Genomic DNA, 72,089 nt, shown 5'->3' on the forward strand with positions numbered 1-72,089 from the left:
TGATATTGAAATTTTTAAAAAGACTTAGAGAAATATGAACCTCAATTAAAAATTTGAAGCTGTTAACTTGACGAGTGATGTATAATGATAGAACATGAATTGTATAACACTTGTTAATAATTTCCTGAATAATTGGACAGCTCATTCATTATCTTAGTCCTTTCAGCACCCTTTGAGTATTCCAAAGGCACACTGCTTTTGGGACCAGCCATGTTCAGCTGAACAGAATCCTAAATCACCTAACATGGCTTCAGAGTATTATGATTATGTTTCACTTTAAAATGACTAGAAATTTTTTACCTTAGGCTAATTGAATATAATAAATTTTAATCTATATTGTCTAGTTCTAATGAAACAGTCACTCCTTCCACTGATCTAACAGCATTAATTGCTCTAAGTCCTGGGGTTAGTCAGAGTGTTATTTTATTCGTTTCCTATTGCTGCTGTAACTAATTACCACAAACTTGGTTGCCTAAAGTAATAGAAATTTATTATCTTACAGCTATGAAACCAACATGGGTTGAAACCAAAGTGTTGACAAGACTGGGCTCTCTCAGGAGCTCTAGGGGAAAATATATTTCTTTGCCTTTGTCAATTCCTAGAACTATATTCTTCAGTTCGTGGCCTCTTTCTCCGTTTTCAAAGTTAGCAGTGGAGCACCTTCAAGTCTCTCTTTGCTTCCAGTATTCTGTAGCCTTTAGTCACACTAATCTCCAGCTTCCCCATTATAAGGATCCCTGTGATTGTATCAGGTCAACCCAGATAACCCAGAATAACTTCCCTTTCTGAAGATCCTTAACTTAATCACATCTGCATTGTCTCTTCTGTCAGATAAAGTCACATGCGTAAGTTCTGGGTTAGGACATAGATGTCTTAGTGTGGGCGAAGAGGGTATTACTAATCTACCAACTCAGACAACGTTTTTCTATTTTATGTTGTAAGATAGTAGAAAAGAAGTCTTAGGTCATGTCTTAGTTTGTTTTGTGTTATTGTAACAAATGACCAGAGACTGACTGGATAATTTATAAAGAACAGAACTTTATTTTCTAACAGTCCTAGAGTCTGGGAAATCCAAAAATAAGGTGCTAGCATCTTGTGAGGGCCTTCTCGCTGCCTCATCCCATGGTGGAAATGGAAGAGCAACGGTGGGTGAGAGAGAGAAAGATGGGAGTCAGACTTGACTTAGAAAGAACCCAGTCCATAATAACGAATCAATTCCCACCATAACAGCATTAATCCATTCATGAGAGGAGTGTTCTTATGACCCAAACAGCTCCCAATTAGGCCCCAGTTCCCACTTCCTAGGCTCAGGTGATCTCCCAGCACAGCCTCCTGAGTAGCTGGGACTAAAGTTATATGCCACCACGTCCACCACACACAGTGTATGTTAATTTTATTTAATAATTTTAATTAATTATGTTGCCCAGGCTAGTCTTGAACTCCTAGGATCTAGTGATCCTACTGCCTTGGCCTTCCAAAGTGCTGTGATTACAGGCATGAGCCACTGCATCTGGCTTCAAGTTTCCATCACATGAAGTTTGGGAGACACATTCAAACCATACCAGGGCATATTATCAATATTTCACTATTTGTAAACATTTTAGGAGGGGTTTATTTTTCAACTAAGCTAATTGTAAATAGTCATTATTACATAATAAGTATTTTATCTGGAAAAACTAATATAAACTAAATCAACAGTAATGAATTAAAAACCACTTTCTTGTAATACATATGGGAATTGTTCTTCAAAGATACAGTGCTGTTCACCTCATTGGCGAAGTAAGTAGGAATCTTGCCTCAAACAGTAAAGAATAATAAAAATAAAAATGAAAACACCTAATGTTAGCCACTTGTTATTCAGAGGGCTTTGATTTACAGTGATAAAAGCTTTTCGCAAAAACCAGGAAGTTGCAATAATATTTAAATCAATGTCATTCAGATGTCTTTGCAAGGCAAACAAAGCTCTATCAATTGAACAACCAAGCCACTGTTCAAATTAATCAGTAGGAACTTGATAAATGCCACTGATGTAGAAAATTAGCACTTTGCATGTTTCCCAGATTTTGATTTCATTTGGGCGTCTGGTCATGAATTATAACCACTCTTCTTGGACTCAAGCTATTTCACTTGAAATCCATTATTTCTAGCAGAATTATGAGTCTTGTTAGGGAAATGCCAGCTATTTCCATTTTGAGCATCTGCACTGCAGTTCTATTATTAACATGGAGTTCATTTTAAAGAGGGAAGAATTAGATTTGTGTCTTTGGGGCAGTGGGGGAGGGGGCAGGTGGTGGTGACTGGAGCTTCAGTGAAACAAACAAGCTCACAAGGCTGCTTCCAATTGACACAGCTGTCATGTAAATATCTGTCCCTGCTGTATAGCTAAGGGATCCTGGGCTTAAAGACCTTATAGCTATATGTAAACAATGCAGTGCTGATGACAGGTCTACAGCACTGGAGAAAACATGTGCAGCTGTTTCATCTTCCTTCCTATGGAGAGATACAAATGTTCAGAAGGCAGATCACAGATGCTTAAAACTCAGTTTTAGAAGCTTATGAGGCTAGTCCTGCTTTTGTGATGCACTTTGCATCACTGCCTTCCGGGTCATGCCATAATAGCCCATGAAGTGAATGCTTCTGTTCACGCTCCCTACCAGGTCTCTCACTCCCTCTCTCTTCTGCTCCTCCAGCTTCAGCCCAATTGTTTCCCCTGAGTAGCAGTTAGGCAAAGCATCTCTTTCACCACTGGATGCAGAGGGAACCCCTGACCCATGCCTCGTCATGCTGCATTGATCAGAGGGTTCCCCAGATCAAAGAATCGAAGAGGCTACTGCTCAGATAGGTCATTTACTCTGTTCTCTGCTTATTGCTCTCTTCTCTTCACAGCACTCTTTCCAGTAGTTAGCCCAGGCTTATTACAAAATAGTCAAACAGGAAACAAAGTATTGTTTCAGTTAAGGTTCGCTTAGTAAAAGTGAAAGCACAGTGGAGGTGAGATAGAAAATTATTATGCACATGTCAATTTGGAGGCAACAAATTTTTGCATCCTCTTTCAGCTCTTTAAATAAAAACTGAGGTGAGTATGCACAATTTTTCAGCTAAAGGGACTCACGTTGACCTTTGGAGACCTACCTAGACTCTTCAGGTTAGCATATTTTGTGACCTGAATTATTCAGAGCCCTCAATTATTTTAGTGTATTTTCTGGTCACATTATGTGTTTATGGACACAAGTCCGATAACAAGGCTGATTTTTAAACAAGGCTGAGTTTTAAACAAACAAGCCCGAGAGCAAGGCTTTTTCTTTTTTTCTTATTTGAGCCACTTCCTTAAGCAGCAGTTAGATGTTTGAGCTCTACCGGCAAACTAAGTCAATTTAAATCCACACATAGCCAATTATTAAATCTGAGATTTGGGGCAAGTTATTGAAGCTATCCAAGCTTAAAATTCCTTACTGTAAAATGGGGATAATAACAGGACTTATCTCTTAGGGCTGTTTTGAGGATTAACTGGATAATCCATACCAAGTCTTTAGTTTAATTTCTTGCACATGAAACCACCCACTAAATATTGGCCATGATTATGATTCTCATATTTGGAAGAATACAGGTATAAGTTAGAAACTCTTAGCTGAAGAAAAGAAACTTACCAGTTATCCATACATAAATGCCTTCTCCAACTTACAACTTGTAACCTCCAGAGATTTATGCCCAGTTATAATCTCCTCTGAAAACCACCACCTTTTTGTGCATCCAAGTATGGTATATTATCCAAGAAACTTCCCCTCCCTTTCCATAAATCTAGAATTCTTATGCTATCTATTTTTTCAAAAATGCCGGGGCAGAGATCCAAATAAAAGCAACTCAGAACTCATACAGTTCTACTTTTATGAGAATGGGTACAAAGTTCTAACTGATGTAACTAACATGTTGAATTTATAAATATTGAGTCCAGATGCTCAGCTGAAAAAGCTTTTGTAGATGAGAATAGGAATTTAAACACTCTGAGAACACTGTGTTAAGAGAAAAACTTCAGCCAAATTAAGCAATGAACAATTTGCGAATCGAACAGCCCCCAGAATCACAGCAGATTCAGAGAGACTCCAGCACAGCCCCACATGGTGGAAGATTTATAGACAAAAAAGGGAAGTGACCTACAGAAATCAGAAGTGAGGTACAGAAATAACTGGATTGGTTACAGCTCAGTGTTTGCCTTATTTGAACACAGTTTGAACACTCGACAGTGTTTGAGCTGCTGAAGTATGGCTGCTGGGATTGGCCAAGACTCAGCCACTGTGACAGGTGCACTCTCCCAAGTTAGGTTCTCAATTTTGTCTACCTATTATATTAACTTAGGTTGCAGTTACTCCACAAGGACTCAAATAGAAAAGTACAGAGTCCTTCTCAGGCCATATTTAGTTGGGTTTAACAGTTGTATCTTTGGGAAAGTTTGGTCTCAGTCCAACAGTTGACATACAAGTTGCCCTGGGAACACAACCTCTCCATAAATTGATCAGTTACTGAAACTCCACAAAATAAGACAAATCCATTTACATTTTAAACTAAATAGAGGAATGTAATGGGGATGCATCTTTTTTCTGTATCTTTTTTTTTTAAGCAGACTTTATTTGCTTAGAGCAGTTTTAGCTTTCGCAACTAAATTGAGCAGAAATTACAGTGTTCCCATATAGTGGCTGTTGCTACACTTGCACAGCCTCCTCTGTAATCAACATCCCACACCAGAGTGATATATTAGTTACATTCAATGAATCTGTATTGACATCATTATTACTCAAAAGTCCATAGTTTATATAGCAGGGTTTTCTATTGGTGGTGTACATTCTATGATTTTTTAAGAAAATTCTATGGATACATAGTAGTGGTATTTTTTTTTTTTTTTTGGAAACAGAGTTTCACTCTTGTTACCCAGGCTGGAGTGCAATGGTGTGATCTCGGCTCACCGCAACCTCCGCCTCCTGGGATCAGGCAATTCTCCTGCCTCAGCCTCCTGAGTAGTTGGGATTACAGGCATGTGCCGCTGTGCCCAGCTAATTTTTTGCATTTTTAGTAGAGATGGGGTTTCACCATGTTGACCAGGATGGTCTCGATCTCTTGACCTCGTGATTCACCTGCCTCGGCCTCCCAAAGTGCTGGGATTACAGGCGTGAGCCACCGCACCCGGCCGTGTAGTGGTATATTTTTATGGGTTTTGGCAAATGTGTGACATGATTACCATTAGAGTATCATACAGTATAACCTCTTTGCCTTAAAAATCCTCTATACTCCATGTATTTACCCTCCTTTCCACCTAATCTTAGGCAATCACTGATTTTTTTTTAACTGTTGCCATAGCTTTGCATTTTCTAGAATGTCTTGTAGTTGGAATAATACTGCATGTAGCCTCTTCAGATTGGCATCTTTAACTTAGTAAAATGCTTCTAAACTTCCTCCATGTCTTTTCATGGTTTGACAGCTCATTTCATCTGAGTGTTGAATAATATGCCATTGTTAAATTGTATTATCAGTTTATCTGTCTAGTCACCTAATAAAGGACATCAGGCTTGTTTTCAAAAATTAAAATTATATTAAACTGAATTATAAGAATTATAAAAATTAAACTGAAATTTATAGAAATTTAGAGTTTATGGAAATTAAAGCTACTATAAACATCTATGTGTAAGTTTTTTTGTGGGCATAAGTTTACAGTTTATTTGGATAAATACCAAGGAGCGCAATTACTGAAATGTGTGGTAAGAAAGTGCTAAACTGTTTTCCACAGTGGTTGTACCATGTTCCATTCCCATCAGCAATGAGTGGGAGTTCCTGTTGCTCCATATCCTTGCCAGCATTTGATGGTGTCAGTGTTTTGTATTTTGGCCATTCTAATAGGTGAGTAGTGGGATGTCACTGTTGTTTTAATATGCAACTTTCTAATGACATATGATGTTGAGCACTTTTTCATATGCTTACTTGCCTTCTGTATCTTTTTTATGAAGTGTCTCTGTTGAGGCCTTTTGCCCATTCTTAACTCAGTGGTTCTTTCTTTATTGTTTAAGAGTTCTTTGTCTATTTTGGATAACAGTCCTTTGTTAGATGTGAATTTTGCAAATGTTTTCTTCTTGTCTGTGGCTTATCTTCTAATTCTTTTAATAGCACATTTTGCAGAGCAGAAGTTTTCAGTTTTAATGAAATTCAGCTTGTCAATTCTTTCTTTCATGGATTGTGTCTCTGGTATTATATATTAAAAGTCATTACCAAATCAAAGGTCATTTAAATCTTCCCCTATGTTATCTTTTTGTAGTTTTGCATTTTATATTTACATCTATCATTCATTTCGAAATAATTTTTGTGGAGCATGTTAAGTCTGTGTCTAGAGTCCCTTTTAAAATTATTTTGCATGTAGATGTCATGTTTCTCCAGCACTATTTGTTGATAGACTATCTTTTCTCTATTGTACTGCCTGTTTCCTTGTCAAAGATCAGTTGACATTTGTGTGGGCTTATTTCTTGTCTCGAACTGGTCTCTATATTGTGTTCCATTAAATTATGTCTTTTTTATTTTATTTTTTATAAACAGAGTGTCACTGTCTTGTCCAGGTTGGAGTACAGTGGTGATCATAACTCACTGCAGCCTCAAACTATTGGGCTTAAGCTATACTCCTACCTCAGCCTCCTGAATTGCTGAGACTAAACTTGCAAGCCACCATACATGGCTAATTTTTAACTTTTGTGTAGAGACAGAGTCTCACTATCTTGCCAGGCTGGTCTCAAACTCTTCAGCTCAAACAATCCTCCTGCCTCAGTCTCACAAAGTGTTGGGGTTATAGGCATGAGCCACTGTACCAGGCTATTTTTTTTTCCTTTTTGCATAGCATACTGTCTTGATTACTCTAACTTTATACTAAGTCTTGAAGTCAAGTAGTCCCAACTTTGTTCTCCTTCAATATTGTGTTGGCTATTCTGGGTCTTTTGCTTCTTCATATAAACTTTATAATTAGTTTTTTGATATCCACAAAATAATTTGCTGAGATTTTGATTGGGATTATGTTGAATCTAGAGACCAAGTTGGGAAAAATCATATTGAGTCTTTCTATTAATGAACATGGAATATCTCTTCATTTAGTTATTTGATTTCCTTCATCAGTTTTGTCATTTTCTTCATATAGATGAACACATTTTGTTAGATTTATACTTAAATGCTTCATGGTATTGTTTATTAATGTAGATGATATATTTTTAGTTTAAAATTCCACTTGTTCCTTGCTTATATATAGGAAACAGTTTGATATTTGTGTATTTACCTGTATTCTGCAACCTTGCTATAATCACTTAATAGTTCCAAGAAGTTTTTATGTTGTTCCAAGAGATTTTTTTGTTGTTGATTCTGTGGGAGTTTCTTTCTTTCCTTTCTGGTTTTTGACTCCTGATTTTATTATTCAATTTCTTTCTTTTTTTTTTTTTTTTTTTTTTTTCATTTAAAGCAGTCTTCTCTGGTTGGAAACCCTCACCTCCTAAGACCAGAGTCAGTTGGAGCTGGCTGTTGATGGAAGCGTATGGATTGGGGAACTGGGATGCGGGCAGGGAGACCCCCGCTCTGCTAGTGGTCCCAGGTAGAGAAGAATAACTGCACTTCACAGAGCCTGGGGTACAGTGGGAAGGGGATGAGGTGGCAGCAGCAATCTGGGGAGATGGGCCCCACCAACTCTGCAGCTTTCTTTTCTTCTAATGTTTCCCCACTGGTGGTGGTCTCTGCAGTCTTGGAGGCTTTTGTTTTTTTCTTTTTCTGGGTTTTTCAACTTGAAGAACTCTGTAGGAGGGCCTTTAGCTCTGCATCCTGGACCTCTATTTCAGACTTGCAGAGGTCAGGCTCAAAGGGATCACTGGTTATCAGCATGGAACCATTGGGCATGAGCAGAACTGTAAATTTGAACTGGGCAACAAATTCACCCTTTTTCTCACAGAGAACATCAAATGGTTGCAGCAGTCCATGCTTGGTACACTCCACCACACCCATCCAAGCCTACTTCTCATCTTCAAATGCTCTTAAAGTAAACGGCACAGCATCAAAATGCCTTTCCACGTCACTGAACAAGGTATATGAAGTTTGCATTTGTAGTCTGCGTAATTTAGTGGGGTCTCTTTGTAAATAGTAGTTCTCTGTCCTTCATCCTTGGCCTTATCCTCTCCTGTGCTGATAAAAACATAATATTCAGCTTTTTCATGATCCTTCTTCTGCTGATCTGTGGGGTTCTGGATAAAGGTTTTCTCACCATTGATGACATGCTGCTTCAATTGGTGTGACAGCATACCTTCTATTGGCATGCAGTTAAATGAATGAGCAACTTTGTCCCAGGCTTCTGTGTGTTCTGGTTTCTAGTTTTGGCCAGGCACAAAGGTGAGCTGCCTTAATAACATCTGCTTTCTGCCCTGTTATTTGGATCCCCTGAGCTACATCCACCACAAAAGCATGAGCTACATTAGCGATGAAGCCATCCACTTGGATCCCAAGGTCAATTTTTCCCAGAGCACCTTCCTTGAGAATGTAGTCTTTGTCACTCTTCAAAGGAGAGAATTGACACACAATTACTGAAATTCTGGTGGGAAAAGCAATTACTGTCTCCATTTCCTTTTTTTCTTGAAATTTTTCTCTGTTTCTGCCCTTATAATGGCATCACCTTCCTCACACAGGCTCAGTACCTGAACTGAATGCTTCCACTAAGGACCAAAGTACCCAATCAGCAATGCCACCCCTGCATCTGATACTTGGTCATGACCAGGTCCTTGGCGATAGTTTGTTCCTGCTGCTTGTCCTTGCACAATATCTTCCTACAACCACCACTGCAGCCTCATTTTCCCTGAGCCACCTCTTCTGTCTCCCATCCCAGCAGCAGGCTGTGGTCAGAGCACCTTTGATCTTCGAGGAGGAGGCGAGCAAAGGTGAAAGTAAGCAAGAGAATAGGCAGGCAGGCAGGCAAGGGTGAGAAGATGTGGGGGGTTCCTATGTATGGGGATATATTTTAATATCAATGTTTATATTTTAGAGTCTGTTAGGAAATTTTTGTATTTGTTAAGCCTATTATTCTCCCTATTATGCATAATGTATTATTGAATCAGCATTAGTAACCTGATAATTTTTTTTTGTTGTTTTTGGGAAATTTGGGTTAAGGAGAAAGCAACAATTTGTTGAAAATATATCTTTAACACCTTTCTAACTATTGCTAATACCCATTCTTAACAACATGAAAGCCATTATTGACCACTGATCAGGAAACTGCATCTAAGTATGGTACGTCACAGTATTATTTTGTTTTCATTGTATTTATTTTTATGGTTACCAAACATTTATGGCAAATGGTATTGATTTCTTACTTATGGTACTGATTTAAACTTTATATTTTAAATAATTATGTTGCAGGACATTTCCTTAGTTCAACTAAAGATGGGACAAGAGTCTGTCCCATGGACATGAAAATTTAGGCTCCCAGACAGTTTAAAGGGTGAGTAAAGCAGGATTTTATTAGGTAAAAGTGGGGAAAAAAAGAGGGAGAAACAGGAATTCTCCCGAGGCCACGTCCCTCCACTACAGCACTTCTTGCTAGGCCTTTGGAATCCCAGATTTCACACAGGAAGAGGAGGGGCCAGACTCCTCCCACTGCAAAGGGCGTGAACTTCTTGAGGCTCCACCTCAGTTGGCAGGCTGATTGGAGTTTCTCTAGGGACCCTCTCCCACCTGGCTATCTCAATTGTTTTTAGGTATAAATAGCCAGTTGATACAAAGAAAAATATATAAATTAAAAGATCAGAGATTATATGTGATCTGGCAAAGGTCATGAAAAATACCATCACTGAACTAACCTTTGGAATAAATTAGTCTAACCAAATTACAAAGGTAAGATAATTTTTAAAGGTGCTTAACAGTTTAATTTGCCTAGATCATATAAAGACTGGAAAAGATTGCTGGTCAGTAAGATCTAATCACTTTAAAACTGAGGAATATATTATATTTGCATGTGCAAACTTGTGGCTAGCATAATGCCAGAATTCAGTAACCATTTGTGGAATAAATGAGCAGATGAACAGATTCTGCATTCTCATCTTCTTTCTGACATCAAGTCTCAATTTCAAAAATGTCTTCTTTGTCTACCAAGTACCTAGATACCTGGTTGTCACAATGCCTCAAAAAACTCATCTGTACTTTGTAGTTCAAAATTATATTTCATCCTCTCATGGGCAAAGCTTCCTATTGTTTTGAGATTGATATTAAAATTATGAGATTGTAAAGCCATTCGTACTAAGTTGTGGGACTGACATGTCTAATTGCCACAAAATGGATGTCATTTTAATTGACACCTTTCTGAATCCAAAGTAATGCCTAATTGACAAAATGCATTAATAACACTCATCTTAAGACTAGGGACATTTTAGATGTAATGTTTATATACTGCACAAAAAAGTAGACCTATATCATCCACTCATTCACTGGTTTTTCAAGTTCTTGTCAGTGCAAAAGAATTAGGAGAATTGCTAGCAATCTTTGTAACACTGGCTGGCTAGGTTTTAGTAATAAATGCACCTAAGAAACTTTCTTAAACTGCAGATTCCTGGGCCTTAACTTCCAGGTATTTGCTTTTCATTATCATGACCAAGTAAGTTTCAATGACCTACCCAGGGTCATGTAGATAGTTTGCTATCAGCGGGAACTAACTTTCCTAGCTCACACTATAGACTTCTTTCTATTATAGAGAACTACAGTGATTGAAAACAGCTCTAAAACTTTCATTTAATCACTGAATTCTTAGTTTTTAAGAAAAGGAGACAAGTTACTAAGATACTTTAGGGAGATATTTTTGAAAAGGGCTTGACATTTTATGTTTATATATTTTGCTGGCATGGTTAATAGGAAAGCATTTTACCCAGCACACGCTTACGTTTCTTTAGTTGGTTATCCATAGAATATGTTTCATAGGTGTGAATACTTAAGTGCCTTACTCATCATTTTTACATAGCATCTACCTGTCTATAATGGATTCTAACAATTGATTGAATAATTAAATTAATACAAATAATAATTAATGTTTACTGAGCTTTGATTACATGCTGGTACTATTCTAAACCCATATACATGTTTTATATGATAAAAACCACAAGAGGTAGAGAATGTTATTATAAATGAATTAGTGACTAGAATAAATGAAGGAACGATAAAGAGATAAATATAAGCAATTCAGTCACTATTTTGGATTTAATAACCACAGTTTACTGGAAACGACATCAAACATTTTAAATGCACAAGAGAATTTTTGTGAAACACGTTGCTAGCGAGAGGCTTCACAAATAAATACTTGTTCAATTGTGATGAAAACACAAACCAATACAGCAGCTCAGAAAATGAAATATAGTCTACAAAACAATAACTAATCTAAGGTCGTTCAAAAAAGAAGACCTAATTAATAACTCAGATTATGTGATTACGAACTTTCAAAGGCATCTGGGTTTGCCAATTTGTGTGTCTCTAAAATGAACTAATGACATTTAAACATCATATCTTTCATCTCAAAAAGCAGTATTTGCTTTAGCAGAATAAATTCATTAATAATGTCAAAATCAATTCATACTATTAGATATATCCTCCATCAAGAGCTGGAGTTTTCAAGTATTTCTAATTATAGTGTGGTTCTAGTGAACACGTTATCAGCAATTTGTCTACCTGTAGGGAAATTCTCAAGACATATTAAACTTCATAGTGTATACAGTTCTTACAGTTTCTCATTTGATAGACTCATAGCCTCACATTTGTTGTAAAAAGAGTGGTTATTTACTCGGTTTTAGCTTGTGACTTATATTTGAAGTTTTCACATCCTTGTTGATACTAGTAATTTTCTGTATGTGCTAGAAATAATGACTGTGTTTATGACACATTTAATATTTTTATTTTGTGCTCTCTCTCTCTAATGGGGGTCACAAAGTATTTAAACATGAGAAATTTGTAGTCACTCGGCTATCTACGAGCAAACCAGAATGCATAGAATTTTAGTGTGAGACCCTAATAAGTAAGGATTTCTTGTTCCTAATGCCAGATACAGGTATTGAAGACAATTTGATGGAATAAATTGAGTCCTCCTTAACAGAAAGACTTCTGGAGCAAGGTTTAACATATTATGGCTATATAAAATCAAGAAGGAAATGTTTCAAATTGCTAATCTATTATGCATGCAATACCTTATATTCTATAACTCAATGGCAGCAGACCAGAGTCCTGCCAACCTCTGCAGAATTCAGTCATACTGCTCCCCATGGAATGAAGTCTAGAACAAATCTACCAATCCTGATATGTCTGTGCTAATGAGATCTACTTGGTGAAATGCTTGTTCATTAAAAACCTAAGAACAGAAATAATGGGATACATGGGAATTGAAGTTCCAAAATGTCTCAACACTAATAAATAACAGTCAAATCATATTTAATAAGTAGCCACCTGTATTCAGATCGTTTAACCATCATGTAGCTAGGGGTCCTGCAGTAAATAAATTCTGTCCACCTCACTTCTAGGACATAAAATCCAGACAATGCCTTAATTAGATAGTGACTGGGGAATAGGAGGTGACAGTCAGTAATGGATTCACAGCAAAGGCAAGCATTTTGCTATATTTCCAATACAGTTGCTATACACAAATTAACGCCAAACTCAAATCAGATAAATATTCATTTTCTTTCTTTTTTTAACTTATGCAAACTTTTATTTTCAAGGACGAAGGAGGTTTTTATCAAGACTACACAGAAATCACCAAAAAGAAAAAAACCCATATTTTCCCAGGGAAATTTGAAAGCCCCCAGCCCCATTCTATAAATGTATTTCATTAGAAATGACCCCTTATTAGATTCCTCAGGGGAATAATAGATTATGCCAAAAAATAAAATGGTGTTTACTTTATCATTCAGTAACTACCTGGAGAAAGGAAAGAGTAAAAACGAGGGAAGACAAAGTAAGTTTAATGGATGTCTTGGAGGCATCAGGTATTTTCACACTTAATATTTTATTAACTAGTTATACCAGGTATTATGATGATGATCACCACCACTTAAAATAAAAGGCGAAAAGAGGGTCAAAGAAGATAATGAATTTGCATATAGTCATGGGCCATAATTCATTTATTTAAATAAATATTTAATGAGTAGTTATTACGTACCAAGTGTTATTCAAAAGACACAACAGTGATTTACAAAGTTCTGACACTGTTAAAATAAAAATCTAATAACAGTAAAGGTAATTTGCAGATTGTAGTAAATGCAGTATAACAAGTAAAGATGGTGTTGTTCATAAACAGAGTGGGGAGTAGGAAAGTCTCTTAAGTTGGATGGGCAGGCTAGGTTGTTTTAAGGAGGAACTGTTTGAGCAAAGATAAGGATGTGTAGGAATAGATTATCTGGAAAGCTCTGGTATTAGCGTTCTGAGATGAACAATAAATGCAAAGTCTGAGAGACTGGAGGTTCTTTGCTGTGTATGAGGAACAGAAAGGCTGATCTTGTAGGAGTCAGTGAGTTTAGGGGGCATTAGTTAAGGTAAGTTTGAATAAATAGGCTGCGTCCAGCTTTTGTGGGACCTTGTAGAAATATTAATTAGGTAGTTGAATTTCATTTTAAATGTATCATGAAGCCACTGATTTTTTTGTTAATTTATTTTTAGGTTACAACAAAACAATAGCCATATCCATCAGTGGCAATAATTCTCCAATGTGCAGTATCCAGAATAGATAAAGCTACATAAGTTCAAAGTAGATTAATGGTTATCTGGGGTGAAAGGCTTGGGGAAAAATGAAGACTGACTGCTAATGTCTATAGGGTTTCCTTTTCGGAGTGATAAATGTTCTAAAACTGTTGTTTTAAAGTGTTGTTTACATAACTGCTAATATGCTAAAAACTACTTAATCATATACCCTTAAATGGGTGGTTTTTGTGGTATGTGAATTTTATCTCAATATTGCTGTTATATAAATATACACATATATAAATATAACATATACATATATATACATACATATATAGAAAGAAGGAAAAAGGGAGTGAGATAGATTATTAAATTGTATTTAAAAATATACTAAATCAGGAAGTATATAAAGTTAGATGAAATGAAGATACAAATACCAATTAAATTAGATTTTGATAATTTAAGGATGCATGTTTGAATCTTGAATGTAACCATTGGAAGGAAAATAGTATACAATTTCTAGGTTAATGTACAGAGAAAATGAAATAATTAAAATAATCAAGTAACAATAAGACAGAAATCTTTTTTAAGAAAACATAAGACTAATGAAAAGCAAACAATAAAGTACATATTTATAAGCAACTAAATCTGTAATATGTTAATGTGAGTGAACTAAATTCTCTAATTATAAGACATATTATCAGACACAAAAGTCCAATTCTATGATGCTTAAAAATGACACAACTAAAATATGAAAATACTGGGAGGTGGAAAGTAAAATGATGAAAAAATTACCATGCAATTATTTGTCACAAGAAATATGATATATCTGTGTTAACATGGGACAAAGCACACAATCAATAAAACTATGAATACAAAATATCCTTTATAGTTACTAGCTCAACTCATCTATCACATACAGATATCCTAAATTTGAATTTGTCTAATAACACCACCTCAAAATGTATGAAACAAATATGACAATATTATAAGGAGAAATAGACAAATATTCCCTCCAAATAGAGTTTTACATACCACTCTCAGTAAGTGATAAAAAGCAAATAAAAACTAAAATAAAAAAATTGAAGCACATAATTAATAATCTCGATCTACCTGACATATGTTGATTACTACAACCATATACTAGAGCATATATTTTATTCAAGTACTCATGAAACATTCATAAAAATTGACCATATGCTGGAATATAAAGTAAGTCTCAATTTCAAAATATTTAAATCATACACAGTATGTTTCAGTCACATTGCAATTTAGCTAGAAATCCATATCAAACAGGTAAGTAAAAAATCTACAAGCTTAGGAACCATATTTCGAAATTTCTAAATAACACATGGAGCAAAAAAGGAATCACAATGGATGTTAGAAACTACTTTAATCATAACTAATATACAATATAGCAATATTTATTGGATAAATCTAAAACTTTGCTGAGAGAAAAACATATAGACCTAAATACATAGATTAGACAAAGTAGGTAAATAAATAGCTCAATAATCAATAGGAAGCATGCATTCTGGGAATTTAGAAGAATAGGTTGATTAAAACCAGAGAAATAGAAAAAATAATGTAATAACTTTAAGAATAGAATTAGTGGAAAAAATATGATGGGCTCCACAAAGCCATCAGTGAGTCCTTTGAAAAAAAAGTTGGTAAACTTAGTGTGATAAAGTTCTAGAAAATAAAAGTCACACACTCACCTCCTTCCGGCTCTCCCCCACCAAACACAAACAGTACCAGAAAGGTATGAGAGAACACTACATATTTTTATGAAAGTAAAAAGACAATATTATGAACAACTTTATAACAATAATTTGACAATTTAAGTAAGGGGGGCAAATATTAGGAAAAAAGGACATAAGAAGACAGAAAAATCTAAGTAATCTTATGTGTGGTAGACACAGAGATATGCTGTTCAGATTCTGTTTCAAGGAAGGGCTTGTCTTGTCTTCTGAGTGTGCAATGAATGAGTACCTATCAGCTTTTAGTCACTTTGGATATTACTATAGTTGCAGAAAGCCACTTTGCAACTCTGGAGAGCCATATTCAGCAACCTATTAAGTAGAGTTTTTTTTGTCCATTTTATTTCATTAAAAAATATTGAGACAAAATTCACAAAACAGATTTAGCAATTTTTTTTAAATTTTTTATTGGATTTTAGGTTTTGGGGTACATGAGCAGAGCATGCAAGACAGTTGCGCAGGAACACACATGGCAGTGTGCTTTTCTTTCCTTCTCCCCTTCAAGGGATAGCCTGGGGAGAGATGCAATTTTTTTTTTTTTGAGACATGCTCTTGCTCTGCCAGTCAGGCTGGAGTGCAGTGGTATGATTGTAGCTCACTGTAACCTAGAACTCCTGGGCTCGCATGATCCTACTGCTTCGGCTTCCCGAGTAGCTAGGACTACAGGTGCACTAATTTTTATAATGTTTACTTTTGTAGAAAAAAAGGTATTGCCATGTTGCCCAAGCTAGTCTAGAACTCCTGGTCTCAAGCCATCCTCCCTCCTTGACCTCCCAAAGTGTCAAGGTTCATCCACACTGTAGCATGGATCATTATTTCATTACTATTGAAGAATATTTCACGGTGTGTATATACTACAATTTGTTTATCATTTAATCTACTGATAGACATTTGGGCTGTTTTACCTTTTGGCTATTGTAAATTGTGCTGCTACAAATTTGTGTGTGTATTTAAGCAGGGATTTGTTTAAATACTTGTTTTGAATTCTTGTGTAGAATCACTGGATTCCATGTAGATAGTTTTTCTCTGTTTAACCTTTTCGTGAATTTCCAAACTGTGTTCCACATAGGCTGAGCCATTTTACATTCCTACCAGCAATACACAACTGTTCCAATCCTGCACATCACTGCCAACACTTATTTTCCAGTTTTTTGATTCTGCCATTCTAGTGAGCATGAAATACTATTTCATTGTGGGTTTGATTCACATTTTCCTAATGACTAATGATGCTGAGTATCTTTTCCTGGGCTTCTTGGCCATTTGTATATCTTTACTGGAAAATTGTCAATTCAATCCCTTTGCCCATTTTTGAAATTGGACTGTTTGTGATTTTTATTGTTGAGTTTTAAGAGTCCTTTATATCTCTGGATAGTAGACTCTTATCAGATACATAATTTGCAAATATTTTTCTCCATTTCTATAGTTTATTTTTCCCCTTTCTGGATTATGGCCTTTGAAGAATAAAACTTTTTAATTTGATGAGGTCCAAATTATCTACTCTTATTGCTGTTTTTGCTTGAGATTTTTGCATAATATCTAAGAATCCATTGCCATATTCAAGGTCATGAAGATTTATACCTGCCATGAATTAGCCAGTCCTTTAAGTCCTACTCCTAACAGGAGAGACATAATGGTGCTTTAGGTCTCTGGATATTAATATCTGCTCAGACCCTGCATCCAAAAATATTTGAACTGCTTGAATAATCCCCTTTTGTCAGGGAACAGATACCTGAGAAAGTCAATGTAGGTCTGAGTATTTAGGGCACTGAAGATTTTATTTTCAGAAACCCGTGAAAGAATTAAACATCTAAAATTTGACAATTACAAAGTATTCTCGAGGATGTGGGGAAATAGAATGTCATACCTTCTGGTAAGAGTGTAAATTAGTAAAATTATTGTTTGGCAATCTGGCAATGTATAGTAAAACTATATTTCTTTTAAGAACTTTGTAATTTAACCAAGAATTATTTGTATATATGGGAATGAGATAGGGGACACTGTTTATTTTTTCCATATGCAGCTGTCCCAATAGAATATGTGTGAATACCTTACTCTCCCTATTGAAGTTTTATCTCCTCTTTCAAAATTAAGTGACTGTACATAGCTGGGTTTATTTCTGCACTCCTTGTTCATTTCCACTGGTCTATTTGCCTACATTTATGGCAATACCACACCATAGCATTATGATACATCTTGAAATCAGATAATATGAGCCCTCCAACTTTGTTATTATACAAAGTGTTTGATTCTTCTTGATCCTTTCATTTTCATGTATATTTTTAATCAGCTTATCTTTTTAGTTTGTTTTTCAAGAGAGATTGTTGTGACTTTGAATTCTGTGGAATCTACAGATCAATTTGCAGAAAGCAGACAACTTAACAATGTTTTATCTTCCAAACAAAGAACATGGTATCTATCTTCATTTAATCTGATCCTCTTTAATTGCTTTCAGCAGTATTTGTCATGGGTGAGGGTGAGACACTGTTTTGTGCTATGTAGAAGGTTTAGCAATGTACTTGACTACTAGACGCCTGTAGCACCTCCACCAAGTTGCCACAATCAAAATGACTCCAGGCATTATGAAATAGTCTCTGTGTGGCAAAATTTCCCTTGATTGAGAACCCCTAAGCTAGAGAAATAGAGAAAGTGGGTATTAACAAAACAATAGCCATATCAATCAGTGGCAATAAAAATGATCAACTCTTGATGCAATGGCAAACAAAACAAGAACAACTAAAACAACCTTCTAAGGCTCTGGAAAGTTAAAAAGTCAGAAATATTCTTAGAGAGAGTAAAATTTGTTGCAGTGTCGTTTCCCTACTTTTGTTGTTTTTGCTGAAGTGTGGACTGCAGTTGCAGCATGACTTGAGGAAGTTGAAGCCCTTATGCAAAACTCAGCATTTTACTGTCTAGGTTACAAGAGGATAGACTAAGGGCACTTATGGCCATTGTAAAAGTAAAAGGGGAGTCCCAGGAAGGAGAGAAAATGAGGATGGCAATCCCAATTGTTATGGACTGAATTGTGTTTTCCCCAAATCTCAAATTTGTATACTGAAGCCTTAATCCTCAATGTGACTATATTTGGAAATAAGGCTTTTAAGAAGCCAGTTAAGGTTACATACATCACATGGGTATGTATGGTTCAAGGCAGTGTTTAGATAGAAGTGGAAAAATCAGAACTGGGATGAAGCTGCTACCCACCAAAGAAGAGCTTTCTGTCTTTGAAAGGTTCCTCATCCCTGTGGCCCTGCCCATTTCCAGCAGGCCTCTGCAAAGTAATTGGCAAAGATTGCAGAGAGGCAGAAATTGACTGCCCAATCACAGCCATCAGCAGGCCTTGGCCCTGCAGTCATGCAGACCTCCTAAGCCAGCTGAGGGTAGGAAGCTCTCTCTGCTCTCCTGCTCTGCCCTTAGTCTTAGGCCAGCTGCTGCCTTGCACTCAGTGGGTGGTTCCACATACTTCAGAAGGCTCTGTGCAGTTCCATGAGAAATAGTGGCTCATTGGGTGCTGATAATCTCTGTGGCTAGATCTCTTTGATATTCTCCCTCATGCCAAGCCCATACACTGTTAGTAAAACTTTGTAAATTTTGGATGATTTCTCCTTTTCCTTATTACCATTACCCCCAGGGAATAAAAGCAGCCATAGGATTGCTCTCCTGGAAATTATTCATCCCACCATTTAGCATTCTTATTGTTTAGCTTTCTAATGGGTTAAAAAAAAAGTTACAAAAGCTATTCTGCATGGCTCTCAATCTTAGAGTGTGATCAGTTTAATAATTTTATATTTTCTAAAATAATAACAATTTAAAAATTTATATTACTTCCTTAAAAAGGAATATTTCATGCTTCTTTTCTCTATAGGTACTAAAATTGAAGAGTAAAGAAATTATTTCTAGAAAATTTAGATAGTTTTTATATACATTATAAACAATTTTTAATATAAGCATTTTTTGAAGGAAAGATAAATGAAAATTTATAGAATTAATTTTCTTCAAAATGTTTAAATTTATTTGGTAGGAATGAACTTATCATGTGACATATTTTTAAGATTTGAATAATTTTTAATCATTTGAATAGGGAATACATCATTACAAAGCTGCCCAAAGACAACATAATTATCATTAAATGAAGATGGTGAGGCAAGGAGGAGGAAAATTATTCTTCCCCATTAAGTGTGAAAAAATGTGGCCAGTGTAACTTTCTAGAGGCCATGACCCAGACAAGGTTCTACTACCACAGACTCAGTTTTGCTCACTTATTTGTAAGATATGTTCAGAAACCTAATGCTGAAATGTAAGGAAACTCCTAAACATAATCCAGGAAGGTGGTTGCAGCTAATGGTTAGGCTATTACTAGGCCAACAAGTACAGGGGCCCATGATTTGACTTTTTAACATGGAGAATGATATGGTATGACATATCATAACATAATATGATCTTGATATATATATATGTGTGTGTATATATATATATATATATATGTTTAAGATCATACCTATTTTGCTCACCATTGTATATCCAAGTCTCCTCACATTCTGTGTACAAGGTATAGAGTCAGCTTTTCTTTATAAATCACCCATGGATTGACATTGGCCTGAAGTTCTACTCTATTTCTACAGATCTGAAGAATAAGAATTGAGATAAATAAGAAATTGAAAATACTTAGAACGATAAGGGATGCTTAGTTCAGTGTATACACATTAAGCCCTACTGAGTTTAGGTAATTCACTCAGAGTAACACAGTAAATAATGGCAGAGCTGAAACAAGAGCCTTATTAGATACATAATTCTATGCTCTTTATACCATAACTAGATAAGAACATCAGTGTTTGAAATTGGTCAGATTTGAATTCAAATTCTGGCTTTGCCCCTTACTAGCTGGATAACTTTTAGCAAGTTACTGGTGCTCCTTTAATCTCGGTTTCCTTATTTATGAATTAGGGATAATAATAGAGTCTACTTTGTTGGATTAGTGTGAGAATTAAATAAGAAAATATTTAAAGATCCCAATATTGTGCCATTATTTAGCACTTAACAAATCACCAAAAAAGAACCCACATAGACAAGACAATCCTAAGCAAAAAGAACAAAGCTGGAAGCATCACACTACCTTTTTTCAAACTATACTATAAGGCTATGGTAACGAAAACAGCATGGTACTGGTACCAAAACAGATATATAGATCAATGGAACAGAATAGAGACCTCAGAGATAACACCACACATCTACAACCGTATGATCTTTGAGAAATCTGACAAAAACAAGCAATGGGGAAAGGATTCCCTATTTAACAAATGGTGTTGGGGAAACTGGCTAGCCATATGCAAAAAAACAGAAATTGGACCAATTCCTTATACCTTACACAAAAATTAACTCAAGATGGATTAAAGACTTAAACATAAGACTTAAAACCACAAAAACCCTAGAAGAAACCTCAGGCAATACTATTCAGGACACAGGCATGGGCAAAGACTTCATGACTAAAACACCAAAAGCAATAGCAACAAAAGCCAGCATTGACAAATGAGATCTAATTAAACTAAAGAGCTTCTGCACAGCAAAAGAAACTATCATCAGAGTGAACAGGCAATCTACAGAATGGGAGAATTTTTTTGCACTCTACTCATCTGACAAAGGGCTAATATCCAGAATTTACAAAGAACTTAAACAAATTTACAAGAAAAAAAAACAACCCCATCAAAAAGTAGGTGAAGGATATGAACAGATACTTCTCAAAAGAAGACATTTATGCAGCCAACAAACATATGAAATAAAGTTCATCACTGGTCATTAGAGAAATGCAAGTCAAAATCACATTGAGATACCATCTCATGCCACTTAGAATGGCCATCACTAAGAAGTCAGGAAACAACAGATGCTGGAGAGGATGTGGAGAAATAGGAACACTTTTACACTGTTGTTGGGAGTGTAAATTAGTTCAACCATTGTGGAAAACAGTGTGGAGTTTCCTCAAGGATCTAGAACCAGAAATACCATTTGACCCAGCAATCCCATTACTGGATACATATTCAAAGGATTATAAATCATTCTACTATAAAGACACATGCACACTTATGTTTACTGAAGCACTGTTCACAATAGCAAAGACTTGGAACCAACCCAAATGCCCAACAATGATAAACTAGATAAAGAAAATGTAGCACATATACACCATGGAATTCTATGCAGCCATAAAAAAGAATGAGTTCATGTCCTTTGCAGGGACATGAATGAAGCTGGAAGCCATCATTCTCAGCAAACTAACACAGGAACAGAAATCCAAACACCACATGTTCTCACTTATACGTGAGAGTTGAACAATCCCACACGGGGGCCTGTCAGCAGGTTGGGGGCTAGGGGAGGGATAGCATTAGGAGAAATTCCTAATGTAGATGATGGGTTAATGGGTGCAGCAAACCACCATGGCACACATATACCTGTGTAACAAACCTTCACATTCTGCACATGTACTGTAGAACTTAAAGTATAATAATAACAACAATAATAAATCATAGTAGTAGTCGTTGATCCTACTATTGTTAGGTACTCTCTTCATTCAGATGAGAGTAATAAGTTTGCTTCTCTGTATAAAAGTTAAAATAAACTGATTAATGTCCCACAAATCTGTTAACCAGCAATCTCAAAACAAGATTATCACAGTGAAATTTGCTCCCTGTTTAGAGATTAAGGAAAGTTTTGTTATCATTATCAAAATAATGATTTCTTTCTTTAAGATATCAGAAGTTCTGTTCTCTTCAGTTCTAACTCATGTGGGTAGTGGTGCAAGGTAGACAGTATTTACCATGTTCTGGGTTAAATAGGACATCAGGATACCTAGGCCACACACTTTAAGTGGATTTCTTTATTTTCTGTTAGGGATTCCTGAAGAAAAAAGAATCCAGATTTGCAGAAGATTTTGAGAATACTTGAATGCAAAATCAATTACTCTTGAATAAAAATGAGAACTAGGTTAAATTCATGGAGAGTATTGCTACATAAAATGTATTTTATTTTCTTTTAGAGATACTCACATATTTCGTGTATGTTTTTAAAGAACACCTATGGTTACATAATCTCCTGTGTGAATTTAGGAATTAATTTAAAAGAAAGTGAGTTCAAACCTTGAGCTGACAATGTAGGAGTGATTAGGAGAAAAGTGATAATTGGAGCCAAAGGAATGAATGAAATGACCCTAGGAGAGGAAAGAGCCCAGGCTAGATCCTAAGAGAAATCCTGAATATGGGGACCAGCAGAGACAAAAGAGTCATAGTAGGAGAGAGTGCACAGGAGGAGAAATAGAAGAAAGCTTTATCTTGGGTGCAGGAAAGATTTTACAAAAATAGATGTCCATCAATTTCAAATACTGCAGTTCTAATGCCTATAGAATTTCACATACCAGGTGCTTAGCAGTAAGGAAAGCTAGTAAACACACTAGCCTTTGTGATGTATTTTTAGAGGAAGAAAACAATTTTTATTTAGATTGCATTGTATGGAGTATAACTTGAGCCGGGTGAGGGGTGGTAGCAGAAATCATGGTGGGAGAGACTAAAAGCCTCCAAGCCATATTTGATGCCAAAGCTATTCATTGGCAAGCTTGAGTTGTATGAAAATAAGAAAGGACCACCGTTGACTTTAACAAAATGGCTGTTAGGTGACCTTTCCAATGAGAGGGGAGTCTGGGAATTACATATGGTGTTAAAATAGAATGTTTTCTAGAAAGCTGTCAGGAAAGAAGAAGATGGAATGGTCATGTGGTGGGGGGAGAAAGAGAAGAAGAGCGATAGAAGAGAGGGTGAGCAGGAATCATATGTGAAGTCAGAGAGGTTTACAAAGGGCAGAAATCCACATTAGTTGCCATTGATTGTATCACTGAAGTAGGAGGCAAAGTCAGCTGAGCGCGCAAGCTCCAAACTGCAGTTTTGAATTTGCAATGAGTGTAAAATGTTCGGATTATCTGTTACAGAGAATAAGCTAGGGAGTTAAGTAGGAGTGAATGAGAGGAATGATAAACTCATGGAAGGCCTGGCTGAGGTTGAGTAATAACTACACATGGCATTGTACCAAATTAAGTGGTATGATTTTAACAAATGACCCAATAAGGTAGAGTCTATTATTATGTGGAGCAATAAGACCTCACAATGGATCATTGAGTTGGAAGTTAATCTTTGAAAGCATATCTGAAGTTCCTTTCATAACGTTAAGTGCTGCCTCCAGACAGCATTTAAACAGGGATCGTTTACAGACCAATGAACATAATTTTGACATTCAATCTAAAAGCTATACTTTGTTTTCACAGAAAAAATAATATGGTTTTTTTATTTCAATGAATTTCTAATGTACATAGAGATGTCCACATATAATGTATGTAAAGATATTATAGTATCTTTATCAATTAACTATTGCTGGATTCTTACTAACAAGAATGTGGTTTGACTTCCCTTAACTGGAGACTGGTAATGATTATGACCAACATAAGGCCTTAAAAGGCCTAGTCTTTAAGGGATGAGCTTTCAAAATATTCATTTCAATTTGCTCCTCTTTCTTTCGCTTTTTCTTTCTCTCTTTCTCTCTTCTCTGCTTCTTTCTTTTCTTTTCTCTTTCCTTTATCTCTTCCTGTCACCCAGTATAGAATGCAGTGGTACGATCTGAGGTCATTGCAATCTCCACCTCCTGGGTTCAAGCAGTCTTCCTACCTCAGCCTCCTGAGTGGCTGGGATTGTAGGCATGCTCCAGCATGCCTGGCTAATTTCTGTATTTTTTTTTTTTTTTTTTTTTGTAGAGACAGGGTTTTGCCCTGTTGCCCAGGCTGGTCTTGAACTGCCCAGGCTCAAATAGTCCACCTCTCAAAGCACTAAGATTACAAGTGTGAGCCATTGTGCCTGGCTCAATTTGCATGGGTCTTATATAAGACTACTCTATGCCAGATCTTATAGAAGGCTCTGAAGACAGCAGGATGAGTGAGGTGGAATTTTTCAATTAGAATTGGAATTATTAGAATTTCGAAGATCTTGCAATGTAGATAAGGAGACAAATAGAAAAGATGTAGAATGTGTGGGGCACTATGACTAATATGCCCTAGAAACCATGGAACACAACACGGTTGCATGGATCTAGAGAGACTTGGGAACTCTGGCAGGGAGATGATGGTTTCTAACAAGCTTTAGCCCATGCATCAGGCACTGGGATAAACAAAGAGGAGAAAGTGATGAATAAGGCACAGGTGGTCTCAGGCTGTTAAGCAGTAGAGACACATAAATACATTCGCAGCACACTCTGTTAGGTCCAATGATGGCAATGGTGCTGGAGGTGTGGGAAGACAGCAAAGGCACTTGGAACATAGAGGCCTAAGCAGAAGGGGAAGGGGTCACCAGCACACAGCAAAGCTTTCTTGTAGAAAGAAACAGCTGAGCTCTAAAAGATTTAGGACTGAGCCAGGCATGGAATTGGTCGAAGAGTGGAGGAGAGCCTTCCAGGCAGAACACAGCTTAAAGGAAGAGAAGTGAAAAAGAACATGATATAAATCATTCTAGTACAAAGATATTTGCATGCATATGTTCACTGCAGCACTATTCACAATAGCAAAGACATGGAATCAACCCAAATGCCCAACAACTATAGACTGGATAAAGAAAATGTCATACATATACACCATGGAATACTATGCATCCATAAAAAGGAATGAGATCATGTCCTTTGCAGGGACATGGATGAAGTTGAAAGCCATTATCCTTAGCAAACTAACACAGGAACAGAAAAACAAACACTGCATCTTCTCACTCATAAGTGGGAGCTGAACAATGAGATCACATGGACAGATGGGGGGAGAAACAAAACACACTGGGGATGGTCAGGGGGTGAGGGAGAGCATTAGGAAATATAGCTAATGCATGCAGGGCTTAGTACCTAGGTGATGGGTTGATAGGTGCAGCAAACCACCATGACACACGTTTACCTATGTAACAAACCTGCACATCCTGCACATGCACCCCAGAACTAAAAATTAAAATTTTTAAAAAAAGAACATGAAGCAACTAAATGTTTTTGGCACATAGATTTTCAAGCAGAGAGGGTAATTATGTCAGACAGGGCATATGTCTATTTCAAAGATAAGAAAGGCGAGGCTCACAGAAGTAAGGAAAACTGTGCATTGCCACACAGATCAAAACTCCAACCACATCTGTCAGAGTCACTGCATCTGCTTTTTACATTTTTGTCAGACATAGATTTTGCACATATTATAGATATAATGGTTACATTATAACACAGGAAAAACATATACTAATTTTATCTATTTTCATTTAGAAAAAAAATCCCTCATAATCAAGATGATATAATGAGATAAAAACCAAATGATAAAATACAAGAAAATAACAATAATCAAAATATTTATGTGTGTATGAAAGAAATGATGCAAGTTTTATTAAAATAGCTCAACTTACTTATCTTTTGTCCATTTGTCAAAAACAACTATATCAAAATTACTACTATTAGGTAAGGGATAGCATAGTGATACGGTTTTCTGACAATATCAGTTGGAAAAATAAAAATAAGCGGTTTGAAGTCATTCTGGTTGTCACATTTCTGCTTATATTGAAAACTGCCTCAATTTATGATTTGACTATTCCATCTCTTTAAAATATTGAAGCTATGGATTTTTTTCTGCCTTCTTTTAACAGGCTCACCAATTCACAATCAACAACTTGCCATGAGTTGGTCTTTGTTAGCATCTTTACCATACCCCATCCAATTCTGATGCTTAGAAAGACCAGAGAACGCTTTTCCCTCCATTAAAGTAGCTAACAAATTAAGCATGAAGAGAAATTATGACAACGTGAGGAAAATGGGAATAAGGTAATTAAAATAAATTCATTTAATAGTCTATAACTTAGGTGGAAGGAGAATGAACTTGTAAAACATAAACCATTAAGCCATGGTAGAAGTGAAGAAAGCAAGAAAGCAACCAAATTCTGCAAATGTTGTATAACCCTGGAGCTCTCCTAGTGTGGCCAAGCAACAGACCCCTTGATTTAAAGTGATTTTTATAAGCCTCAGGAACTAGACACATAAACAGAAAAGAAATTATATACTGGCCCATCATACTAGATGAAAATATTCACAATCAAAATAGATGATACGAATAAAAGAACGTGTAAAAATGACTACTTGGGTATTTTCCATTAAGCAAAAGAAGTTGCAAGTTAAGACTCTAGATTGCCTGTGAGCAAAAGCACGAAGATGTGTAGGCTAACTACTGACTAGAGTCTATTTAAAAGACCTAGTCTTTAAGGAATGAGCTTTCAATTTAGGACAGTTTTTGGTCAGCACAGACACTAAAGCTCTATATTACATAGTTTATTTAGTTCCTTGCTTGTTTTCTTTCTTTCTTTTTTTTTTTTTTTTTTTTGAGACGGAGTTTCTCTCTTGTTATCCAGGCTGGAGTGCAATGGCACGATCTTGGCTCACCGCAACCTCTACCTCCTGGATTCAGGCAATTCTCCCGCCTCAGTCTCCTGAGTAGCTGGGATTACAGGCACACACCACCACGCCCAGCTAATTTATTTATTTATTTATTTATTTTGTATTTTTAGTAGAGACAGGGTTTACCATGTTGATCAGGATGGTCTTGATCTCTTGACCTCGTGATCCACCTGCCTCGGCCTCCCAAAGTGCTGGGATTCCAGGCGTGAGCCACAGCACCCGGCCTGCTATTGTTTGTTTTCTATAGAACATTTCAGCTGAATAAAAAGAAAAAGTCAAGAAACCTTAGGCATAAGACATTAAGACCCTCAACTCCAGCCTCATAGCATTTAATGCATGAAAAGACTTATTTATACACTTACTGTGTGTGGGTTTCGGTGGTCAGTGTACTTTTAAGAACCTTTAGGAGATTTCTTTCCAATCCATGTTGTATGGAACAATAAATTTAGGAAAAGATAAAACTTAGACCATAGTAAATTAATAGAATATCATTTTTATAGAAGGTCTTAAATTAAATTTCCTTCCCTGACCCACAGTTATATATGCATACAATTAATGGCTAATGAATGCAGAAAAATAGAGATCCTTCCACACTGGCCTTAATATAAAGAAGATTATTTATGAACAAGTACATTATATAAAATTTGGTATGATCAAGAAGCTTAAATAGATTTAAATTGTGTGATTAAACCTGCAGATTAAATTTGTGTGCATTCAAGAAGAACACATGGTGCCACAAGAATAAATGGTAGTTCTAACTAAGTCTGAATTCATACACATTCTAGATTTGCACGGTTGGCATTCGTGAGGTTTTATTATACTGAACATGGGTATTTGTACCTTCTAATTGCTGCAGGGAGAGAAGTAGCTACAACATGAAATTATGTAGCCTAAAAATTCATGAGGGTGGAAGGCAGAGGCAAGTTAACAGAATAAGATCTTTAAATGATATCTAAATTCAAAGGTTTGGAAAAGAAATTTCTTGAAATGGTCAAGAGTAACCGATTTATTCTATGTAGCATCTAGCCATATTTTTTTTTATTATTATTTAAAAAGGCATGAGGCCAGGGGTGGTGGCTCATGCCTGTAATCCCAGCACTTGGGAGGCTGACGTGGGCGGATCACCTGAGGTCAGGAGTTCAAGACTAGCCTGGTAAACATGATAAAACCTCATCTCTACTAAAACAAATACAAAAATTAGCTGGGCGTGGTGGCACGTGCCTGTAATTCCAGCTACTTAGGAGAATGAGGCAGGAGAATTGCTTGAACCCAGAAGGCAGAGGTTGTGGTGGGCCAAGATCACACCACTGCACTTCGGCCTGGGAGACAGAGCAAGACTCTGTCTCAAAATAAATAAATATTAATAATTTGAAAAAGGAATTAATGAATCAAATATAAGTGAAAAACAGAAATGAATTTGAGTATTGGTATATGTTCTACCCCCAAAGATTGAATAAACTATTGGTTACAATAAATAAAATCTAATCAAGAATACATTGAAATATATGGTTTTTGACTTTAGAGATACATTATGTAACAATTACAAAGAATGAGTCATTACTGCTTTCTGTAATGTGGCTGGGTTGGGAGGAGGAAGTAATTAGAATCTCTGTAGGCTTGCATGTCATTGAAAAAGTCCTCCCTGACGATTCTCAGACACTGTCACTCCCACTCTGGATTTAGATGCACTACTTTAAATTTAAACAATGATGATATGCTATAGCATATTGATTCCTTGATTTCAAAATGAAGTCACATGGCACCTCACTCTAAGTATGCTATGCCTCTTTGACTTTCACCACTCAAGATAACATCCTCAGCCCTTTCCAACTTAGTCCACTGTCCAAAGAGCCCTACTATGAAATGTCATGTAATTTTACTTTTCTCAGTTGGCCTATATTTCATACCATTTCTCATTTCCTTCATATTTCCACTATTTTCTATAAAAATACACCTAGTCTGGTCCTTCTCTTTGCTTTTCAAGATTTAGCAATCTGAAAAAAGTTAATTCCCTTAATTATAGGATGTTAAAGAGTACTAATGATTCATTAAACTCACCTCACACACCCACTAAATAACTTCTCATGGTTAAATTTGAATATTCAGCTTCGCATAAAAGTCAACGAGCCAAATGCATGCTGTGATAGATTACAGAACTCACTGGGATAGGGAGCTACTGACCAATGATTCATAGGTTCATGTATGTTCCTGGAGTTCAAAGTAAGAATTATCCTCTAGACTCATACCACCAATATGGAAGCTATTGAGCACTTGAAATGTGAGTCATTCAAATTGAGATGAGCTGTAGGTGTAACCTATACACCAGATATTGAAGGCATATTTAAAAAAGAGAAAAATATCTCATTAATATATGTCATTTATATATTAAAATATTTTAGATACATGTTAAGTGAAATATATTGTTAAAACTAACCTTGTTTATTTCTTTTTACTTTTTAAATGTGACTCACATTATATTTCCATTGGAGATCACATCCCTAGACCCATGCAATTCAGGGCATGCTCCTCTGATGAGCAGCATTGCATCAGTAGGGTTTTGTGAGAAACACAGAATCTTGGGCCTCACTCAAGAACTACTGATTCAGATAATAAGACGCCCAAACGATTTGTATTCATAATGAAGCTGAAGAACTTTCTGGACCTGAGAAGAGTTTCAGTGCAGACACTACTCTCTTTTGTCTCCATATCTTTGCAGTCATCTTTCCTTAGCACCTACAATATACCTTCATTTGAGGGCTTATTCAATACTTAATCTTTATTTCAATAAATAAACAGATATTCCTTTTCTTATTACTGGGACTGGTTTTTCCATATTGAAATAGCAATGGCTACAAATACTCTCTATGTGAAAGTTGGTTCCATTAAAAGCTATGAAATTCATATGATTCATACAGTAAAAACAACAGGAGATGATGGCCAGGTGAAGGATGTGTGGATTTCATGTTATGATATTTCCCTTCTTGAAATAGAAAGGAGAAATTGGGATTAAAATAATTTTATGAGCAAGTCTAACAGTGCTGCGAGAGTCTAATTATCAGCCAGCTCTTCTTTGAGAGTACAATGCACAGACGTTATTGTTAAAACGTACTGGTAAACAGGTTGCTGCATTTGTCCGATTTGCAATTTGGGAATGGAGAAAAACAGCAATATCCCTTTCTGTTTCCTTCTTGGTCATTCTTATTGCTATCAATAGTTCTCATTTTGGTCCACAACTCTGCCACTACTTACAGAGGAATTTAGATTGAGTGTGTTAGTTCTGAAAGCAAAGTATACTAATGAATCACTAAAAAGAAAGCTGGTCTAATTATAGCCAAATGGTGCAAAATATCCTTACTTATGATTGTCCCTGATTAGGTGTAGGCTGCTGTTCTCACTGCAGGGGGCTGCAGATTATCACTGAAATGCAAGGTGCCTACTGAATGCCAAGAGGGGAAGAACTTGCAGCAAACAAAATATTGCAGCTGTACTCTCTTATTTTGTTGTAAAGCCATGTCCCAGTTTCCTATACGTAATAGCTTGAACTTGCCATGGTTCAATTCCTTCTTAATGGTGAATTGATCTCATGTTCGATAAACAAATATTAATCAACTGATAATTAAGTGTTCACCCGTAGGCCACTGTAATATTATAGTCAGACTCTATTTGCATCAAAGGAATGGGATTTGTTTAAGCTACTCCCAACAAAGGACGACTTGTTTTAAGTCCAAGCAAAATCCCATGGAACTCTAATGGAGAAGCCACCATGGTGTGGGTCTCAGGGATCTGGGGATTTGCTCTAGACCCGAAATGATTCTAGAGAACTAGGCTGTGAGAGAACTTCATTCCAGTAACCTGCAGTTGCTTCCCAGCTACTCGAAGTGGGAATGCTTCTTTCTCTTTCACTCTCAGTTGCTTTCCTCTGTTGACTTCTAGTTTCTTCCCTCCTTACTCCTTGTCACAGTGTCCCCAACCACAGTCCTGCTTCATGATCTTTCAGAGGCAGACGTCACTGCTTTTTGGCAATTCTTTCCTTGTTTCCTGGTTTAGATTCCTGAAGAAAACCTGATCAGAAGCCAAAGTCATCTTTTCAAGTCAGTCCACCTTGGTAACAAATCATATCTCAGACCTGGTGACTATGCACTGGGACTATTGGTAGAGATGCTTTTCTAATAAGTGCTGGAGAAGGGCTCGAACTCATAACTGACATATCTCATATGCACACTCATTTATTGAGAGCATACTCTGTATAGGCACTATTCTAGTGAATAAGATAAATATGATTCCTAAACTTTTCAGTAACAATGAGTGGCAGGTAGAGATGGACAGGAAGGAGAGTGACTGGCAGGTTGGCTAGATGGGGCGAACAGAGAAGGATTTGCAGAGCAAGTGACATTTAAACAGGCACCTGAATGAAAAGAAGGAGCTAATCATAGGAAGATCAAGGTAAGATTATTCTAGGCTGAGGACACAGCTAGTGCACAGGCCCTGAAACAAGAAGGAACATGACACGTTTAAGGAATTTTTAAAGGTCATACTAGCTGAAGACTTTGATCCGAAGAAGACTGACATGAAATTAGGTCTGTGAGGTCAGCAGGGACTGGGATCAGATTCTGTCAAGGTGTGCAGTCCAAAATAAGGTGCTTGGATTTTATTCTAAGTGAAATGGAAGCCACTGGAATGTCATTAAATAATCATAGCCGCTCCAAATTAAAAATTATGTTGCATAATTTTCATATTTTTTACTTTGATTTTTATGTGTGCATGGCCAACAAAATAGTATGAGAACGTGCTTAACTTCATCGATGACTAAGAAAACGCATGTTAAACCACAATGACATCCCACTATACACCTAGCAATTCTATTTCTAGGTATGTACTTAATGAGAACGTGTATATATTTGCACCAAAAGACATGTACTAAAATGTTCCCAAGCCCCAAACTGGAAGCTTTCCCAATGCCCTTCAACAGCTGAATGGATAAGTACATGGCAGTGTAGCCACATCACACTGCTGTGGAGCAGGCTTGACAAAGGACGGCCTGCTGGTCAAATACAGCTCACAGCCTGTTTTATTACTGGCACTCGAGCTAAGAATAAATTTTACATTTTTAAAAGGTTTTAAAAACAGCAACAAAAAACAACCAACAAACAAGAATAACAGCAAACTGAGGACTCTATGCAGCCTGCAAACTCTAAGATACTTACTGTCTGGATTTTTATAGAAAAAAGTTTGCTCTCCCTGAGTACAGCAAAGAGAATGAATAAACAATGACTACAAGCAACAATATGGATAGATCCCCAAACAACGTGTGGACTGAAAGAAGTGATACCCCAAGCATATCTGCTATATAAAAACATACAAAATTCAGCTATGATCTTAGAAGTCAGTTTGGTGGTTACAGTCGACCAGGGTAGTAAGTGAAAGAGAATATGAAGCAATGGTTTCAAAGAGTGGTTTATGTTTCACAGGTGTGCTCGGTTTGTGAATATTTTCACAAATTGTGCCTTTATGACATGTTTAAGTGTGTATTACTTAGAGTACTTACATTAGACATTTTATAGGGAAAGGCAATTTAAATTGTTAAAGTTTCCTCCCTCTCCCACATGTGGGTGATGTACAAATTTCAGGGCTTTCTATGGTGCCCAGAAAAATCAAAAAGAGATTTTTCATCTTTGGGTTGTTACCAATGATGTCTTCATTTTCCAGATTAGTGTGTTCCTTTCAGGCACTGCTACTTGCATGTGAAACTGGTATGATTTTTCTACAACACTAAAAGCCATAAAGTGGAGATATTTGATTCTTTATTATCAATTGTGGGCTTTCTCTCCGATCTGATATCCAAGGCAGTCCTTCAACATTCTACCTTCAATCTAGATCCACAATTGAACCATTTTTCTTTACCGTCACTGCTATGGACTGGTTCAAGCTGCAATTAGACATTCCCCGGTTTAGTCTATTAATTAGTCCTTTGGTTTTGAGCCTTGTTTCCCCATGCTCCCAGTGTCTATTCTCAGAGCAGTAACCCTGGGATCCTTTGAAAACAAAGATTATGTCACCACTCCTCGGGTCAAAATCCTTTTAAACTCTTTCATTCAATAAAAACCAAGTTTTACAATGGCAGCAAGACCAGGATTGCCTCACCACTCTCTCCCACAAACATGCACTTCCTTTTGCTACTCAGGCCTCCTTTTCATCCTCAAAAACTTCAAAAACAGGCTGGGCATGGTGGCTCATGCCTGTAATCCCAGCACTTTGGGCAGCTCAGGTCAGGAGACTGAGACCATTCTGAAACCCATCTCTACTAAAAATATAAAAATTAGCTGGGCGTAATGGTGGGTACCTGTAGTCCCAGCTACTCAGGAGGCTGAGGCAGGAGAATCACTTGAATCTGAGAGGCAGAGGTTGCAGTGAGCTGAGATCATGCCACTGCACTCCAGCCTGGGTGATAAAGCAAGACTTTGTCTCCAAAAAAAAAAAACAAAAAACAAAAAAAACAGCAACTTCAAAAACATTCCTTTCTTTGGGTCTTTACTAGCTGTTTCCTCTGCTTAAATCACTCTTCCTCCTGATCATCTCCATAGCTAAGCAACTTGCCTCCTTAATGTCTTTACTAAAGTTTTACCTTACAAAGAGAGGAAGGCTCAGTGAGGCCTATTGTATTGATTGTATTTGAAATTGTCGGCTGTCCCTGTCAGTCCCTATCACCTTGTTTTTGTTATTGCAATTGTTGCATTTGAACATGCTCTATTTGTATCTATGACTATCATTGTTTATTAACTGTCTTTTCTAACTAGCATATACATTCTTGGCAGGCAGTGATATTTTATTTGTGTAGTGCTGTATTTCAAGTGCCTATATCAGTGCTTGGCAAATAGAAAGTTTCAATGAATGTTGGATGAATGGCTGCATGTGGTCCTGCCTCTCAGAGACACCGTTCTTCTGGCATCTCTGAATGTTGCCATATTCCTGTGGATGTGTGTAGAAATGGGGCAACACAATCCAAGGGCTTCATGATCTCTGTTCTCCATCTAAGACAGAGTTTCATGTTTTCTTTCTCTCAGGACTGTGCTATTTTTAGATAGCCAAATCTGGGAAGGAAATTCTTTTTAAACAGCTTAAGCATTCAGCCTTGGCCCAAATCTCTGCTTGGAAAGAGGAGGGAAAAATGAAGGACAAATGGTGATTTAGACTATCACCATAAACATCTCTTTCTTTCCTAAGATTGTTGGTTGTGGAGCATTCCAGCGCTATCATTACTGACAGCAAAGTTTAGAGGTCTTTGCTTTGGGCCTGTTAATACTAACTTCGTTTTCTTTGGCTTTATAACTGGGATGTTTGGTGTCACTTTTTTTTTTTTTACAAGAGTTAGTCTTTATTTGAATTGGGCATTGAAAGTTAGTAGATTGTGTTTTACTGTACTAAAAATTTGTTTTAAGTCTATGTTATCCTGTCACATAAAGACATCCCAACTTTCCTGAACTTGTTTTCCAAGGTCATGTTTAAGCAAGCATTTGTTTATACAAATGAAGTATAAATGTGCTCATTAGTAGAAAGGCAATGCAAGACTTACTACGGAGAGACAGATAACCACATGAAAGTTATTAATGGATTGCCATATTTTAAATGCTTGGTCCTTAGAAAGATATTTTAAATGCTATTTTTTAACACAGGAAGGCAATTTTAAATTCTACTTTAAAATATATTTGACTCTATGATCACAGTGCCAAGCAGAGATCCTATTTGTTAGTGAGATTTATAAAAACATATTTTGATGTTATGCAAGCTAAGTAAGGTTTATTCTCCCACGGATAGAAGAACAGATGGATGAGAAGGTAAAAGCTCTAGAAATGCAATGCAAGCTAATGAAGATGTTAGGGTCACTTAGCAGAAATAATAATAGTGGTTACTTAAAAATCATAATACACTCTATCAAGAATTATTTTCATTAAAAATATTAATGATATAAAATTTTCAGTCCATCAAACACATCTAGAAAAACATAACTCATGAAACATATTAAATAAATGATTTTTTATAAAGTACTTACAACTTTTTAAATTTAAAGACCACAAAAAGTTATTCATATGCATGTTATTAACTAGCATTTTACACAAGAAAGTTCTAATAAGGAGCTCAGAATCAAATTATTATTATTATTATTTTATAATTAAGTGCCCAGAGGGTGCTCCTACTTGTCATAACTAAGAAATTAAGGAAAGTCCACACTCTGCTATAATCAGACCATACTTCAAATCCAGGTTGATCTAGGGCCAATTATTTAACTTACCCAAAGCTTAGTATCTTCATCTATCAAACAAGGATAATAACAGGCCCATTGCATAGGATTATTGTAAAGGTTAAGTGAGATGATATACAAAGCATATAGTAGAGTGTCTGGCACATATTTTAAATTCTAAATACAAGATTTTATTATTACTACTACAGTTTTCTTTTCCAAATGAAGCTACAGCTTTTTGCATTCAAATACAGAACTTTACATTTATTTTGTTACGTCTCATTATTAAATGTAGCTAATCTTTCCACATTATTAATATCACTTTAGATCCAAAATGTATCATCCAACTTCTCTTCTATCCCTCCAAGCCTCATACTATTCACAATTCTGATTGTCATGTCATCTAAATCTTTATCCAAGTCATTTGTAAAAACAGAGAATACAGAAAGAGGATATATTAAGATTCCTAAGCTTCAACCTTATGAATTTAATTGACGTAAGGCCAAAAATGAGTGCTCTTTGTTAAAGTCATTCCTCTGTTATAGAGCTTTTAACTATTCTTTTATAGAGTCAATAAACACTTCTCATGCTATACTGTGAATAACAGTGATTTTCATACATTTTCTTATTTCCCTACTAGAGTGTAGATTTCTTGTTATCAGGAACTATAAGATTCATTTTTAGTTTCCTACTTTAATCCACAATATGTACCAAAGTGCCTATATATGTACTTACTCAGTAGATGTTTTCTGAATTAACAGAATTAAACAATTATTTAAAGACAAGACATATCTTTGACTTTAAAATATGTCATCATTGAGAAAAAGGACATCATTTTTTGTGCAATGCATCACTTGTAGAAGGACACTAACCCACCTTTGAGATCAATAAATGACAATGAAATCCAGGAGTTCCTCACAACTATTTCATTTTCCAAATATCACGTTTCTTTTTAAAAATCCTTGTCGCCTTCCTCTACCTTAGATTGCCCTGCAGTGAAGCTTAGTTAAACCATATTTGCAAAGTTTATTGAATTCTTCAAAATAAAAATGCTATGGAATTGTGTTATGTAGATAGCAACGTGACATCTCTGTTCTCTCCCTGGTTATGACTATAAATCCCCTGCTACTGTGACCTGGAAGCAACAAAGCAATCTATAATCTGAAGTGATATAAAAATACAACACATTTCCATTGAGTGTTCCTAGAAGACTTTAGGAATGTGTTTTCTTTTAAAGCATATATCCCTTACGGTTTTTCTTGCTAAAGGGCAATGAGCAGAAATTGAAAACCATTTCCAGTGCTGACAATAACATTGTTTCACTGAACTGTGATAGGCAAATTGAATGACCTTGGACAGTCCCTTTACCTTTTAAACTTGAGTTTTTTCATCTGTGAAAAATGGAGTCAGAAAAGGTAATCTCTCACCTACCTTCAAGATCCGCCAAAATGTCAAGCAAATAGAGCCGAGTAATTTCTTATGGACAGATTTATATACACCATTGTATATGACATTACAATTTTAATTGGAGACCTCTTAAAGATTAGGATGACAAATGGATTCATGATTTAAATATAAGTGACTTAGAGCAGGGATGCGAAATTTAACTGTCTTAAATATTAACTGTCTGGAATGTCCTCCTACTTACTCTTCATGTAGATGTCTTCTGGACACCTTCCCAAGTCCAGCACTACGAAGGGTCCCTCCTCCTCTGAGCTACCCTGCATTGCCGTTTTACATCTATGCCCTACATGTTTTCATTCTCACTCTAAATTGTAAGCTCATTGAAGAATGGCATTATGTTTTATACTTCTATTTATCTTCCAAGGGCCAACATATCTAGGCATTAGAGACCTTGAGCACTCAATACTTAAGTAGCTTTTATAAATATCTGATCACTAGAAGAGCTGCATTGCTATTAAAATTAAACATGAGCCACTTTAAATGACCATCAAATATACTACAATGAGAATCAACATGAGTAGAAAGCCTGACTCTGCCATTTACCCAGGGTCTCTACCTCTCAGTTTCCAAATTTGTAAAATACTGAACTGCTACCTGCCTTTTAGAGCTGTAACAAGTATTGAATGAAATAATGTGGGCAAAGCTGGTACACAAAAGATATTTTGTAAACAGAAAGTATCAGTATCATTCTTATTGGAGCCGATATGATACTATTCACTTGCTTTCGTATGTTTACACAACTAATCAGTAGACTTTGACTTCTGCCAGTAGCAGGATCTCCTTAAATATTTACCTTCTTAGGACCCAACCCTAAAGAGTCTGACTTTGGTAATTCTTGAAACTTGTTTTGAGAAATGCTGTCTCAGAGTCAAATTGTTCATAACTTAACCTTACTCTTAAAATATTTCCAGTGGATATACCTGAGAGTTCCAGAGTTTCAAGCATTTCACTCTCTACTAAGTATCACAATATTATGGTATTTTAAGGCATGCTGTCTTGAAAGTTAGGTGACTTGGTGAAACAACCTGGAAGCTATTAGCTTGAAAAATAGGAATGAAAAACTATCGAGTGTGATCTTTCTGACCAATGAAAATAATTGCTTTCTTACAGCCTGAAAATTACACAAACGTGTTTTCCCCCATAGTACAACTGCCATTTTCAATTTCCAAGTATGGCTAAGGCCTCAGGTTATCCAGTCTTTTTGAACTTTAACATCTTACACAATTATTTTTAAGAAAAGGTTTACCCTGGATTTCATTTTGTTGTTCTGCCAATTGGCAATATCACTATCACAATTGCTATTAAAACTGGTGTCAGTAAATTGCTTCAGCCAACACTTTTTTAATATATTGGTCCTTAGCTCAACTTTCACACACTTTAGAATTAAGAGAGAAAACCCTAGAAGATTAAGGGAGGGCACTAGTGCAAAAACCTTCAGGATTATAGATATATGCAGTCTCTATTAGCATAAACTTAGACTACAGAATTATTTTATATTTTAGTCTTTTTTTTTTTTTGAGACAGTCTGTCTCTGTTGCCTAGGCTGAAGTGCAGTGTCACAATCTTAGCTCACTGCAACCTCTGTCTCCTGGGTTCAAGGAATTCTCCTGCCTCAGATTCCCAAACAGCTGAGACTACAGATGCCTGCCACTACATCAGGCTAATTTTTGTATTTTGAGTAGAGATAGGGTTTCACTATGTCACCAGGGTGGTCTCAATCTCTTGACCTAGAGATTCACCCACCTCAGCCTCCCAAAGTGCTGGGATTACAGGTGTGAGCCACTGCACCCGGCCATAGTTTAGTCTTTAAACTTATATTAGTCTGTTCTGACACTGCTGTAAAGAACTACCTAAGACTGGATAATTTATAAAGAAAAGAGGTTTAATTGACTCACAGTTCCGTAGGCTGCACAGGAAGCATGGCTGGGAGGCCTTAGAAAATTTATGAACATGGCAGAAAGCAAAGGGTAAGCAAGCCTGTCTTACCATGGTGAAGCAGGAGAGAAAGAGAGCAAAGGGAGGAGTGCCACACACTTTTAAACCATCAGATTTCATGAGAACTCACTCACTATCATGAGAATAACAAGAATGAAATTCATTGCCATGATTCAGTCACCTCCCACCAGGTCCTTCCTTTAATTTGACATGAGATTTGGGAAGGGACACAAAACCAAACTCTATCATAAATTTTTTTTTTTCCTGAGACGAAGTCTCCCTTTGTTACCAGGCTGGAGTGCAGTAGCGCGATCTCGGCTTACTGCCACCTCTGCCTCCCAGGTTCAAGCAATTCTCCTGCCTCAGCCTCCTGAGTAGCTGGGATTACAGGCACATGCCACCATGCCCAGCTAATTTTTGTATTTTTTAGTAGAGACGGGGTTTCACCATGTTGGCCAGGTTGGTCTTGATCTCTCGACCTTGTGATCTGCCCATCTCAGCCTCCCTAAGTGCTGAGATTATAGGCGTGAGCCTCCATGCCTGACCCATAATAACTTTTTAAAAGAAGTATAGAATTATAAAGTATAGAAGTATAAAAACTAATGTATATTCCCTTTTAGAGCTGCTTATTATTTGATTGTGTAAGTACACCACTGTTATTCAACTACTTCCCTATTGATGATCATTTAGGTTGTTTACAGTCTTTGCCATTACAAATTGTGCTACAATAAATGGCCTTGGGTAGATTTTTATTTTTTTACAGTCCTGGCAGCCTATCTTTGGGATGGAGTCTTAAAACTGGCACTGTATACCTTAGAGTATTTAGAGTACTGTGTGTCTGTTCTGAAGATATACATTATACTGTGAAATCTCCTTAGTTCCATCTTTATGGGGTAACCCAAGGGTTCTCTTTGTTGGTTTTCTATCATGAGTAACAGTGAAATGGTTCAGTATTCCCTCCTCCCCTCCCCCACTGGGAAAAGATTCTATTCTTTTCCCAGCATCTATTTCCAGGTCATATTCTCTTATTCCCTATTAAAACCTGTAACACTGTTAGTGAACCTAATCTATTTTTTCATATAATCTTTCCAGACTTGTTCCATATTTTATTGATTGTCAGAGAACACAGTCCCTGTATGCTACACAGTTTTCTTTATAAGCATTATTTAGTCCCAGTTCTACAACAAAACATAGATTTAATGCTCATCACCACTCTTTGTGCAGATGTCACTCAACAATTTTGGCTGTTTGAAGTTTCTTTTCTAATAGACTTTTTGGAGAATGCTCATAGAAACACTATTTCTTGAATTTTTGGAAGCTCTAAATCATTTAGCTTTTATAAGATAAAGATCATTTTGGGTCATGTCTTTTTTCCTGAGTATCTTACATATATTACTCAGTTTGCTTTCTGGCATAAAAGCCAAAAACTTCTATATTCTTTCCCTTATAATTTACTTGGTCCTTTTGACTGCATGTTCAAAGGAGACTCTATATTCCTTTTCTTTAAAGTCTAATAGTTTCACTAGAATATGAATCAATGTGGACCATTCTGGGTCAATATTCCTGGATATTCACTAACTCTTTTCAGTTTCTGGCTTCCAGTCTTTTTATCTCAGGGAATATTTATTGATTTCTACTGTTTGTTCTATTCTTTTGCTTTGATTATTCTTTGGCAATTCCTATTGTATGCATAGGAGTTCTTTGTGTTTTATGTTTTTCACTTTCTCTTTTGTTCTTTGCATTTCTCTTCACTTACTGTGTTTTAATTTTTTTCTGTCAATCATCAGTTTTTCTTAAGGCATTATCTGTGGAGTTTGTCCACTTCTGAGTTCCTTTCCGGTTTGCTGTTCATTTCTGATGTGACTTTTCTCTTTTATTTCTACATCCTTCTTGAGATTTGACAAATCTCTCTTTAAATTTTTCTTTCCCAAATTATTGTATTTCTGAGCTTTTCTAATTGTCATTTATTCTGTTTATCCGAAGATTTTATATCTATCATTTTCTTAATTATTATGGGATATTCAAATACTAGGCTCAGAACTTCAACTGCTCTGCAGCTGTGTCTTTCTGTCCTGTATCATTTATATTAACATCATTCGACTGTTCTATGATCCTTTTCTATTCTTATGTTAAGACCGACAAATTTTCTTTTTCTTTTAGGAGATGAGGCTGGGCAAGAATAGCTTTCCTAGTTCAATCACCCTGGAATTCCCTCTTCTACTCTGTCTGTGAAGTATTCTCTGGTACATGCTAGATCTTCTAGCTCAATTCTCCTTTACTATTTCTGTTTAGAGTGTCCCTTCTCTTTGCCAGACCGTCCCAGTCTTGATCAGATTTTACTGTACTCTTGGAGGTTTCTCCTTAGTAGGAGACTTTGTCCTTCATTTACTTTCAGAAGTGCTTGGGGCTCAAGCCACTCTAACCCTGATTAACACACCATGATTCCCCTGCATTCACCCCTGAAGAGGGGACTGCCATGACCCCCGTCCCTGACTCAGCTCCTAACCTCGGATTTGCATCTGAGCTTTGTTGAGATGCAATAAAGGCATCCTTCCTCCTGCATGCCTGATGCCATATGGATCTTGCTGCTGTTTTTAATTATTATCGACTTGCTTGTCTTTTGGAGTTCATGGGAATTCCCTGTCACCCAGCTTTATTATACACAGTTGCTATGCGACTTTTGTTTACCTATCCTACTTTTCTGTTTTTGTGCAGGTTTCATAGCAGTTACGTTGCTATAACTGTCACCTCTTTTGATTCCTCATCTTTGACCATATGTTGCTTCAGAAAATAGGTTTTAAAACAATCCAGATTGGGGGGTTACATTCTTTTTGCCACAAGATCAATCAGTGGTGAATATTTGGAATTGTAGAAGTACAGAGAAATTGGATTCCATGCTGCCTCATTTTGTTCTAATTTTTTTTCTGCACTGTCATCATGTGGTAGTGGACACTGTAATATGGTGTGGATCAGCAGAGGCTGTAGCAGTCAAGTGGGAAAGTCATGACTATTTTGTGTCTTTTATAATAAGTAGGATTACAATGAGTGACCGAAAGGAAAGTGAGTATGGATTTCAAATAATAAGAACAATGTAAACTGAAGAAAAGAGGTAATAAAGAATATAGATTGAGTTGCATTGGAAGGAAATATAAAATGAAGCCAGACCCTTAAGAGCTTGAGTATTGGGCCGGGCGCGGTGGCTCATGCCTGTAATCCCAGCACTTTGGGAGGCCGAGGCGGGTGGATCACGAGGTCAAGAGATCGAGACCATCCTGGTCAACATGGTGAAATCCTGTCTCTACTAAAAATACAAAAAAATTAGCTGGGCATGGTGGCCTGTACCTGTAACCCCAGCCACTCAGGAGGCTGAGGTGGGAGAATTGCCTGAACCCAGGAGGCGGAGGTTGTGGTGAGCCGAGATTGCACCATTGCACTCCAACCTGGGTAACGAGTGAAACTCCATCTCAAAAAAAAAAAAAAAAAAAACAGTTTGAGTATTATGCCAAAGTCTTAACTTGTCACGAGAAAGTTTTAAGGAAGGGAATTAGGCTACTTTTGAACTTATATTTTAACAAAATGAGTGTGAAGGTTAGAGTAAAGAAATAGTGTAGGAGCTAAGGTCACTGACATGATAAAATTCACTTTATTTTCAGTTTCTGAAGTCAAGAGAAAGAATAATAATTTCATACAAGTGAAACAGTTGTGAATATATCTAAACACAATTTTCACATTAGGAAAAGTGGCACAAACCATAAAATAACTTTAGGTAAGAGGGAAGGTCTATCATAGTCGATGGTTATAGAAATTCACCCTACAGGCCAGGCGCAGTAGTGCACACCTGCAATCTCAGCACTTTAGGAGACTGAGGTGGGCGGATCATGAAGTCAAGAAATCAAGACCATCCTGCCCAATATGGTGAAACCCCATCTCTACTAAAAATACAAAAATTAGCTGGGTATGGTGGCATGTGCCTGTAGTCCCAGCTACTTGGGAGGCTGAGGCAGGAGAATCACTTGAACATGGGAGGCAGAGATTGCAGTGAGCCAAGATCATGCCACTGCACTCCAGCTTGGCAACAGAGACTGAAAATAGAAAAAGAAAAGGAAAGTCACCCTACATACTATCTACCCTTGAGCAGAAAAACGGACCAGTTCCTGCCTGTTGGAGTAGAGGATACAATGGGAAGCCTCCTTCCAGGCAAACATGCAAATCTCAACTCTCCTGGGGAAATCACTCAGATCTACCACTAAGATAAATTATAGGTAAGAAACCTGAGATTAAATAAATTTGAAAATGTTTGCTTGTTTAGGATGAGTTAGCTGTTTCTGTAGGTGCCGCAATTCAAATAATAATTTGTGATTGGATGAGTAAGTACATAAACTAGGGAATATCAGGCAAATTACTGAGCTTTGAAAACTAAGAAGTATGCAGGAGAGCCTGGCTGCTTTGTCCCATGCCCCTCAGCTCATTTCTATACATACTCGCACACCTTGAGGGGGAGTTTGCAGGCACTCTTACAGCATCCACCTCTGGTGCTTCTCTGGCTGAAAGCTTTCTTTGGCCCCAAGGGAGTTTTCTAAGCTCATGTTCAGGACAACCTGGAACTGCCAGGATTCAACATCCTGAGGACATTTTTTAACCAAAGGACAGCAGTCAGAGGATAAATACCTGAGCTTTTCTATAGCTTAGTGGAGAAATTCAGAGCCGCTTTCTGCAAGGTTCCTTGGAATACCCCAGAAGAAGTGAGCCCCAGTTACCCACAGTCCATCCATCTATCCACTCAGGATTGGCTTTCCCCCTTCCAAGCCACATTTGCCTAACTTCTCACATATGCTTCCTGGAATGACCCTTAAATATATTTCCTGTAACCGAGTCCTTGTTTCTATCTGCTTTGTGAGGAATCCAAATGATGACCAGCAAAACTTTCATTTAAAAAAATACTTCCTAAATTGTTTTATGTTCTGTTTCAAGGATCCACTGGAAACTTCCCAATATCTGATACTGACTTGTAGTGATTAATATAATTCCTTTTTCAATGCAAGAGTTGTGTTTTTCATCTTGGTATTCATAGTGCCTGACCTATTCCCCAGCATAGAACATCTGAACGTTAAATAATTGTGGCATGAATGAATGAAGTTCCAATAGGAATTTTTTTTATGTAGGAATAGAGCCCAAGAAGCAATATATATACACAAATCTCAGGAAGCAGGTAATTGCATCAATCCAAAAATAAATAGCAAAAGGAAGCAGAGATAAGATTTCAGGAACAAGGTCCTTTCTCAAAGATTGCAGTTCTTAAGAAATACCTAACTCCAGAGGGAGAAGGAGAGGATGAAGCCTGTCATATACTCATTTAATCCTTGCAATGGTCTTCAAATACAGATGTTATGTGCTTTGTTTAATGAATAGAAAAAATAAATCCTAGAGAAGTAAAGGAAGATGACCAAGTTTATGTTGTAAGTAGTGATTGAAGAACCAAGATACAAGTTATCTGGTGTTTTAGCCATAATTTCTACAAGCGAAAACTCCTAGAAGGACTCAAAGGAATCCTGTTTCTGAGGAGTCAATCTCCCAGGTACCTCCCTGTATCTCAAGATATGTCTAGAGCACAGGAATAAGAATTTGGGAGCCACTGTAACTGTTTTAGAATGTAACATCTTACAGTTTCTTTGAAAACAATCGATGAAATGTCCCAAAAGAGTTACAGAATGGCCAAATTCTCACCAATGGTACTTTTCAAAAGAAACATAAATAAAGGAATATGCATTATTCTTTCTTCTTTTTCATTCTGTGTTACTGAACGTAATTTCCTCAAGTATAACAAAAATGAACTCCCTCTCTTTATCAGTCAGTGTGCTCCCCTCCTAGGATTCAAAATTACAGTGCTGTTTTGGAGGCATCATTTTGCTTCCATGGTAGCAATTTGTCTAAATCTTTGCCTTGTGGCTGCAATGAATGCATTTGGCAGGAGGAGCAAGTTGATAGGGAAAGGGGGAGCTTCTGTGAACACAGGTACCTTGGGAAATCAGCAAAGATGTGACAAGAAATACACAAAAGCTACCCAGCACAGGCTACATGTTTTAAATGGAACTTCATTAAATGTATAGACTTCTTACAGTTTGCCTCAGCATGGCAGTGAGTTTCTACAGAGAGTCTGAGAGCACTCAGAAGTTTTCTTTCACTTCTCTTCTTTTTAACTCACTCCCTACAAGCACTGATAAAGAAAAGGAGAATAACTGCTGGTTCATAGTAACTTTATAGCAGGATTTATGCCATCTGCTATTGATTTTCTGAAAACTATAGAATCAAAGCCAAGGGGGAGCCTTAATTTATGAAATAAGAAGTTGAGCCATCGAAAGAGTGGGCTTAGTAGGGATTGCATTCAAAAGCATTGCACCCAAAGGGATGTACATTCAGAGATGCTCTAGAAGGCAACCTTTACTAGTGCTGTGCTCAGAGGGAGGGCCCTGAGTCTTAGCAATGTCTAGCACAGAGTTGGTCCTCAAAGAATATCTACTTAATGAATGAGTGTCCCACTGGTGGAAGCCAAAACCCAGAATCAGGAAACAGAACCAGACTTTCAAAGATGGGAATTAAAAGCAAGAAATCACAGGGTTAAACATAGCAAGCAGGAGACTGTGGACACCAGGAGACTTGGACTTTTACAGCTGCAGAAAACATATTTCACAGGTGGGCTGAAGTTGGTGTGAGGTGAGCCTAAAATGCTAGAAAGAGGAGCTGTCACTTTAATCTGTAGGCAATAGAGAGCTAGGAAAGGTTTTTTAAAGTAGAGGTATCAAAATAGATTTTTTTTTTAAAGTTTATTAGCGGAATGGTTTTGAAGGGAGGAAAAGATAGGCATAGGAATAAGTCAGGAGTCTAGTCCCAGCAAGAGGATGTAGTGGTTAGGAGCAGATGTCTCCAAGTAAGAGAGACCTGGAATTGTAATCCAGATGTGCCATTCGCTAGTGAAATCTGAGTAACTTATTTCTTCAAGTATCAATTGAAGAATTGATACTTGCATAGACATAGGCATAATTTATTAATTTAAGATTGTTAAGCCTCTGTTCTAGCAGGTGAATGAATAGTAGAAAGCCTTCCATTAAACATTTTGAAGAGGTGACACGTCAAGAACCAAAAATAAAGGGGGGTGGGGAGGCGAAGGGGTACACATAGCAAGAGGATAAACATTTCATGAAGAGGAAATCATTAGTGTAAATGCTTTGAGGCACGAATGACAGGCGCACTGAGGGAACTGAGAGGTCAGTATGGACTTGTGGGTAATAGCAAGAGTGATTGAGCTGAGGACAGAGAGCTGGGCAGGAGCCAAGGTATGGAGAGCTTCAGAAGAAAGGCTAAGAGGACAGGAGGTATTTTAAATGCAATGGGAAATGTATATAGCATATTACTGTAGATCACTATTGCTGAATAGAAAGTGGATTGCTGTGGGATGTAGATTGGAGCTGGGAGGCTAGTTAAAAAGCTGTTGCAGAAGTCTGGGAAAGAGATAATGGTGACTTGAAATAGGGTTGATGATGAAGAAGAGAGGGAAAATCACAGATCTGGCACACATTTAAGAGGTAGATTCAGCATAACTTGCTGATAAACTGAATTCAGGGAGTAATAGAAGGCAAGGAATCAAAGATAATCCCTATATTTCTGGCTGGAGCAATTGGTTATAAGGTTATGCTTTTTGTAAGATAAGTAGCATGGGGAGAAGCAGATTGGCAAATCAGAGCGTGCTTGTGATTTTAGTTGAGAATGTATGCTAGGCATCCAAGTGGAGATGCTAAGTGAAATGTGCCTGAAGCTCTCTCCAGGGATAGGTTGGGGCTGGAAGTTAATGTTTAGCAATCGTCAGAACACAGATGACTTTAAATCCATGGGGTTAAGTGAAGTCTTTAGGCATGCACAGAGAAGTAAATGGGTTTGCAGAAAATACAGTGGATTGATTCACAATATCCATTCCAACCACCTAGTGTGTCTCCCTGTTCTGCAGAATCTTAAAAACTACTAACTATGTTTCCCAGACTCCCTTCAGTTGGGTTACAGCTAGGATTTAGGTTCCATCCATCAGCAGCACCTGTGAAAGTGTGGAGGTCAGGACTGAGGCCGGTGGGGGAGGTCGGGCATGGGCATCATTTTGAGGGCTGATATTGCTGTGGTCTTAGATTCAGCCGCTATAAGTCTTGGCCTCTCAACTCTGAAAGTAGCTCCAAATTCTACAGCTTCCTAATTTTGGCAGGTATAGCAGCATTCTTGGAAAAGTCCCTACTTCAGTGAGACTCATCTGTGGAAGGTCAAAGTTTTTTTATTTTAGTTTATTATTTTCAATGTTTAAAATATTTAATTCTCTGCTTAAAAGAACGCATCCCTTTCTGCTTAAACTGGCCAGAGTGCATTATGTTCTGAGCATCAGAGTGCCTTGACTCCATGTCATATCACTATAGCATCAAAAGCCTCCTCAGGCCGGGTGTGGTGGCTCACACCTGTAATCCCAGCACTTGGGGAGGCCAAGGCAGGCAGATCATGAAGTCAGGAGATCGAGACCATTCTGGCCAACACAGTGAAACCGTGTCTCTATTAAAAATACAAAAAATTAGCCAGGCATGGTGGCATGGATCTGTAGTCCCAGCTACTTGGGAGGCTGAGACAGGAGAATCCCTTGAACCTGGGAGGCAGAGGTTACAGTGAGCTGAGATTTCACCATTGCACTCCAGCCTGGGCAACAGAGTGAGACTCCATCTCAAAAAAAAAAAAAAAAAAAAAAGTCTCTTCAAAGGGGAGAAACTAGCAAAGCAGAAGACTGGAAGGACTGAAAAGGAACAGCAAATGGGGTGAAAGGAAAACCAAGAGTCTGATGTCATGGAAACCAGGGAAGAATATGTTTCTACCAGAATATCATTTGGTGCTGAGTGATCCATTGAGAATTGAGTGGTCAAGTAAAAAAGATGCCAAGAAGATCCTTTGTGAGCTTTCAAAGAACAGTCTCTGTAAAGTAGTAAAAGGAAAGACCACTGGGAGTGGTATGAAAAGGAACATGAGCTAAGGAAATGGATTCAGCAACCATAGGCAACTTTTCAAGATATTTTAAAGAATGTTAAAATGGGAAGGTAGTGAGCAGAACAGGGGTGGCATGATATTTGTGTGTGTGTTCATTGTAAAGATAGGAACTACTACTGCACACCAATATGGAATTGTAAGCTACTCTCCAAAAAAGAGGAGAAGATGGATGATGTGAGACAGAGGAGATAGGTGAAGCTGCAAGTATTTAAAAATATAAATACTTCAGTTACTCTGGAAACTTCTTTTCACTCAAGGAATTGCAAGGTAAAGCCAACAGCTGAAAATGAGTTGGCGTTGTGAGGTGTAAACATTTTGACAGAGAGAAGAAGGGATGAGACGGTGGTTTTGCTAAGCGGGGATACCCAAAAGCAAAAGACAAACTATACATAATGCATTTAAATGAATCTTAGGTCATAAATTTACATCAATGTTGGTCTATATGGTTTGTGACTTTTTCCTCAGCCATGTGTATTTTGAGTATAGGCACAGAGTAAACTTGAAAGTTGCATTTAAACAACATTCAAACCTCACAAGTTAATACAGTACAAAGAGAAGGGTTACAAGGAACTGATTGTAAGTATGGAACATCAAATCTAAGTTTGGTAAAAAGTGACAAAAGGAAATGAGAAAAGTCACTGAGGGTGAGACAGTTGTAGGTTCACTTAATGATGCCTTGATAAAGTTGAAGACTGATTGGAATGAATATAATTAAGTGGGAGAATGGTTAGAGGAAGTGGCAGTTGCCGTTGAGGCTTCAGAATTAGAGAAGTTACTTGTGATGACAAGGTCAAGGGTTTGACCATGGAAGCAGATAACTGAAATAGGGCACAGAAAACATTTACCAAAGTGAGGAAGTTCAGGAACTGAGAGGTAACAATGTTGGTTAGATTATTCATTTGGATGTTGAAGTTGCCTGGAATGGTGACAGGAGTAGCAGCAGAAAGAATACAGAGATCTAGGTGTGAAAACTGTCAATGATTGGGTCAGAATTAATCAGAATCAGTTGACTGAAGCCAGGCAGGGTATTAAGTGGTTTTCCTACTCCTTTTTGCCAGACTGCTGTGCAATCTCAGAATGAAGAAGACTATTTAGCAGCTACCTGGTAGAACATTAGAATCACATGAGATTATGTGCAATTTAAAGTGCCTAAAAAAGGTCTGGCACAATTAATGTGTGATGTTGTTGTTACATTACTGGATCAACTTGCACTAACAAAATGTCTAATATATGCCAGTCATGGGAATAGATGCTATTTATTTTAATATATCCTTTGTTTATTTCTTTGACCTAGAATCATAGATCATTAAATCTAGACAGGATGTTGAAAGTCATCTCATCCAAAGGTCCCCTAACAAGAGTCAAAGGTTAGTTAAATGCACAAAATTATCTGTGAAGCCCATTAAATATACAAATTCCAGGCTTCCGCATGTGATAATTCTAATCTTTATGCCTGCAGTGGGACTTGGAAACTTATATTTTTAATAAGCTCCCTAACAGATTTTGATTCACAGCCAAGTTTGGAAACCACTGCTCAGCATCTTTATTTTACAGATGAGAAAATTAAAGACCAAGATCACAAAACTGATAAGTAACAGAACCAGGACTTTTACCCACATTTTCTGCTTTTAAGCCCAGAAACAAGATCCTGACTGATATTGGCATATTGATGTCCTGGGATGGGAAGCAGAATGAATATGTCCACCCTTTGTTTGTTCTATTAGATGGATATCTGACTATGGCAGCAATGTAAATGGTGTGACTTTATGCCATCAATCAAATGAGCTTCGTTATAAATCTGTAAGAAAGACCATATGCAATGTAAAAGCTGAAAATCACTATGAGATAAGCAGGTAGTTGATACAATAAGCCAGACCCATAACTATGGTGGTAAAAGTAACATAAAGGGGTAGATTTTGATTTTTTAAAAATGTTTTTTGAAGAAAAAAATGTCAAGGTCAATATGTGAAAATTGAGTACAAGTAATAGGCAACCATACTAACCTGTCCTATCTTGGTAAAGGTGCTTCCAAAATCTGTCTACACACTGTAATCATGCTCTGGAGATTCTGAATCAGTAGGACTATCTATGCATTTGACATACAGAGATGTACAAATAGGAATCTTAGGGAATTCCTATCTTGTACAAGCTGTTGAACGACCAAGTGTGAGCACACTAGGTCATGCTCAAGATTCTGCAACCATGCCATATGTAGACCACCCCAGCCACGTAACAGTATCAGGAAGATAAAAGTGAATTCCAGTGGGTTGCCATTAGAGGTAATGGTAGCTGCTTTACCAACTCTAGCCAGCATGACAAGTGGCTTCAAACAAAATAGTGTGAAAGCAGTTACCACGTCACTGGACTTTGAACTCAGGGACTCGACACAACCTAGAATATGTTGCCCAGCCCACATAGGAGAGTGCACTTCTCTGTGAAGCATTTGCAAGAAGGATGACAGTGGTATTACACATAAAGACGCTCTTCTCTTCCATTCTTACTGAATATGCAACAGCAGCAAGGTACCATTGTCTAGCAAACACTCCTAATGCTGACAGCTCAGTATGTTACCAAAGCTCACTGTATGTATTATTTTCCTGCTCCACTAGACAACGAAAATTATTGTAACTGGGAGAAACAGGTACAGAGAAGAATAATGATCCTCTCTATACTCTTATTTTTTAATTTACAAGTGCAGAAACTTTAGGCAGAGATGCTGCTGTCTAGTGTACCTCTAGGACATTATACAATTGAGATGGAACACTATGGCCTTCTCTGGAGACAAATGATGGACTCCTCCAAATGTTGTTCACAACCCCAGAGGCTTTATTTCAGTATAAGTAAGGAAGATGTCTCTAGAAACAACGTGTGAGGTAAAGCTTCCCTAAGAATAAAAGATACTAAGACTGGGAAATGGGAAGGCTTAAATAGCTGCAGCATTTACACGTGCCCAATTATCTCTAATAATTACAACATCTAAAACCTGAGAAACCGACATGCCATGTTCTAATCAGTGCTATTGCCCTCAGCCACACCGAGGCTTTGATTCAATGCTTCAGCTCTAAAGTTCCTTGTTGCAGCTGCTGTTGTCTGGACCCTCACAGACTATGGAAAACAGGCCCTTTTTTAAAGGCTGAGTTAGGTGCTACCCAGCATTCAGTTTTACTCTCGTTCAGCCTCATTTTTGGAGTTACTGCTTTGCTAAGATCAAAATTTTCAAGGTAATGAGGAACTCACAAACTGCTATGGGGTCAGAATAGTAATGTTTCTGACATTTCTAATAGGTTAACTAGATATTTAGAATTATACCAAATATCAGAATGAGAAAGTTTTTTATTGCACTAAATAATATAAAAATAGATAAAAAGGATATATTTTAAAAATAATCAGTATTTTCTATTTCAGTTAGATTTTTACATATAGTATCACCTGCATGAAATTTTGAAACACAGAATTCTAGGGAATAAATTTGGAGAGTCATTCATGAACTAATTTCCCACCTAATTCCTACTTGTAACTTAACATCTTAATAATTATGTTCGAAATTAAGGCCACTGGTCATGTTATTAAAAATGATTACTGTTACTGGTTTTCACATCTTGGGAAATAATTCTTGAGCTATGTATTTTACTTAGTCGTGTTGTTACTAAAGGATATACTTAAACTAAAATGGGGAAAATAATAAAATAAATAATCAGCACTTGCAAAATAGCCAGATTTGAAAAATAGGCCATATTAAAACGTTTCCCAACTTCTTTCATCTTTTTATCTTCTTTAAACAACTTTAATGCAATTACTTTACCTTTTAAAAGGTAAAATGGAAAGCAAGGTGGTTAAATAAAAGTTTCCCCCATTGTCTCCCCGCCTCTACAAAGGTTTCAATTTAGCAAGTATCTACAAAAAAAAGAAAAGGAAAAGAAAGAAGAAACAACAGCATGAACAAAAAGCCCCCACCTTTATAAGAGGAGAAATCAGGTGAGCACTCACTGTACCTGGTTTTAACTTCGTACTGTTGAAAGATGCACCGAAGAGGTAGGGAAAACAGTCTTGAATGACCAGCTCACCCCCTCCTCCGTCCCCTGGCAGTGGCCAGAGGCCATGTGGTGCAGAGAGCACTTTTTTCCCCACTGGGAAGAAGAAGAGCACAGCAATTGTGAAGCACTGAACTCAGTCTTGGCCTGTAATCGCAGAAAGGAAAACCGGGCCAAACTCAGCTGATTCCCATTCACAGAGGGAGCATTTAAACCAGCCCTAGCCAGAGGGGAATCACCGGCTCCAGCTGTGGGAACTTGAGTTCCTGCAAACCTTGCCATTGCAGGCTAAAGTGCTCTGGGCTGTGAATATACTTGAAAGGTAGTCTAGGCAGTAAGGACTGCAACTTTTAGGAGAGTCTTAATGCTGAACTGGGTCCAGAGCCAGTAGACTAAAAGGGCATGTGACCTACTGAGACACAAGCTGGGGCAACTAAAGACATACTGGCATCACGTCGCCCCTAACCCCAGGCTGAACGGCTCATGGCTTCAAAAGAGACCACTTCCCTCTGCTTGAAGAAAGAAGAGAAGAGGAAAGAGTGGGAAGGACTTTGTCTTGTGTCTTGGATACCAGCTCAACCCCACCAGGACAGAACACCGATCAGAACTATGATGCCCCCTTTCTAGACCCTACCTCCCAGATGACATTTTTAGACACACACTGGGCCAGAAGGGAGCCTGCTGCCTTGAAGGAAAGAACCCAGTCCTGGCAAGATTCATCACCTGCTAACTGAAGAGCCTTTGGATCCTGAATATAATCAGCAGCAGTACCCAGTTACCATGTCATGGGCCTTGGGTGAGACTCTGAGACGTGTTAGCTTCAGGTGAGATGCAGCACATTCTCAGTTGTGGTGACTAAGGGTCTCCTTCCACTTGAGAAAAGTAGAAGGAAAAGCAAAGGGGAATTTGTTTTGCACCTTAGGTACCAACTTGGCTACAGGGAATAATGTACCAAGTGAGCTCTTAGGGTCTCCAATGCCACAAGTTGGCACTTGGAAAGCATTTCTGGATCTATGCTGGGCCAGGGAGGAGCCCACTGTCTTGAAGAGTGAGTCCCAGGCCAGGCAGCATTCATCACAAGCTGACTAAAGAGACCCTGGGCCTTGTAGAAACAGTGGGGATAGTCTGGCACTCCTCCCCTTAGGCCTATGGTGGTGGTAGCCATGGAATGATGCTCCTTTGCCTTTGGAAAGGAGAGGGAAGAGCAGGAAGCATCTTGGGGTACGGGAGCCAGCTCAGCCGCAGTATAATGGAACACCAAGTAGACTTCTAAAGTTTTTGACCCTAGTCTCTGGCTCCCAAATGGCACATCTGGACACATCTGAGGCCAGGGGGAACTTGCCACCCTGAAGGGAAGAACACAGTAAAGAACTCAAGCCTGGCTGGCCTTGCCACTGTTGAGTGTAGATCCTCAGGGCCTTGAGCAAATGTAGATCATAGCCAGGGACTATATACAGTAGAGGCCTTGGGCAATACCCTGTTCTTGCTTTTCTTGTGCTGTTCTTGCTTTCGGTGTGACCCAGCACAGTCCTAGTGGTAGTGGCCACAGGGGTGCTTGTGTCACACCACCCCCAGCTTCAGGTAGCTCAGAATAGACATAGAGACTTCATTCATTTGGGAGAAATAAGTGAAGAGAAGAAGAATCTTTGGTGATTCAGATAATTCTTCTGGATCTTGTCCAAGACCATTGAGGCAGTACATTTATGAGGCTGCAAGAACCAGAGTTACTGGGCTTAGGGTGCCCTCTAAAGGGGGCACAACACTCAAGTATTTTTGAATGTCTGGACAGCCTTTCCAAGAAGGATGGGCACATTGTAGGCTGAGAAGACTACAATAAATACCTAACTCTTCAGTGCTCAGACACTGAAGAACATCTACAAGCATTAACAACATCCAGGAAAACATGACCTAAACTAATGAACTAGATAAGCCACCAGGGACCAATACTGGAGAAACAGAAATATGTGACCTTTCAGGACAGAGATTCAAAATAGCTGTGTTGAGGAAACTCAAAGAAATGTAAAGAATACAGAGCAGGAATTGTGGTGGCTCACACCTATAATCCCAGCACTTTGGGAGGCTGAGATGGGTGGATCACTTGAGGTCTCTACTCCTCCCCATAGACCCAAGGCTCAGAGTGTCAGACTACCCCCAATGTTTCCATAAGGCCCAACCACATCTCTACGAAGAATACAAAAAAAAAAAAAAAGCTGGGCATGGTGGTGGGTACCTGTAATCACAGCTACTTAGGAGGCTGAGGCAGGATAATTACTTGAACCTAGGAGGCAGAGGTTACAGTGAGCAGAGATTGAACACTGCACTCCATCCTGGATGAGAGTGAGACTCCATCTAAAAAAAAAATTATGTCAGATACAGTTAAGAGATGAAGGAATTGAAATGATTAAAAAGAATCAAACAGAAAGTCTTGGGTTGAAAAATGCAATTGGCATACTGAAGAATGCGTTGGAGTATTTTAATAGCAGAACTGATCAAGAAGAAATAAACAGTGAGCTAGAAGACAGGCTAATTGAAACACATGGTAAGAGGAGATGAAAGAATAAAAAAAAAAAAAAGCGTGCCTACAGGATCTAGAAAATAGCCTCAAAAGGGCAAATCTAAGTTACGGGCCTCAAAGAAGTAGAGAAGAGCTAGGGGTGAGAAGTTTACTCAAAGGGATAACAGAGAACTTCCCAAACCATAGAGAAAGGTATCAATATCCAAGTACAAGAAGGTTGCAGAACACCATACAGAATCAACCCAAAAAAGACTACCCAAGGGAATTTAAAAATCAAACTCAAAAAGGTAAAAAAATAAAGAAAGTATCCTAAAAGCAGCAAGAGAAAATAAACAAATAACATACAATGGAGCTCCAATCTGGCACAGACTTCTCAGTGGAAACTTTATAGGCCAGGAGAGACCAACATGACATATGCAAGGTACTGAAGGAAAAAAATTTACCCTGGAATAAATAGTATATCTGGTGAAAATACCCTTCAAACATTGAAGGAGAAATAAATACTTTTCCACACAAACAAAAGCTGAGGAATTTCATCAACACCAGACCTGTCCTACAAGAAAGACTAAAGGAAATACCTTCAATCAGAAAAGGAAGGAAATCTGAAGGTACAAAACTCACTGGTAACAGTAAGTACACAGCAAAGCAGAATATTATATAACACTGTAACTGTGGTGTGTAAACTACTCTTAAGTAGAAAGATTAAATGAAAAACCAATCAAAAATAACAATAATGAGTTTTCAAGGCATAGTACAATAAAATATAAATAGAAACAAAAAAACGTGAAAAAGTCGGGGGATGAAGTTAAGGCATAGATTAGTGTATTGGTTTTCTTTTTGCTTGTTTGTTTATGCAAACAGTATTGGTTATCAGCTTAAAATAATGGGTTATAAGATGGTTTTAGCAAGCCTCATGGTAACTTCAAACCAAAAAACATACGATGGATGCACAAAAAATAAAAAGCAAGAAACTAAGTCATATCACTAGAGAAAATCACCTTCACTAAGAGGAATACAGGAAAAAGAAAGAAGGAATAAAGACAACAAAACAACCAGAAAACAAATAACAAAATGGCAGGAGTAAGTCCTTACTTACCAATAATAACATTGAATGTAAATAGACTAAACTCTTCAATCAAAGGCATACATTGGCTTAATTCATTTTTTAAAAAAACCCAATGATCTGTTGCCTACAAGAAAGAAACACACTTCACCTATAAAGAAACACATAGACTGATTATAAAGGGATGGAAAAAGATATTGCATACCAATGGAAACCACAAAAGGGCAGGAGTAGCTATACTTACACCAGAAAAAAAAGATGTCAAGACAAAAACTATAAGAAGAGACAAAGAAGGTCATTATATAATGATAAAGGGGCTAATTCAGCAAGAGGATATAACAACTTTAAATATATATGCACCCAACACTGGAGCACCCAGATATACAAAGCAAATATTATTATAGATAAGGAGAGAGATAGGCCCCAATACAATAATAGCTGGAAAAACATCAACACTCCCACTTGCAGCATTGGACAGATCTTCCAGACAGAAAACCAAAAAGAAATATCAGACTAGACTTAATCTGTAGTATAGATCAAATGGACCTAATAGATATTTACATTACATTTTATTCAACAGCTGTAGCATTCACATTCTTTTCCTCAGTACCTGAATTATTCTCAAAGATAGACCGTAAGTTAGGGTCACAAAACAAATTTTAAAACATTCAAAAAATTGAAATAATATCAAGCATCTTCTCTGCTCATAATGAAGTAAACCTAGCAATCAATAACAAGGTATATTTGAAACAATATAAATACGTGGAAATAAACAATATAATTCTGCATGACCAGTAGGCCAATGAAGGAATTAAAAACGAAATTGAAAAAGTTTTTGCAACTTTTTTGCTCAACATCATTAATCATCATAGAAATCAAAATCAAAATTAAAACGAGATATCACCTCAACTCAGTTAAAATGTCTTGTATCCAAAAGACAGGCAATAATGAATGCTGGCAAGGATGTGGAGGAAAGGGAACCCTCATACACTGCTGGTGGGAATGCGAATTAGTACAAGCACTATGGAGAACAGAAAGGAAGGAAAGGAAGGAAAGGAAGGGGAAGGGGAAGGGGAAGGGGAAGGGGAAGGGGAAGGGGAAGGGGAAGGGGAAGGAAATCAGTATATCAAACAGATAATTGCCCTTCCATGTCGCAGCACGGTTCACAATAGCCAAAATTTTGAAGCAAACTAAGTGTCTATCGAAAGATGAGAGGATAAACAAAACGTGGTACATAGATACAATGGAGTACTATTCAACCATTAAAAACAATGAGTTCCAGACATTTGCAACAACATGGGTGGAACTGGAGGTCATTATATTAAGTAAAATAAGACAGGCACAGAAAGACTAACATCACATGTTGTCACTCATTTGTGCTATCTAAAAATTAAAACAATTGAACTCGTGGACATAGAGAGTACAAGGATGGTTATCGGAGGCTGAGAATGGTAGTAGGGGGGTGCAGGGGAGGTGTGGATGGTTAACAGGTCCAAAGAAAAAAAAACAGAAAGAATGAATAGGACCTAGTATTTGATAGCACAACAGGGTGACTATAGTTGATAAAAATTTAAATGTACATTTTAAAATAAGCAAAACAGTATATTTGGTTTGCTTGTAACACAAAGGATAAATGCTTGATGGAATGGATACCCCATTTTACATGATGTGATCAGCATTTTTTTTTTTTTTTGAGACAGAATCTAGCTCTGTCGCCCAGGCTCGAGTGCAGTGGCACAATCTCGGCTCACTGCAAACTCCATCTCCTAGGTTCAAGCGATTCTCCTGCCTCAGCCTCCCAAGTAGCTGAGATTACAGGCACCCACCACCTTGCCCAGTTAATTTTTGTGTTTTTAGTAGAGACAGGGTTTCACCATGTTGACCAAGCTGGTATCAAACTCCTGACCTCGTGATCCGCCCACCTTGGCCTCCCAAAGTTCTGGGATTACAAGCATGAGCCACTGCACATAGCCACATGATGTGATTGTTTTGTAAGCATTGCATGCTTGCATCAAACCATCCCATGTCTTCAGTTTATATATGCACCTACTATGTACCCACAAAAATTAAAATAAAATTTTTTTCAAAACCAAATATATGTTTTTTAAAAAGGTAAACTGGCTTATTTTAAAGACACGGCTGGGCACAGTGGCTCACACCTGCAATCCCAGCACTTTGGGAGGCCGAGGTGAACAGATCAAGAGGTCAAGAGATTGAGACCATCCTGGCCATCATGGTGAAACCCTGTCTCTACTAAAAATACAAAAATTAGCTGGGCGTGGTGGTGTGCACCTCTAGTCCCAGCTGCTCAGGAGGCTAAGGCAGGAGAATCACTTGAACCTGGGAGGCAGAGGTTGCAGTGAGCCAAGACAGTGCCATTTCACTCCAGCCTGGTGACAGAGGAAGACTCTGTCTCAAAAAAAAAAAAAAAAAAGATAAACAAAGATAAACAACTGTGCAAAACTTATCACTCCACAGGATTTTTCTCAATTTTATTCAACTTCAGCATCATTTTTCTCAGCATTTTGTGAGTCACTAAATAAAAATTAACCAGACTCAATGTCCTTGACCTCATAGTGGAGATTGAAAGTTGTGTTTTAAATGCTAGGGATCTAAAGATGAATAAACTTCTTTCTACATAATAGTTCACTATCACTAATCCTTTTATCACTGGGGAGTAAGAGGTGTTGAAAAAGCACGAAACAGTTACCAAAAGGAATTCAGTTGCTACTGAGGTTCTATGAGACTACCAATCTGAATTCTTCTAAAGTCATTGATTCTGTTTCTTCTTGTTTTTAAGTCAATTTTATTGAGGTATAATTAGTGAGTAGTAAAATTATTAATAACTACTAAATGTACAGTTCTTGAGATTCGACAATGTATGGAGCCATGTAACCACCACCACAATCAAGGTATAAAATATTTTCATCTTAAGGAATTTCCTCACAAACCTCTGTAGCTCATCATCTCTCTCCACTCCCAGCATCTGGCAACCCCTGGTCTGTGTCCTATATCTAATGTCTGCCTTTTCCAGAAAGTCACATAGTCAAATTACGCAGTATTTTGCCTTTTCGGTCTGGCTTTTTTCCCTTCTCATTATGCTTGTAGATCATCCATGATGCTGGGTATATTGGTAGGACATTTCTTTTTATAGCTTTTATACTGTATGCTATGAGTATACTAAAATTTGTGTATGCATTCACCAGGTAATGGTATTTGAATTGTTTCTGATTTTTGGATATTTAACTGTAGCTGTTATAAATGTTTGCATAATGGTCTCTATGAGGATATGGGCTTTAATTTCTCTTGGGTAAATACCTAAGAAGAATATTGCTGAGTTATAAGGTTCAGACGGAGCAAGGACCCTCTTGGAGGGCCGTGCTCCACACTAAACCTGGAGATAAAGGAAAATCTTGAATTCCTCCAAAAATAATTCCACACTAAACATGGAGATAAAGGAAAATCTTGAATTCCTCCAAAAAGAATTTCAAGCACCTAGTGAACCCTGAGAAGTAAATAAGCAGCTTGATGAGCAAGAAGGCAATTGTAGCTTCAAATAGTCAAGGGAGTTAGAGTCGTGTGATGTGGGTCCCTATTAAAACTAAAAATAACACCTTAACCAATGTCCCTGAGGTGTTTTCCAAAAACTCAGATTCCCTCCAAGTGGATCAACTGGCATGTAGACCTCAGATAAGGGGGAACAGAGGACTGAACTCTGACCACTGTTTGTTGTAAATTTCTTTCTAAAGAGACTGGAGAAAGTCACGTCCATGAGCCCGAGCTAACACTCTTTTATGATGACCGCAAATTTTTAAACAAAGCTTCTCTTCCTTAACTAATTCAAATCAGCAAAGCTTTGAATTTACCTATGAACTGTAAGTACCCCTACTTGAAGATATCCTGCCCTTTTAGGCTAAACCAATGTGTAACTTTGAGGTACTGATTTAGAATTTTCTCTGTAACTTTTGCTTCCCTGACATTTATCCCTGCTTTTTTTTTTTTTTTTTTTTTTTGAGACGGAGTTTCGCTCTTGTTACCCAGGTTGGAGTACAATGGCGCAATCTCGGCTCACCACAAACTCCGCCTCCTGGGTTCAGGCAATTCTCCTGCCTCAGCCTCCTGAGTAGCTGGGATTACAGGTACGCGTCACCATGCCCAGCTAATTTTTTGTATTTTTAATAGAGATGGGATTTCACCATGTCTCGATCTCTTGACCTCATGATCCACCCGCCTCGGCCTCCCAAAGTGCTGGGATTACAGGCTTGAGCCACCGCACCCGGCCTATCCCTGCTTTTTTTTTTTTTTTTTTTTTTGAGATGGAGTTTTGCTGTTGTTACCCAGACTGGAGTGCAATGGCTCGATCTCGGCTCACCGCAACCTCCACCTCCTGGGCTCAAGCCATTCTCCTGCCTCAGCCTCCTGAGTAGCTGGGACTACAGGCGTGCACCACCATGCCCAGTAATTTTTGTATTTTTGGTAGAGACGGAGTTTCACCTTGTTGACCAGGATGGTCTCGATCTCTTGACCTCATGATCCACCCTCCTCGGCCTCCCAAAGTGCTGGGATTACAGGCTTGAGCCTCCATACCCGGCCTATCCCTGCTTTTAAAACTCCGACCTGCAAGCCATTGGGGACGTTGAATCTTAAGCATGAGCTTCCGTATTTTCCTTGCTTGGCACCCTATAAATAAACACAATCTTTTCTCTCACTCCAAACTTCAGTGTGGATGTTTGACATTACTGCACCGGGCCAGTTTGGTTTGGTAAGAAGGTAAATATGTGTTTAAATTTTGAAGAAACTTCTAAATAGTTTTTCGAAGTGGCTGCAGCAGGTTGCTTTCCCACCAGCAATGTATGAGAGTTTCTGTTGCTTTACAGTCTTGTCAACTCTTTGTATTGCCATTTTGTTTTAAAACAGCCATTCTGGCTGGTCGTGGTAGTTCACACCTGTAATCCCATCACCTTGTGAGGCCAAGGTGGGGGGATCACAAGGTCAGGAGTTTGAGACCAGCCTGGCCAACATGGTGAAACCCTGTCTCTACTAAAAATACAAAATTAGATGGGTGTGGTGGTGTGTGTGTTGGTGCGCAATACTCAGGAGGCTGAGGCAGGAGAACTGCTTGAACCCAGGAGGCAGAGGTTGCAGTGAGCTGAGATAGCGCCACTGCACTCCAACCTGGGTGACAGAGTGAGACTATCTCAAAATAAAAATAGCCATTATAACTCGTGAGTAATGGTATCTTTGTTTTCCATTAAGTTTGTCTAATGTCTAATGATGTTAATCACATTTTCTTGTGCTTATTTGACGCATATCTCTTTTGTAATGAAAAGTTCCTTCAAATTACCTGCCAGCTTTGGTTTAGGTTGTTTTATTATTATTAAAATATGGCAGTTGTTTTTATATTCTGAATATTAGTCCTTTATTAGATATGTTTTTTGCAAATATTTTTTCCAATTATTGACTTGTCTTAACAGGGAATTTCCAAGAGTAGAACATTTCAATTTTAACAAAGTCCAATTTATTTAAGTTTTCTTTATGGTTTATGTTTTTTGTGTCCTATCTTATAAAACCTTTGCTTAACCTATAATCAACAAATGTCTTCTGTGATTTTTTGATACAAGTTCTATCAGAGTTACAGGTTTTGTAATTAGAGAGAGGGTCTATCTAATTGTAAAAGTTCGAGTTAGTTTTTATAAATGGTGTGAGGTAAAGGTTGAAATTCCTAGTTTTTTAATATGGATGCACAGTTTCTCCAGCAACATTTTTGGAAAACACTACCATTTGTTCTGAGAAAAGAAAAATAGCTCAGAGCAATCTGAGCTACATGAAGTTTGCAGTATTTATCAGACCCAGAGAGACAGGAGTCTGGAACTTCAGCAACCTCTTACGCCTTAAACCCTTGCCCAGGGAAAATCGTTTAAAGGAATTTTGTTCCTGACTAATTGCCTCAGCCATTATCTTTATGTACCTGAAATTTGTGATACAGAGAACAATGTATAACCCATCAATAGCTTGTGTTCTTTTAATGTATATTATTGGTAAACACCTTGAGACCTGCATCTTTCTTTTTTCTTAAACCCACTGTTGTTAATTATATATTATTTAGGGCAATTGGAGTGTATGCTCCCAGATGGCCATGTTCAAGCTTTGAGTTTTAATGAACTCCATACTTAATCCTATTTTCTAAATCTTATTATTGACGATACATTGAATAGTTTATGAATGGTTCATTGATAGTTCCTTGGCACATTTGTCAAAAATCAGTTGATCATATATGTATTAGTCTATTTCTAGGCTATTTTTTTCCGATTCATCTGTGTATCTACCCTTTGCTAATGCCTTGCTGTCTTTACTACTCTAGTTTTTAGTAAGAATTGAAATTAGGCAACATTAGTTCTCCAGCTTTGTTATTTTTTATTTGGTTCTTCTATCCACTTTTTCAACATAAATTTCAGAATCCACTTGTTGATGCTTACAAAAAATTCTACATTTTCATGGATATTGTGTTGATTCCATAGGTCAATTTGGGATAGAATTGACATATCTAAGAATATTAAGTTCTTGTTGTTGTTGTTTTGGGTTGGAGTCTCACTCTTGTGCCCATGCTGCAGTGCAGCGCGAGATCTTGGTTCACTGCAACCTCCGCCTCCTGGGTTCAAGCAATTCTCTTACTTCTCAAGTAGCTGGGACTACAGGTACATGCGACCACGCCCAGCTAATTTTTGTATTTTTAGTAGAGACGGGATTTCATCATGTTGGCCAGGATGGTCTCATTTCTTGACCTCATGATCCGCCCACCTCGGCCTCCCAAAGTGCTGGGATAACAGGCGTGAGCCACCACACCTAGCCAAATATTAAGTTTTGCAATTAATGGTCTGGTTTATCTCATCATTTATTGAACTTTTATTTGATATTAATTGATATTGTGTAATTCTTAACATATAAAATATCCAAATACATTATGAGATTTACCCATAAGTAGTTCCTTTTGGGAGGAAAGGTATTACTTTAAATAGTACTTTCAAATAAAAGTGCAATTTGCAATTATTTATAGGTAATATGTAGAAATTCAATAGACTTGTGTGTGTCTGCTCTCTTCATATCCTACCACTTGGTTCAACTCAATAGATTTAGTGTTTTTAGTACAGATTATTTGGAATTTCCACATATACGCATTATCTGAAAATCAAGACAGTTTTATTTATACATTTCCAATCTGTGTGTCTTTAACAAATTTTCTTTTTTACATTACTGTGCTGGCTAGGACTTGCAGTATAACATTGGCTAGCAGTGTTGAGAGCAGATACCCTTCAGTCTTGCACTCCTAAAGTATGATGTCAGTTGCTAATTTTCAAAAATGCCATATATGCGGTTGAAGAATTTCTCTTCTATTCCTAGTTTACTGAGAGGTATTATCATGAAAGGATGTTGAGTTTTGCCAAATGCATGTTTTTCATCTATTGAGATGATTCTATGGTTTTTCTTCTTCTGTCTGTTGATATGGTGAATTATAAAACTCATAATTCCACCAATCCCAGAAATAAAAACAAACCATATTTTCATAAATTTCCTTTCAATCTTTAATCTCTGAATATAACTTATTGACTAAAATAGAAAAATAGTATTATATGGTAATAATAGTATTTACGTACTTCTTTCTCAACATTTTATTTGAGATATTTTATATTATCAAACTTTAAGAACACAATTCTTATGGCTGAATGAAAGTCCATCCTATGTTTATACCATAATAATCATTGCAAAAGAATAACAATTATAATAATTCAAATAATAACTTTTGTACCAATTACTGTTAAGTACCATTGCATATATTAATATTTTACCCTAAAAATAACTCTGTGAGGCAAGTATCATTATTATGATGATGATTATGCTAATTTTAGAGCTAAGAAAATGACACAGAGAGGTTTGAGAACTCTCTCAAGGTTTCCTAGCTAGTAAGTAGAACCTGACCTCTGGCTCTATAGAGCCAGTCTTTTCTACATTGTACTGTTTATATTGTCACTATACAGTACACATATTCTTATTGTAGCACTTCCTAATAAACAATACGACACTAAATACAATTGAAATTAATTCTTTACCTGTATCTATCACAACATTCTTAGATTCATAAACTGGGGATAAGAGGGCAAGGTTTTGGGTCAAAAAGTATAGATTCTTCAAGGAGACTAGATGCATACTGCTTAATTGCTTTTCTAAAATTAGTTCTATCAATACATAGGATACTGCAATCTAACAAAGATCAGCTTTTTAATTTTGTTAATTTTTGATAGGGGAAAAATAATAGGATATTTTATCATGTTTAATGTTTCTTTGTTATTCATTTGTTTGTTTCCTATTATTCATAATTTTTTCCAATATTTAGTGTGTCAGATTTGGATAAAAATTTTATGTACCAAATTAAAGATTTGTTCTCAACATTCTGTTTTACATTTTCTTTGCTTATTCTTTACGTTTTCTCCTTATTTTTTTGGACAGTGGTTTTAAAGTCAAATAAATGTTTTATTTGCTTATTATTCCTCATACAGATGATCAGAAGTTCTTTGCTGAGTCACTATTAGGTCACATATATCTATATATTTTATTCAAGTATTTTACAGTTTTAGAAAAATAATGTAAAATTTATCTAAATGTATGAATTGAGAAACTAATTTGGCTTTTTCCTAAATACTAAATCAATATTCTGGTATCCTCATTCCATAATTTTCTCCCTAATGAATTGATGAAAATTTTATTTCCTCCTTAGCCTTATTACAGTATAATTGACAAATAAACATTGTGTGTATACATATATATATATAGGTATATAAAATGATATTTTGATATCTATGAACATTTTGCAATGATTGAATCCATCTAATTAACATGTCTATCATGTCACATACTTATTATTTTTTTTGTAGTGACAATATTTAAGATCTACCCTCTTAGCAATTTTCAAGTATACAATACATTGTTATTAACTACAGGCACCATGCCGTAGAATAGATGTCTAGAACTTATTCCTCCTGTCTAACTGAAACTGTAAACCCTGTGACCAACATTTCCCTCCACCTCACACCCCAGCTCCCCGGTAGCCACCATTCTACTCTCTGCTTCTATGAGTTCAACTTTTTTAGATTTCACGTATATATGGAATCTTGCAGTCTTTGTTTTTCTCTGCCTAATCCATTTTACTTATGATATGTCCTCCAGGTTCACCTTGGTATCACAAATGACAGTTCCCCTCTTTTTTAAGATGGAATGAAAACTATTTTATTACACACATACATACACACACACACCGCATCACAGTTTCTTTATCTGTTCATCCATCAGTGAATATTTGTACATTTAGATTGATTCCATATCTTATTCGATATATAAATGATGCTGCAATGGACACAGGAGTGCAGATATTTCTTAGAAATCCTAAATTTTATTTTCATTGGACATAGATCTACAAGTGGTATTGCTCGATCATATGGTAGTTCTGTTTTTAATTTTCTGACAAAGCTCCATACTGTCTTCCATATGGCCATATTAGAACTTTATCTTATATTGAATGATTACATATGGACAGACCAATTCATAAATCTCTATTCTGGTCTACTGATCCATTATCACTTTAGTAAACCAATACAGTGTGGAACAATCTTGAGTTCAGACCTGGTATTGCCACTGTTATATGACCATGAACATGTTACTTAACCTCTCTGGGACTCATTTTTCTTATTTAAATATGATTGTTTTCAACATTAAATGAAAGGAAAAGTACAGATAGCACTTAAATTAATGCCTGACACATAATAAGCTCTTAGAATAGCTGTAGTTTTTACTAATTTCTTTACTATGTCAGGTTTATAATTTTAATTATTATAGCTGTAATAAAGACTCCTAATTCTATTTCCTTAATTTCCTTTCTGCAACATGCCTAGCTAAAAGTTATATGGCCCATTTGATGAGGTTCTGAAAAATGCTATAGAAGTAGACTTCCAAAAACTGTCTTCATGGGAAAGGAAGATTGCAAAATTTACCTCTTCTACCTAACCTGCTTACTTCAGAATAAAATTAAAAAAAAATATGGCTGAATAGTCAGCAACCCTCTTGGACCAGGAGGTGAGGATGGCTGTCAAGAGCTTGGATGATGATGCAAAATTGGAACAAACTTGCTCTCTTATGGTAATGGAGCTGCCTGGGCGCTTCTGTTTCTCTCTGGATTTCTACATGAGAGAATACACCTTTGATATAGAGTTTCTATCAATATCTCATTTTCAATGATATGATTGAATCCCAAATTCAGTATAAATTGCTTATTTTTATGTTTAAGTGTTTTGAGCTTAAAGCTTTAATTTTCGCATATACTCATGGGGTATAAATGCAACTTTACTCCATTGATATATTGCATTGTGGTGAAGTCAAGGCCTCAAGGGTATCCATCACTGGAGCAATGCATATTGTACCCACCAAGCAACCTCGTATCATCCATCTCTTTCCAACCCTCTACAAACTGCAAATCTCCATGATCCATCATTCCACACTCTACTTCCATGTGTATATATTACTTAGCTCCCACTTATAAGTAACGACACATAATATTTATCTTTCTGTGTCTAAGTTCTTTCATGTAAGATAATGGCATCCAGTTCCATCCATGTTGCTGCAAAAGACATGACTTTATTCTTTTAGATCACTGAATACTATTCCATTAAGTATATACACATTTCCTTCATGCAATTCTACAATAATGGATGCTTTTGTTTATTCTATATTTTTGCTATTGCAAATAGTGCTGAAATAAACATAACAAGTGCAGGTATCTTTTTGATACAGTGATTTCTTTTCCTTTGGCTAATTACTCAGTAGTGGGAGTGCTAGATCATATGGTAGTTCTATTTTTAGTTCTTCATGAAATCCCCAGGCTGTTTCCATAGAGGCTGTTTTAATTTACACTCCACAAATAGTGTACAAGAGTTCCCTTTTCTCCACATCCTCTCCAACACCTGTTATTTTGTTTTCTTTTTAGTAATAGCCATTCTGATTGGTGAGAGATGATATCTCACTGTAGTTTTAATTTACATTTTCCTGATGATTAGTGATGCTGAATTTTTTTATCTGATTATTGGCCATTTCTTTATCTTCTTTTGAAAAATATCTATTCATGTCCTCAGCCCACTTTTCAGTGTAATTATTTGGTGTTTTGTTGTTGTTGAGTTGTTTGAGTTCCTTTTAAATTCTGGATATTATCCTTCTGTTAGATGATATATTTTGCAAATATTTTCTCCCATTCTGCAGATTGTCTGTTCACTGTGTTAACTGTTTCTTTTGATGTGTGTGTACCTAGTCTGTTTTCACACTGCCGATAAAGATATACCTGAGACTAGGCAATTTACAAAAGATAGAGGTTTAATTGAACTTATAGTTCTACATGCCTGGGGAAGCCTCACAATCATGGCAGAATCAAGGAACAACAAGTCACATCCTACATGGTTGACAGCAGGCAAAAGGAGCTTGTGCAGGAAAACTACCCCTTATATTAGCCATCAGATCTTGTGAGAGTTACAATCACAACAACAGCATGGGAGAAACCTGTCCCCATGATTCAGTTACCTCCCATTGGATCTCTCCCATAATGCATTGGAATTCAAGATAAGATTTGAATGGGGACACAGCCAAACCATATCAGTGTGGAGACGTTTTTGTTTAATTAAGTATTTTGTTTCAGTTGCCTGTGCTTTTGAAGTCTTGGTCATGAATTATTTGCCTAGACCAATGCCTAGAAGTGTTTTTCTAGGTTTTCTTCTAGTATTTTTAAAACTTCAGGTCTTACATTCAAGTCTTCAATCCATCTTGATTTGCTTTGTATGTGGTGGAAGATAGGGGTCTAGCATTATTCTTCTACACATGGCAATCCAATATTAAAAGGATGTTCTTTCCCTACTGTATACTGTTGTCCACTTTTTCAAAGATCAGTTGACTGCAAAACTGTGGGCTTTATTTCTGGGTTCTCTATTCTGTTCCATTAACCTATGTGTCCTTTGTTTTAATGCCAGTATTATACTTTAACTACTGTAGACTTGGAGTATTATTCAAAGTCAAGGAATGTGATGCCACCACCTTTCTTCTTTTTGCTTATGATTGCTTTGAATATTTGGGCTCTTTTTTGTTCCATATGAACTTTAGAATTGTTTTCTCTAAATCTGTGAAAAATGATGTTGACATTTTGATAGTAATGGTATTTAACCTATAGATTGCTTTGGGAAGTGTAATTATTCTAATAATATCAATTCTTCTAGCCCATGAGCATGATTTCTTTACATCAAGAGTAAAAAGCTATCTCCTTTATTGTCTATGAATTCTAATATAGAAACCAATATATCTTTTTAATTAAGTCATTGTCAATGATATGTTATTAAGTGGTGCCAACATTCAAAATATAGATGAACAGAATCTTAAACATCGGAGAGAAAAACAGTTTCTTTGAAATTCCTCTAATACTTATTTCATATGAACAAAAGTTTTAAGAGTAAATATATTTTTCATCATTGCTTCAAGGCTAAGCCATACAAAATAGATTAGCTGTCAATGAAGAGAGCTAAAGCAGGTAATGTAGTTAGCCAAAAGAGTTTTCAGAATTAAATTGTCTGGCATTTTGCACTGATCACTTAGCCACAATAATTAATAATCTTCTTATTTTTATTATATTGAAAATTAAATCACAGTAGCATTCATTTTTCTTAATATTAATCATCAGTCACATAAAATGCCTTTCTTTTGTTTTCTAATAAAGTTAGAAGTACCGATTTTACCAAATTAACTGATTATCTTAGCTTTATAATATAGATTACTTAGAGAATCAAAGTACTAATGCTCTGCCTCTAGATAGAACATCAATATAAGACAAGGAAGTAGCCAAGTAATTTCTTTGCCTCAAGCTTGAATGGCATAATTTGGCCCTGCTATGGCTATTGCACTTGATTCATTCTCAGGATAAATACCAAGAGGGAATAAGGTTAAAGATAAAACATCCAGTGCCATGTCCCTCAGAAGCATTTTGGGGTTACTAGCCTCTGATGCCTCTAATACTTGTGTCAAAGAGAATTTCTACCGTTTCAATCTTATTCTGGGCCCTAGATAAAATCCCACTAGAGAAAAATGAGTGAATTTAATTTCAGATGGTATATGATCCTGCTTGCAAAGACTCTACGGGGTAGCACAAGGGGAAAGTCCCTTTTCAGTCATTTACATGAAGTTGATTCAGCAGCAAAACACTTCTTGTGGGTCTTTTTCAATTAGAAATATCTATCTCTTATATAGGAGATTTTAACATCTACAGAAAATCTTATTGGGCACAACATAGCACACAATTTGTGCTAGTTATTGGGAATAAAGTACATAATCTACATCCTGTCCTCAGACAATCTAGTCTGCTGAGAGAGACTAGTGTGAGAATAATCATCACAGTCCCTGGAACAGAGAGAAAGTTGAGGTCTGCTTAAAGTATCAGAAAAGACTTCACAAGAAAATAATTTTTGATGTTTAGTAACGAGAAAGAGTTCACCACTATGGGAGTTCTTGGTCTTTCAGGAGATTCCTAAACTCATAAGACTCCAGTATACCCTGAAGAATACCCAGGTGGCTTTAAGTCATCTGAGAAGAAAAGGAAAAAAAATATTTATTGATAAGACTTGATGCCAAGATGAGTTATTTACTAAGAGTATCATATGCACTTACATATGTAATCTTGCTAATAAACATATAAGACATGTACTATCATCTCCTTTTTATAAATAAAGAAACTGAGATTCAGAGAAGTACAGTATAGTATATCTAGTAATTGACAGCACCAACACTTTGCCTAACTTTGTTTAATTCAAAAGTTTGTCCAAAAGACCAAAGTCTTTTCTATAACCCTAAAGGTACCTCCAAGTTTCTGATCATCTATGCTGAGAGAACAAAGGTAGAAAGTAACTGAGATTCCAAAATGTGCAGTATAGCTTAGGGTTCATATTAGAGTTTTGGTCAGAAAGTTCAGGGTTTAAGCTCTTGACTATGCTGTCTGCAAGCTTAGACAAGTTACTTAACTTCTCTAAAACTTAGTTTTTCTGCAAAATGTACATACTAAAAGCATTCACTTTCTTCAAGGCAGTTGTGTGAGAATTACATTCAAAATACACACAGAATCACTTAGCTCTAAGCTTGACACATATATATACTTAATAAATATCAGCCAAAACTTGTCTTAAGAAGTGGAACATGCCCAGAACTATGGAAATATGTCTGGCTTCCTGACAAAATTCAGATACCCAGGAGCTATTCGAAATCCTTGTGGAAGAACTCAGCTTCTCCTGAGGAGTTGTTAGCATTCTGGGCTCAGATCAAATTTCGATTTTCAGCTATAGGTCAGAGTAGAACTGTTGTGGAATTTCCTGGAACAATAGAGCATTCCTATGGGTAAGGAGTAGTAAAGGGTGGTCTGGGAATGCTCTCTAAATGTCTGTCTAAGACACAGCTCTCATGCACTGAGGTGATGGGGAAAACCTGATGGAATAGACACTGTGAGAACAGGTCATTACCTTACATGAGTACTGATCGGTCCTGAGAGGACAATTGCTATTCAAGTGGCTCCACTAGAAATTGAAGCACTGCCTACAAAACCCCTAACTAGCCTTCCATTTCATCCAAAAAGTCGGGGACAAAAGCCAAGGATTCTGATGGAACAGCATCTGCCGTGCGATTGATAGAAATGTCTGAGCATCCAACAAATGGATGCAAACATCCTGGGGCTTAGTAATGTGTGCAAGTGACCATATACAAACTAAACAGTGTGGACAAATTATTTTTCTGTGAAAGTTGTGACCTGACATTCTTAGAGAAAAAGCAAACATACATTTTTACCAGTAACAGGAACTCTCAGAACTCTAATAATAGAAAAGTGAAGGTGACAAGAGATACTTGTTTGTAGAAAAGGGGGTACATGGGTATGTGTGTACAAATTAATGCCCTTACGATTTACATGCCAGTAAAATTCTGTATTATATTGCTTCTTTGTACCTTTTCTCTAAATAAACTTTATATATAAATATCAGTATAATTAAGTTGATAGTTTTTCTTGTATAGGTGTCTAATATATCAGATAAATTATAGTGAGAGTTAAAACAGAAAAAAATCACTAAATGTCACAGGTGCCTGGTTTGCTTAAGGACAGAGTCTTATGGGTAGGTGTATGTATACTATGTACTGCCTTTCAATCTGCTGCAGTCATTTGACTCATTTAGCAAGCATAGCTAGAAGAAAACTTAGATCATCCAGTTCAATCTTTCATTTTAGAGTTGAGAAAACTGACACCCAGAGAGGTTGTTTTTGCTTAAGGTAAGCTAGCTAATTAACAACTCTCCTAGAAATAGAAATGTCTTCTCCAATACTGAGCTCATCAGAAAGCATTTCTAAATCTATAGGCTTCTAAATAGCTTGAATAAAAGGACTTGGGACAAAGAAAGCTCATAAAAAATCTCCAAATTTGTAATTCATGCATCTTAGACATTGAAAAAACCTCTTTATTCTGCTTTAAATGTTGTATTAACATAGGCATTTGCTTTGGGTACAAATTGAGGACCCACCTACCCACTTTTGTGTAATGTATCATCAGAAGTTCCTATGATGTGTCAGTTTATGATATATCTGTTTATGTAAATTAACAACTGTCTCCAAATTCCATGTATCATGAAGTACTCATAACAAACTTTTCATCTCTTTTCCCTTTTTCCTTCTCCTTTGTAAGCTTCTGGTTTATCCCCACCCACAAGCAATCTGTGTACCATCAAATTTCCCTTATGCACTGAGTGAGCTAAGCATCTTGTCAATAGCATTTATCCCTTGTACTTCATTATTTGTAAAGTTATTTGTTTAATATTTAGTTTTAACTACCTACTCAATTGCAAGCTCATTCAGAAAAAGCTAAAAGTTCCTGTATACCTTTAATCAAAGCACAAAGTGCTGGCACATAGGTATTAATAAATATATTTGTATGAACAGATGGAATACAGACTAAAGTTAATATTAAGATCAGGGAAAAGAGCAAAAAACAGGAAAGCTATACTATGTCACCAATACAAGGCCTATAATGTGTTCTGAGGGCAGTTGTGACATGTTTTGAAATATCACCTTTTTCTATGGCTTTATCTTGATGACATAGGAATAGTTAAGACTATTAAATTTAACTAATTAATAGTATTGTCTGAATTTAAGTCTTCCTTGCTCAAGGCGTTACTCTCTTATCCATTGCACAAGGTCAAATTTAAGAATAAAATTGGAGAGTAGCCTCAATATGCTTACAACGAAATATTCCCAGTTGAACGAACACATCCATTTATTGCTCTAACCTTTGGTTCTAAAGGATGGCCCTGTCACTAATTGCATAGATATTTGGTCAAAGAAGATTGCATCAGGGAATTTCCAAATCCAGCAAAGCCTGGCAAAAATGACATTAAAAATATATGATTTCCTACTCCAGCCTAAAGTAGTGTAAATGAAGCAAACTGAGTTAAGATGGTAGTCACACCATGTGTCTGGGACATTGGGGCCTGGAGTTGGAGCTAGAATGCATCCCATGACAAAAATATCAGTGTCAGCAAAGCCTGCAAGATGAGAGCAGAGTTCTTTCAGAAAGGACATAAGCATGGAGAGCAATGTGGTGAATTAGATGTGGATTTCTGCCCATCTACACCTTATGGCCACCACCCCCACTGCTGGTGGAGGATGCTCCTTGCTGAAGAATTACACTTCTTTTCTTCATTGATGTCAGTCTCATCCACGTGCCCTGCTTAAGACACTGTGAGCA

General features: G+C 37.0%; 1 pseudogene; it reads right to left on the bottom strand.

Annotated features, from left to right (window-relative positions):
* Positions 1 to 7,593: 7,593 nt before the first annotated feature.
* LOC100404095 (proliferation-associated protein 2G4 pseudogene) lies at positions 7,594 to 36,902 on the bottom strand (annotated as a pseudogene).
* Between the last annotated feature and the right edge of the window lie 35,187 nt (positions 36,903 to 72,089).

Source organism: Callithrix jacchus, chromosome 13 (genome assembly GCF_049354715.1).
Source record: "Callithrix jacchus isolate 240 chromosome 13, calJac240_pri, whole genome shotgun sequence".
Taxonomy (NCBI): domain Eukaryota; kingdom Metazoa; phylum Chordata; class Mammalia; order Primates; family Cebidae; genus Callithrix; species Callithrix jacchus.